General features: G+C 41.4%; 5 protein-coding genes and 1 long non-coding RNA gene across 13 annotated transcripts; 2 read left to right on the top strand and 4 right to left on the bottom strand.

The window, feature by feature from the left end:
• Positions 1 to 245: 245 nt before the first annotated feature.
• Positions 246 to 3,918, top strand: LOC117150664. Of its 6 annotated transcripts, none has more exons than XM_033317658.1 (9): positions 246 to 472; positions 542 to 661; positions 722 to 758; positions 813 to 904; positions 965 to 1,260; positions 1,324 to 1,882; positions 1,933 to 1,971; positions 2,222 to 3,515; positions 3,589 to 3,918. In XM_033317658.1, exons 1-8 carry the CDS (start codon positions 355 to 357, stop codon positions 3,130 to 3,132), a joined length of 2,172 nt encoding a protein of 723 aa, XP_033173549.1. In that variant the 5' UTR covers positions 246 to 354; the 3' UTR covers positions 3,133 to 3,515; positions 3,589 to 3,918. The 6 variants fall into 6 exon arrangements, with proteins under 6 accessions (XP_033173549.1, XP_033173545.1, XP_033173547.1 ...); XM_033317655.1 differs by having other exon boundaries at positions 274 to 290; positions 342 to 472; positions 965 to 1,882; positions 3,589 to 3,917; XM_033317654.1 differs by having other exon boundaries at positions 965 to 1,882; positions 3,589 to 3,917.
• A 293-nt stretch (positions 3,919 to 4,211) lies between these two features.
• LOC117150384 lies at positions 4,212 to 5,799 on the bottom strand. 2 transcript variants are annotated; one of them, XM_033317246.1, is made up of 4 exons: positions 4,870 to 5,799; positions 4,640 to 4,798; positions 4,441 to 4,588; positions 4,212 to 4,283 (listed from the first exon to the last, which is right to left on the bottom strand). In XM_033317246.1, the coding sequence occupies exons 1-3, from the start codon at positions 5,797 to 5,799 to the stop codon at positions 4,481 to 4,483; spliced, it is 1,197 nt and encodes a 398-aa protein (XP_033173137.1). In that variant the 3' UTR covers positions 4,212 to 4,283; positions 4,441 to 4,480. The 2 variants fall into 2 exon arrangements, with proteins under 2 accessions (XP_033173137.1, XP_033173138.1); XM_033317247.1 differs by lacking the exon at positions 4,212 to 4,283 and having other exon boundaries at positions 4,531 to 4,566.
• Positions 5,800 to 9,866: 4,067 nt separating this feature from the next.
• Positions 9,867 to 11,467, bottom strand: LOC117146837. The gene is made up of 3 exons (XR_004459824.1): positions 11,242 to 11,467; positions 11,156 to 11,187; positions 9,867 to 11,072 (listed from the first exon to the last, which is right to left on the bottom strand). It is a non-coding gene; the product is annotated as an uncharacterized LOC117146837 (long non-coding RNA).
• Positions 11,468 to 17,887: 6,420 nt separating this feature from the next.
• On the bottom strand, positions 17,888 to 23,609 carry LOC117142467 (protein tiptop). Of its 2 annotated transcripts, none has more exons than XM_033306477.1 (3): positions 23,453 to 23,609; positions 20,470 to 22,919; positions 17,888 to 20,208 (listed from the first exon to the last, which is right to left on the bottom strand). In XM_033306477.1, the coding sequence occupies exons 1-3, from the start codon at positions 23,506 to 23,508 to the stop codon at positions 19,649 to 19,651; spliced, it is 3,066 nt and encodes a 1,021-aa protein (XP_033162368.1). In that variant the 5' UTR covers positions 23,509 to 23,609; the 3' UTR covers positions 17,888 to 19,648. The 2 variants fall into 2 exon arrangements, with proteins under 2 accessions (XP_033162368.1, XP_033162376.1); XM_033306485.1 differs by lacking the exon at positions 23,453 to 23,609 and adding an exon at positions 23,305 to 23,416.
• Positions 23,610 to 25,935: 2,326 nt separating this feature from the next.
• On the bottom strand, positions 25,936 to 28,097 carry LOC117150897 (P protein). The gene has a single exon (XM_033318038.1). It carries the CDS (start codon positions 28,095 to 28,097, stop codon positions 26,046 to 26,048), a length of 2,052 nt encoding a protein of 683 aa, XP_033173929.1. The 3' UTR covers positions 25,936 to 26,045.
• Positions 28,098 to 49,866: 21,769 nt separating this feature from the next.
• Positions 49,867 to 51,906, top strand: LOC117150736 (prolyl endopeptidase). Its single transcript, XM_033317770.1, has 2 exons — positions 49,867 to 49,977; positions 50,037 to 51,906. Exons 1-2 carry the CDS (start codon positions 49,957 to 49,959, stop codon positions 51,861 to 51,863), a joined length of 1,848 nt encoding a protein of 615 aa, XP_033173661.1. The 5' UTR covers positions 49,867 to 49,956; the 3' UTR covers positions 51,864 to 51,906.
• Positions 51,907 to 60,948: the final 9,042 nt, after the last annotated feature.

The raw sequence follows: 60,948 nt of genomic DNA, 5'->3' as shown, positions 1-60,948 counted from the left end.
GGAATAATTAAACAGTGAAGAACCCACAATTTAAACGTATGGCAATGGAATCAACATATCATTTGCTAAAGTATAAATATTACACAACACCAAATGGGCTTTTCAGACCTGACAGATATATTTTCTTTCAAATATCGGCACTCTCAGTAACGCCGATAGTTTCCTCGCTAACAAATCATATTTGCATGGCAACTCTAACGGTGCTGTCAAGCTTCATAAGGTGGCTACGTTCTGCACGTCATATTTAGGCACAAGATAATTTGAATAACTTATTGCTAAATTGCTTGAAGGTGAGATTTCTCGGAAGGAAGATTAAACCATTCTTATAAATGGTTTTCAAGTTCTGCAAATAAAATGTCACATTCTGAAGAAAATGAAGACAAAGTGATCCCGCTGACAAACCTGGAAAATGCACAAAAGGAAGATGAAAAAGCATTTAGATATTCAAGGCGCAATGGACATCACACCATGGGTAACGTAGTTGTATTTGGAATGACTTTTGTAAGATTTGTAATTTTTAAACATTGGGTGCAACCATTAGCCGCAGCTGCTTCGTCCGTGAATCTTGGGATAACTGAGCCATCAGAGGCTTCGCAAGACATTACAAAACACTGGATGCAATGCTGTGCGGCCAATGAAAAAGCAAGATGCCTTTGTTTTGGTGCGGATATATTAAAAAAATCAATTAATAGCCTTCTCAAATACTACACATTAATTTCAGGTGATGCAACCAGCAGAACTTTATCAAAAAGCTTAAGGTATGTTCATTCCGCCTTTATAAACAGTACCCTTAATAACTCGATGTATTTCAGTGTTCGAAAAGCAGTCCCGCAAACATCTTCCAGCCAATCCAGTTTTGTTTACAAACCATTCGATTATACTCTTCATGGCTTAACGGATTTCGGTAAGAGATGTAATAAGTAACCTTTTTAGCTCTGATTCTTAAACTTAAATTCCCTAAAAGATTCCACTATGTCTTCTGCGCGAACGTCTAGTTCGCAATCCCAAGAATTATTAAGGAAAGAAAATTATAGATTTGAAAGTAGTGCTACAGGCCTAGACGACGACGGTGATTCCAATGACATATTTTGCTCCACAATGAAAGACCCCCAGGATATTCCAACATTTTTATCAGATGAGTGCGAAATTGACAATATGGATAGCCTAAAAAAAAATAAGAATCCCCAAAACAACAGACCTGCGAAATTCACGATAACTGCTTATGAGGACAATGCTAAAGATCATTTTTCGGACCTTGAGGTGGACAACTTAATAGACGGAAATCACAAAAAAAATAATATTGGAGTAACACTGAAAGCGCAGCAAAATCAAGTTCAACCTGTGGACAAGGGCTTATATGTAAAAGAATCCGAGAAGGGAAGCGATCACTTCATCAGTCAACAGCAAAAAAAGAATATATTGGAACCAGGTGAATTATCCGAAGATGACACCTCCGAAGCGCAGAAGGTTCGATGTGCTTACAAGACATCAGATGTGGAAGATGGTGAAGTGTCCTACGAAGGTTTGGATGTTCCGCATAACTTGATTAAGAAAACGTCACTTTGCCAGTTTGATAATACTATTTTTAAAAAGAGAAATATATCGGTGGAGAAGAAAGTAAGTAGGTTAGAGTCTTGTGAGCATGATCAGGTTGAATCTGTTGATTTGGAAGATGGCGAACTTTTCGGAGAAGATAATGAAGTCTCAAGTAGTACTATTAAAAAAGAGGATAACAGAATGCCCTTTTGTCGCTATCACATCCGCAACTCCTGCATTTGGGGCCAAAATTGTCGGTTTCGCCATCCAAATTTGAACAGACTGGGAAAATATGTAATGTTTGAAAAAAAATGTCTGCCAGTGCCTACAGTGACTTTTCCGCCAGGTAAGTTACACTTTGAAAGTGCTCATCAAAACTTGTGAAATTTTTTTTAGTTTTAGTTAAGGAATTAGAGAAAATATGTATTAATACAGGTAAATCTCAAATTCATTATATAATTAACATTAAACATATCATAAGACTTTTTAAAACCGAAAATATCAATATGCTGTGGTAATAAAGGGATATTTCGTATATCCCTTTCAGTGGATATTATAAATTGGCAGTTTACAACGCGCAAAGGGAGTTATATCCAACCCCACAAGTAAAAGCTGATTTTGATCTGTTTTAATACAAGTTACAAAGAAACTTATTTTTTACCAATTTATTTTCCTTTTCACATAGTGTGGTCAACATGCGTCTTACCAGCTAGGGATACCTACCCAATGGCAGTGATCGAGACAATGTCGAGGATGCCTGAGAGCCTAGATATATCGTTCGGCATGAACAACATGGATAACGATCCCTACTACACGCAGAATGAGCCAGAGGTGGACAAGCGTGCTCCACTTCTTCCAACGCCGACCTTCAGTGAACTATTAACAGAGCAGGAGCAATATCATAACTCATTGGCAGGGAATCGGTCTGTCCGTACCCCTTCGCCCGCTAGATATTATCGGAATCTGCGATCTACTGTTCAGGCAAATAGATCGTCCTTCTCGACGTGCTTAGAGAAACGAGATCGCTCTCCAAGACTGCCTAGATACTCTGCCAGCAAAAATCTACAACCTCAAATTTCATTAAGCAATATACGAAGACCTTCCAGCATAATTGTACGGCTCGAACGAAAACGACAACGACTTAGCGACAGCACTTTCAGTTCTAGCGACTCCTCTGAGTCTTCTAGCTATGAATCCACCACAGAAAGCACAGATGATGTTTCATCTTTCTCCGAATCTGATGCACGGGGTGAAAAAAATAGCTCATCTTCATTGGGAATACCGATAAAAAACATGAAACGAAACGAAGAAAAGTTCTCATCTGATGCAGTTGCTAAATTTACCGCAAAACGACCACACTCTTCAAAATTCAGGAATCAAAAACAAACTTTTTCAAAGCTGTCGACGAAAACTCCATTAAGAAATCCGCCAAATGTGTTACCCAGTGCACCGAAGAAACCTCACAGCATATTGGAGAGCTCTTACAGTATCAAAAAGAAGCAGGATCGCCAGAAACGTTTGCTAATGCAACTGTTGCGCGTAGAGCAGCAAATAGCGAAGAAGAAGAAGCATCGAATGAAAGCATTTAAAGAGTAATCTTTTAAATTTCGAATCGTAATTTAAGTTTTCTAATAAAACCAAATTATCATTCAAAATGTTAAACGATGGATAAATGAGTGCTTATGTTCTCGAAAAAGTCGCTAACAAATCATGTTGCACATATTCGGGGTGTATTATTTTAGAATGGGATGTATGCTAGAAATAAGTAATAGGAATTAGCAATAAGTAAGCTGTGGAATCACCCCTGAACGTGTGCAATTTCTGAGCATGCAAACATCCAGTTGGCACAGGCGACATGTCCATAAACCACGAACACCATGCCTAATGGAATGCATTTGGGGTCTAGGGTGTTGCAGCGCCAACATTTACAACTGAGTGCAACAGGAGAAAGCATCTGCAGCACCCAAGTGGGAGTGTATGTATGTAACTTCTGCTAATATCCATGTTAATATTATTAAACATTATTTATGGATTTGTTTAATTTGTATTTAGTAACGCTTCGCCAGGAAACTCCGGCTACGTGACTCCCAGCTCCAGCCTCCGGGGTAAAACTTAAGATCTGCGGTCGTCTGCTCTTCCTACGCCGTCTGCCCTGCCAGCTGAGCCAAATGTCCGCCACACCCTCTCGCCCCCCTTTCTTTTCGACCCAGCATCGTCGTTGCCGTAGAGGAACAATTACACTGGTTTGCCTAATGAATTTATCTGCTCATCAGCATCTCTATAGACCTGTATGCATGAACTGGTTGGTGCACCAGCCTGGGCGGGAGTGGGTCGTATGGTTGGATGGTTGTTGGCATCACAGTAAATATTATGTAGATTTTCACACACGAATTATGTTTATTTGCGGCATTCTGCGAGATGTTGTCTCACAATATATGATTTTGCTCGTGTGGAAAGAAAAGAAACTGTACGCAAAGCGGTTGTACTGTCTTGTATCGTATTTACAGGAATGATTTCAGGTGCATAATATTTGTAATGCTGTTTTAAGTTCCAATGTTCAGAAATCCATTCAAATCAATACTACTCGATAATATGCATAATAAAACTCATTTCCGTCTCCGACTTATCAGCGGTCAATTTATACAGAAAGCTGTACTTTCCCGGAGTTTGCTCATCTCTAGCGAAGTCGCACAAATTTCTGTTTGAACCATTTTATTAGCAACTTAATAGTGATTTGTTGCTCCATCCTGTTTCAATCTGGCAAGCAAATGAATTTATGGATTAAGTTCGCATATGATGGTAATTAATATGAACTTACCGAAGTGGGACGGCGGCAAAACGAAGACAAAAATATAAATATATATATTTATATAGACCACTTTATTAACGGCTTGATATACATACCTACAGACCGACCATTCCGTGTAATATAAGCAATATCTTTTTAATTGTCGTCGGTGCTGCTGAACTCTTCCTTTAGCAACAAAATTTCGTCTTCCAGATAATGAACAGTCACAATCAATGTTATTACTATGATTTGAAGGCATACCATCTGTAAGTACCGCCTATGAAAGCTATTCTCGATCAAATCGCAAAAACTTACCAAACTGACGTAAATAATATTTGGCTGAAAGGGTCCACCAAACATAAAACATTTTTTTTTAAGAACGCCTCTCAAATCTTTTGCGATAGGTCGCAATTTTTTTGAAAACAGTTTCCTCTGGGCCAGCAATAAATCTATAGCCTCAATAAAGTTTCGCCGCTGAGAGATTCATTCGATTAGTTTTCAATATCTAAACAAAAAAATGTATATGAATATTGTCTCTATTTTACCTCGTTCTCCATCATAAACAAAACAACCATCAGACAGATGTAATCACTGGCTATAGAGGCATATATGGAGGCATTTGCCGCATAGAAGATTCTTCTCTTGCGATCCTCGAACAGAACGTACCAGGTATTCCAGTAGTACGTAAGCGTATAAAATCCTCCCAGAAGGCAGTTTGCGTGCATTGCAAAAAGAAACAGCATAGAATGTTTTAACGACTGGGCGAAAATGCAAAAATTGGCTTCCAGAATCTCCAGTTTTGTCTTTAAATTTTCCAAGCTTTCCGTGGAAACCGTAAATAAGGCGGAGGCAATATTGCCCGGGTCCTTCGTCAAATTAGCCCTTAACTCCTCTCCGGCATTTTTCTTAAGCTCTTTTAGCTGTCCTCTACTCAACCACGAGAGAACAGTGTACAATCTTACTGACCCGGCTAAAATGAAATGCGGCAAGAGCAGAGCCATCCCAAGCATAGCATCTGGCAGAGGGGGTAGCTCGAACTTCATTTCATATGCTATGTAGGCCGCGAAACAGAAGAGTATACCAAAGGTTGAAGTCAGTAAGAGGTAGGCCAAGGCTTCGTCTTGTGTGAATTGGGAATTCCTAGATGGCAGAGCCTTCAACAGGGAGTTAATTGCGCCCACAGATTTCACCGAAGAATATATGGCATAAGCGAACGCTTTCGCTCCCAAGGCAAGCTGCACCCTGATTAATCCAAATAGAAAGGGTGATATATCTTTCAAAACTTTTAGTGTAGATGACGACTTATCGAAATGCTGGGAGAAGCACGCGGCATAAACAACTCCGAGGACAAATATGTAAACTACACTGGGCAGGGACAATCGGAATCGATGCGACTTTTTTTCAAACCAATGCCTTTGATAACCCATAAGTAAAAGCACGACATTTGTTGTCCTCAGAACGCGGGAGGTATTCATGGTTTACTTATTTTCAAAGCTACCGACTCGCCGACCGAAATGATACTGGTGATCTCGGTTTTGGGCAACAGAGCTTAACGGTAAATCAAATTTGAGATCTTGTCTGGCTATCGAGTTGCGACGAACCACGGTAATTATCGCAAAAACCGGTCACGATACCGTTTTTGGTAATTACTTTAAGGCAGAAGCTTTACAAATATGAATGCTTAATTTTAGACCGTTTTGGAACATTAGCTATGGTACATACAAAGTACTGAACACAGTTCTCAGCTAGCGAGAGAGCTTAAAAAATATATTTAAGAAAATAAGCAATTTAAATTGTTCTTTGGCATATCAAATAAACTTTTTAGCTTTTATAGTTTCCGATATCCACAGGATTGAACACGCTCTCCTTTATATCGAATTTAGTTCACCATTCAACTGTACCAGCAATATACATATGTACATATGTAAATAATCCGACTTGCATATGTAAGACTATATGCTTTACACATAGAGTTTCTAAAACATTCGCCGAAATAAATTATTTTAAATGAAATAATCTGAATCGCTACTACTAAAATTCTAGGTAATTAGTGTTCTTCATTTAGAAATTCGAACCGTTAATAGAACCAAAAGTCTACAACAAGAAAAGATTCCGGCAAGCTAATACAAAGTGTACACATGTGGGTGTGTCAATAGACGTTAGCGTTGCATGTCGGTAAACTAGAAACGGCTTCCTGGGACAGATGTCTTGTGTGGCTTCAACACCGCCATGTCAACATTAAAAATTAGAAACAATTAAAAAGCCTTCGCCGGCGTTGGCCCGACTTATGTAAATATTTGCCAGCTGTGTAAGATTTCTAGAACTCAGCTGCAGAAGAAGAACATCTTCCGCCTACCGTGTTGATTTTGCCAGACGCAAAAGGCAAACAGGCGTGTACCAAACTGAGATCCGATGAGAAGAGGATTGGGATTGCGTTTTGAGCAAAGGGCGGCGTCTTTTGCCAAGTGAAAACCCTCCATCACCCAACCATATATTTGAAAAATTGTTATTGGCAAACTTGAAGACGGACACAAAAGCAATTAAAGCAATGTAATTACTATTACTCCTATCAACGGACGAATCGATATAGCTATTTCCGTCCGTCCCCTCACACACTAAACGATATTTATTTTTATTTATATAGATGGAGTAGTTTAGAAAACGAACTAATCACTATACGATATACTTTTCAAGAATCTATTAACGTTTTTGAAGCATGAAGAGCCTTCTTCGGTATATATCAGAATATCCGTGGTTCGTAGACCATAGAGTTTTCTAGTAAAGCATACCGGAAGAAGAAAGCGTTTTCGACCACATAAAAAACTCGACTATAGCATTCTCTGTTTTCTTGTTTCGTGTTTGAAAAGACTCGAATTGGTTCCCTTAAATGCAAGCAGAAAACACGTAGTCTCGTCTTCCGCTCTTTAGAAAAATACATTTATGCTTACTGTCTGGCTGTTTAATGTATAATGAATAATGTCTTTGAAAACCATTTGGATGTTGCGTACGATTACGATGCGGGCCGATAGTGATCCAGCTTGAATTGCACGAATTGATGCATTTTTGGTATTTTCAGTGTGTTTGGCTGGTGCACGGATTACGTTTCATCAAAGAGGATGCAAAAAGATCTGATCTGCCGAGGATGGGTCCATTTTATTCCGAAACTTCCGGAGCCACGCTACGTTACGTGTTGGTAAATCTTTTTTTCGTTGCGCCCGGCCGCTACCTTCAAACTGATTTATGCCCCTTGATGGACGACAGGATTGGGCAACGGACGATGGGCAAGGATGCAACGAGTGCAACCGAACGGGCACCGCGCAGAAGGAAAAAACGCCAGTGAAATTGAGGGCGAATAAAAATTTATGCATTTTCATTGATATGCAAAGCGCTGTTGCAGGCGAAGATGAAGAAGAGAGGAGAGAACTTGTGTGTGCGCTTCCGTTTCCGCTGCACTGCCATGGCAGCTAGAGGGGCGGGGGCTTTGGTTCTCTGGTGAAGGGGTGGATGCCAAAAGCGGGGTGGTCGTGCGTAGGTCGACATGTTTGGCGTATTGTCGAATTGCATAATATGCACTTTTTCATCGGCCATCCGCCAAAAATTTACAGCCCTACACACATCGATTTATTGCCTGACAATTGTCCCGAATCCTCCAACACTACAACAATGGGAATGCCATCGTCGATGCCCATCGTCCTACGGATTTGTGTCCACGTCCGTGTCCCAGCCTTGGTTGCGTTCTGGCACCGTGCGGAGCTATGAGTGGTATACGCTGTTGGCGACCGATTAAATGTGATTTTCCACTGCAATTCGCGAGGTTTTTTCATGGTGGATTCCATCAGCGGATTTCAATAAAATTTTGGGAGACATCCTTAGTACGTCAAACTGGGATCGCGATATGTGCGTATCCATCCAATGAGTCAAATTCATGTGAAAAATAACTTTTTTAATATTGACAAGCATGAAAAATGTGAAAGCAATAATCGTAAATTGTTATGACCAGCAATGGAAAATGCAGTAGCAAGGGAACAACTATAACAAGAGCAACATTTAATTTGCAGAAAATGACACAATACAAAGTAGTCACACTTATAAGTTTTACCACAATTCTGGTAGTATTATTATTGTTTAGAGTTTAGAACTCGAGGCAAATCGACAGATATGCCAGAAAAATGATGATGAGAAAAATGACTTCGCGTTCTCACTTCCAATAGCTGGGCTGATAGTCGGGGAACTTGAAATCCCTTGCAGGATAATTACCTGCATATAATTAAGCAATTTGCGGCATATGCGGCAATGTAAAGTCCGATCGCCATTTCCGCATCTCCATTAATCGTTTCCAAAAGTCTTCTTTCTATAAGTCGGAACAGCCTGGATCGGACTAATATACTATAAAGCTTGTAAGGAAAAAAAGAACAAGTTCATTGATCGTAGTTCATACCACACATACGACAGCTCTATGTAAGCAAAAAAAGAATTCTTTTAAGCGAATCAACGAAAATACAAAAGTAATATGTAATATGTAATACGTATCTTTGTTTCAGATAAATACATATAGTTCGATATACTCCCATCCTGTTGCAGAAGCAAGTTGAAAACAGAGCTTTGGCTCCGACTTGGCCGCTTTTGAAATCCCGACAGGAGAATGCATTCCAGAGGTCTTGCTGGCAAAATTCCTTGTGTTCAAATATTTGAAGCTGCCTCAGCCGTAGGGAAAAATGGAGGAGCTCACGAGCTGGAGGTCTTGTTGTGCAGTGCGAGTAGTTTGGTGGAGATGCGGCCGCGTTCTAGGACACATCATCATCGTAAATCATGGTGGGTCTTTCTGCTTTCTCTGGTCGTCTCGCGGGGCGATGGCTCGCACATTTTCGGTTTTAGCGGACGATGGTCGAGTCTAAACATAAAAATAAATAAAAAGCCAGGCTGACAGCGGCTTGCGCAGGACCGCTTCAATTCGTACTGTTTTCCTTCCACTATTTGAGTGTTGCACAAAAATGCGCGTCGGATTGGTGGAGAATGTCGGTTGCAGTCAAGAGATGTTACTCTGAAATTCGCAAGGATGCGCTGGAGAGGCGCAGCAAAAGGATTTCATAAAAATTGCGCAATTTAAAATGTCACAACATAAATTCTGTTTGCGTTTCTGTGTGCAAGCATGCAACCCAGCTAACGCTAGGCGAAGAGCAATAAGTATTAAATTTTGTTAGAAGGACCTCTCGCAACCCGGAGTCTGCGAAGTGTCCTTTGACGCCGGCCAACCAACAGGGCGGAGTGGTCTTGGCGCTGACTGGCTGTCGAGCGAGTGAATGTAATGGCAACCCAGGAAACAAAAGAAAACAAAGTGCTCACACACCCACAGAACCCCCAAACGAATGGCGAAGCTTCCTCTTCCGAACGAGGAGGGATCCTCCTGCGAGAGGTGGATGCGCTTAGGGGACCTGCCTCCAGCTCACTTCCAACTCGTCAGTGGCATCATCGCAGGTCCTTCTTTGTTGTCGCTGCGATTTCTATTGCTCCTGTTGGTCAGACATTGTGTTTTACTCTCAATGTTGTCCTTATCGTAAGTTTTCGTTTGTCTTCTGGCTTATCATACCCATATCATCATATATATAGTTTAAGGGAATACCAGGGCCGTTGAAGAGTGTTTAAGGGTCAAAGGAAAGCGATTTGGATTCTTATGAGTAAATTGTAGATCAGGATCCAAAGATCTCGGCCACAATTATTTTCTTTGTTGGCAGTATTTTTCGATATACGAACTTTATAACATTTGGGAGGAGTATAGTGATATATAGTGATTTTTTCAAGGCGATCAGTCCTATCTTGTGTTTTTATCATGCCAAGCTAGGAGATTTTCTATTTTAAATGCATTACAACTTTTAAAAATTCTGTATATTTTAGCTGTTTTCATTTTTACAGTGTACAAAATTGCTCGTCAGTGGCATAAATCAGAGGACAGTGTTGGTGAGTGTCCCTCCTAGAAGAGAGTGGTTGGGGGCAGGTTTTTGAGTGTGCAGAAGACCTGAAGCAACGCCCATTGTGCAACACTTTCGTTTTTTGCAGCTGCCTCTCAGGTCTCTGCTTTTCGAGGTCCTTTCTTTTTTCCATACTCGCCACTCGACGTTCCCACCGTGTTTTGTTTGTTTTTAATTTTTTGGTGATTGTGAGAGTGCAGCTTCCTCAAAAAGTGTGTGTCTGTGAAAAGCAATCCCAATCCTTTCTGTATGCGAATGTCCTGCTATTCTAGCGTCAACTTCACATTCAAAGTCGGAGTTGTCCTTCTGTAGCCCATAACTATTTTTGCTTCTGGTTGGACATAATCGCGTCTGCATTATTGGTTGATGTTTGTTGCCGGTACTTTGCATGGAGCGAAGCATAAAACCCACCAGGATCTATGCCACGCCTTTCCGAATCCTTTGGGCTTGCTCCACGTTTATCGTCTGTGTTTTTCAAGGTGTGTTGGAGACATAAATATTTTGTTTGTTCATCCTTCCCCGGTGCTCTGGCACTTTTCTTTTCTCTCGTTCAGTCCCCACCCTGTTGTTATCCTTTTTGCAGATTATGTGTGTTTTGTTGCCTGACAGGGATCAGCATAAAATGTAGCAAGCTGAGCTTTTTTTAAGTCCCTGGTAATTGTAGGGTGTAAATGGTATACTGGGATTCATATTTCAAAACACAAAATTGGTATATTCATAGATACAATGACGGTAGCATCAGAAATTGGGGGTAACGTTTCGTTGCACTGCTCTATTAAATTCTATTATCAAGAAGGATTTAATAAAATTACATTGAGTTTTGTTAAATGTTCCTGCGCAGAGTAAGTCGACTAAGAGTACATACATACTTAAGATCGGCCCGGACTTCTGGCAAAACTACAGCCGTATGAAAAAAAGTATAAGTACACCTTATAAGGACATTTTACTTACTGGTAACTTTTTCCGTCCAGCAATCAAAACATGACTTTATACCCCAATTTCATCCCCTGTGACTCCTTGCTGTTGTCTGAAAGGTGTTTGGTATATGTTTAGGTATGGAAATTGTACTGGACGCTTGGGTACGTGTATGTCCGGTAAAAACGGGTTAAGTGTTCTGGCGAATTTGTAATTAGAAATTGTCGCCTGGCGCATTTCCCTCCGCTTGCTTGTTTTGTGCCGCAGTTTGTTTGCTTGTAGGTTTAGAATTTTCGCTTACAGCAGGCATTTAATATTTCATATAGCTTGATTTGTTTTTATTTCCAAATATGTTCGTTATTGTTTACAGTTTGTCCGAAATTTACTTATTATGGAGAGGTAATTCTTTAAATCACTTATGACACTTTAAGGTAAAAGAAAAAATTAATATAAACTTTTTCTGCTAAGTATCTTTTCTCGGATAGTCAAAGGGCTTGATTATAGCGTTGTTCTGACTTTATTATACCACTTCACTAGTTACGAAGTCCCTTTCCGCCGCGCTCTTATTAGTTAAGTAACGGGTATCTGATAGTCAAGGTGCTCGACTAACCTTTCTATCTTGACGAAATCATTTTTCATGTTTTTACTGCATTTAAAGTCGCATGTGTGCATTTGATTTCGATAGTAGTAGACGTTGCCTCTTGGCTGCACATCAAAAGCGTAGCTGACATGACCAGGATCTGTTAGTAATGGGCGTGGCTGGGCTGGTTCAAGAGCTTGCTCCGGTGTTCCCAACACTCCATGTAATGTATTGCGCAAACCACCGTGCGGGTCCGCATCTTGCCCCCTGCTCCTAGGAGTGTGACTGCATCTTGAGGCGTCCTTGCGGCGACATCGCCATCATCCCCAGCATCATCGTCATCATCTGGGCGCAGACACCCTGAAGGGGGCTCTGATCTATGGACTCTGGCGGTGGAAACCTATTCGGGTTCGACTTGCTGGCTGGCTGTCGTTCTCTTCCGCTCTTCCACACTACTCTCCGGGCGAATTTTCTTCTGGGAAAGAGGTCCTACAGCTTGCAATTTATGTGCATCCCACATGGAGCCTGCGAGCCGGCTGTTGGGGCTGTTCCTCAGTGTCGCGTCTCTGAATTTTTCTAGTTCCAATTTTTTGCCCTCCTTTTTGTTTTGTTCCTGTATTTATGGATTTTCATTGGCGCAGCAGCTCTTTGCGAGCCAGGGGGAGAGGGAGCGCCGTGTCAAAACGCAAATGATTTATTGAACTGACAGCCAGCAGTGAATTTTGTCGAGTCAAGTCGCAGGACAACGATGCGGCGTCGTCGTTGAGGAAAAGGACGAGCCAACCTTCAAGCACCTCCCTGCGCCTTTTTCACTAGCCTAACATTTCGCATTACATTGGGAAGACGGCGTGGGTATATAACAAAATGCTTTGATATGGTATGGTATGCTTATAGCAAGACAACATTTGTACTTTTTATACCCGTTACTCGTAAATAAAAGGGTATACTAGATTCGTTAAAAAGTATGTAACAGGTTTCCGACCATATAGAGTATATATGTATATTCTTGATCGGGGGCAATAGACGAGGCGAACGGGTAATGACCGCCTATCCGTATGAATGACTTGATCTCAGGAACTACAGGTGAATTTTTAAATGTTTTCTCATTTTATTTCCCAGTATCTATCGATATCCAAGACAACATTTTACATTTTGCGTTCGCCTTCACACTAGCTGAGTAACGGGTATCCAATAGTCGGGTACTCGACTATAGCATTCTCTCTTGTTCATTTTTACATGTATCGGCCAAAAAAGGAAACACTTAACACCGCTCTAGAATGCTAGAAAACAATATTTCGTAAGTGCAGACCTCCGAGTGAAAGCATAAAGTCACATTTCGCCCTATTATTTGATTTTAGAATTGACGGAAATTATCAAATCGAATCGGTCCGTGTCGATTTCGAAACATTTTTCGGTGTAATATTCCCCCTGCATCCTCTGTTGCATGTTCTAGTTTTGCCGCCATTTCTTGTTTCGATGTTGTACCCGTCTCGCTTTTTGCTGCATGAGGGTGGAGTTTTCGCTCAACTCAACTGAAAACCGAACTGAACTCAACTGAGGCCCTGGCGCAAGAAATGGCACCGATGCGAAATGAAGTTTTGATTTAGTTCAAAATTTTTATCAAAAGAAACGCGTTTCTGCTGCTGCTGTGGCTTTTCTCCTGCTCCTGCCCCTCTTTCCCTTCTGGGTTTCCCTTGCAGTTTTTCTAATAAATCACAGCATGGGTTGTCTCCTGATATGGGCGGACCTTTTGGGCGTAATGGTATTTTGATTTATGTCTTAACCAAGCATAATGCAAAAGTTCTCAAGCTCAACTACCACGCATCCGTGAAGACCACCTATAACATAAAATAAAGTAAGCTGATGCTTATTGCCCGACTGCGCGTAAGTAATACGAATGGCGTTGACACCCTGGCAGTTCTTCATCAGCAAATATTAAAATGAGCGTACTTTGAAGTACACATTGTATCAAAACCGAGAAGCACGCTGTGCGAATTTGATTTTCGGTTGATCGACTTACGTCACGGTGCCATGAAAGTTAGACCATCATTTTCTATAACTTATAAAATAAAACTCAGACTTTGAAGGACTTGAAGGTGTATATATATACATATATATAGGCAGAAAATTATTGAACCAAATTATTAGAAAGTGTGCTGTGCAGGGATTACTATCCTGAATGATATATATATCCGCTCGAGAGGCATATGGACAGGCACCGACCTACATACTTGTAGGTACATACATGTACGTGAAAGCATGTGTTATGATACTAAATAATTGCTAATAAATTAAGATGCTATAACCCACCATGAGTTACCACTCAGCTGAAAGTATTAAAACCAATCCCTCCATATCATATATTCGACTTGGCTTAAACTTATCCTGTGAGCATTGCTCGGCATATCATCATCACCATTCCCAAGTTGAATAATTACAAAATGGAAATAACTGAAACAGACCTTCTACGTCTCCCTCTGACGCAAAAATGACGAGGTTCTCAGTTCCTCTTAGACATACCTACATATACTTAATGCAGACAGCTTTCAGGAACGCCCACCCACCACCAGATCCAGGAATGGAATCAGATCCACGCGACGAATGCCAGTGCCATCGTCATGGCGATGAGGATGAGGAAGCCGGGACTAGAAGCCAGAAGCCAGAAGCCAGAAGCCCGGCAAAGACTAATGAGACTGCCACAGGACGCAGGACAAGCGCCTGCAGTGCAAAAGTTTAGCAAAAGTGTCAGAAAATGTGAATGCGATTGTGGGGGTGGTGGGTGGTGTTTGGCGTGGGGTGGAGCGGGTAATGTGCCGAGGTAAACGGCAGCAAACGAGATGAATGATATCCAGACGAATGATGCATGAGTCGCTTTGGGGGCGGGTGGCGTTGGGTGGGTGGCCGGTCGGTTGGAAATCCGAAGCTTCATTCGCTAGGGTTTATGTGCTCCCTAGTGGAGGTGCGGGTGCGGGTGGTGAGCGGATGGCGTGGTGCGGGGTGCGGAAGACACTGCCTTGTAAACCAGACGCAGGCGTGGACGCAGCAGCGAATGAGAATGCGAATGCACACAAACATACACGATTATATACACTCAGCTGGTAAGAGGAAACATATCCAGCTCGAATCTTGTCTGCAATAAATCAAATTTTATTACACTTTTCTTTATGCATGCCACAGGATATATGGCAAGCGTATGGCTCACTGATGGGCACACAGAGACCCAGGGCACAGCGAACTGAGATTTTCGCAGGCTCATTTAGTGGTGCTTTTGCTCCGGCGGGTAGACTTGGGGTTGGGCCGAATTATCACACGGATTGACATCGTAGCAACGCGCCGCAAGAGGTTTACGCCATTTGGGTCACGAATGATCGAATTGGGGTACATATGTACAAGATAAATGCAGTTTTAAATGGAATTGTTTAAACTTATTAAACAATTACGACCTCAAAGTTAAATATGAGGCCTGACATCTCCTACGGCACCTTTAGATTTAGATCACCACGTTTACGGCGGTATCTATCCAGTTTTTATTATTTTTTTTTTATTTATTTATTTTTTCCATTTTTATATTTTATTTTTCCAGTTATCAAAGAATACACTTTTTAACGAATGTATTTCTAATGAATGTCTAAGCTTGGAAAATGGAAAGGAAACGCAATAGTCGAGTGCGCAAGTATCAGATAGCCATTTGAAGGATGAGCTGCTCAATCAGCAAGTAGACTTCATTGGAGATTGTATTCAAGTTCCGCGTAACATCACAACAGTATATATACATATATGAAGAATTGTGTTTTTATTAAAAAAAACATTTATAGGGAGTTGCCTTTATTGGGAATTGAATACTAAATATCGATGTTTACACGGCGTTTTATGCATATGAATAATTCAGTGGTGACAATGAATATAATGACACCCCCCCCCCCCCCCCCCCCCCCCTTTTTAAATATACGAAATAAATCTCATAGTTTTACATGTAAATATAAAATCATTAAGTCCCTTCTTAAAAAATATTATGTACATTTTTAGGACTAACCATTTAAAATATAAGCAACCTTTAAATCGCTCTAAATCGATAAGACTTAATTTTAAAACTGCAGTAAAGTGTATCTAACTAGTCACCTATTTCATTATCCTATCATTCATTATCCACTATTAATATTTTCGCACATTGGCTTCAACCGTGTTTCTAAAATTTTGGGTACATAAATTACATAAGTAAATCTACTTGTCTATCGCCTTAGGACTTAGGAATTAACTTTGGCCACTCACCTTGGCATTCCCGCGCCTGCCTCTAAATGCGCCACCCACTTTAGCCGCCCACTTAGACATAGAGACAGTTTCAATGTCGGCAGTTTTGTTGGCTTATCAAAGAGCAAAAAAGTAAACCGTTATTCATGACACTTTTCAGAATTTATGTGTTTGTATCTCATTAAGCGGAGCAGAAGCAACGAGTGGAGCAGTGGCTGCTTGGAGGTGGGAGGTCAACCCTAAGGTGTCCTGTGCGTAACTTTCGAAGGCAAGTAAAAAAAATTCTTGGGGGCAGGCCCTTCGAGAAGAACGTTCAGTCAATGCAACCAACCTGAATACTGTGGAGGGCCAGGAAAGTTGCGTGAAACATTTTACAAAATGTATCTCTTAGCACAGGTGAGGCAACCAGCACATGTCGCCCTACCCCCTATCACATAGGTGTACACAGCTTAATTTAATTTAATTTAATCTAATCAAATTTAATTTAGATTAATTTAATTTAATTTACTGTAATTTAATTTACTTTAATTTAATTTAATTTAATTTAATTTAATTTAATTTAATTTAATTTACTTTAATTTAATTTAATTTACTTTAATTTAATTTAATTTAATTTAATTTACTTTAATTTAATTAAATTTAATTTAATTTAATTTAATATAATTTTATTTAATTTAATTTAATTTAATTTACTTTAATTTAATTTACTTTAATTTAATTTAATTTACTTTAATTTAATTTAATTTAATGTACTTTAATTTAATTTAATTTAATATAATTTAATTTAATTTAATTTACTTTAATTTAATTTACTTTAATTTAATTTACTTTAATTTAATTTAATTTACTTTAATTTATTTTAATTTAATTTAATTTAATTTAATTTAATTTAATTTACTTAATTTAATTTAATTAATTTTTTTATTACACCATAATTATTGAGTAAAAATAAATCCTTCGGCAATTAACATTTCCGAGGAGATTTGTGCCGACCTCAGTTATGGCCGAAAAAGATGGCAATAGGATAGTGGAAGGAGAGGGTTAGGAATTTTGGTATGAAGCTGGTATCGGGATGTGGATGTCCTTGTCCCAATCCTTTCTTGCCCATAAATCAGCGAATCGCGTTCACATTTCCCACATGTTCTTGTTCCTGGGAAGTCACTTCCCCTTCCACCAATTTACCACACCGCCGAGTTAGGACGGCCGTGTAGGCCATAATTCAGGTATCACATATTAGTTTACAATGTGAAATGTCAGGTTTTCGGGTGGCGTCGTGACACAATTAAATGAAACTTAAACTGACCCATTTATTTTGATTGGCAAGGAACTCAAACTGAGCTTGAGAACAGAGCGTGATATTGGCCAAATTATTTGCTGTGATATATGTATATATATTGAACTGGTATATAGAATATATTTATACAATACAAAAATTGCCGAGGTCATTAGCTCTTTAATCTGGTTCTTTCTGGTTAACTTTGCTATATTTCGTTGTTGTATGAGGATGTTTTACTTCAAAGGCCTTCTATGGGTTGCATTCGGTGTATGTATGTAATGTATTATAGCTACAAATAAAGATTAAACATTCCGAGTTTACGGCAGAATGGATGAGCTTATTCCGGTCGAAAACCCCTTAGCCACAAATATACCTTTGTTGTTTGGATACTTATCTACTTACAACACTTACAACAATGCTTAGAAGAAACTTGTATTTAATAGTCGCGACACTTGACTGCCGCGTTACCATTCTGATTTTCTAGGCATCAATAATATGGCAAACAAATCGACTAAATTTCTTTATAGCAGGCGTTCTGAAAAGAATGTCACCCACAAGCCCACAAAAAACATATTCAATTGGAGAGTCAAACGTACAACTTTTTATTGAACTCCTTATTTGCTCTTCCTACTTGGTAAGTTACCATTGAGCTGCATTTCGTGCACTGATTTAAAACCAGGAAATTAGATCGTTGGAAAAATGCGTTTTAATTCTATTCTGAATTCTGCCTTTATTGCGTTTATATAACTAAAGTGAGTAATACGGGGGGCGGGTGGAAGGTGTTGCAGGAAATACAACGGGTGTTGTGGTGCGTGGGATGGGGAAGCAGGTGGCTTTGTTTAAAAATAATATCACAAAAACTGAAATACAATTCGTATACATAGTTAGTAACCATTATTCCCCATATATCATAGATATAAATCATCCTGACGAAAGAGGCGGTAAAAGTGATTGTTTGGACAATATGGTTCACATTTTGCATAGATTGCCCTTTTCTTAGGTTTAACTCTTAGGTTATATACTCAAAGTTCTTAGTAATTGTTGAGACTCGAACTGCTAATATACATTGGTTTTATATAGTTTAATATGTGTATGAATATATCGTTTTAAAATTGTTTCCGTATACATGCGTTGCTGTGGCTTTATATTGATGTAGATATCATTATTCTTTAGACTTATGGAAGGAAAGTGCCATTGGCTAGTATTTACATTTAATCAATGCATTTCATCGTTTGGGCTACACATGCATCGCAACCATTAACTGGTTCTATCATTAAGGTTATTGTTTAAGTGTAAGGATTTACGTATACTGCGTTGCGTTTGTTTTGTTATTGCTTAGAATAACCAATTTAGCTGGTTAGGTTTCTTTCTAGATTTAAACAGTGTTGATTTTTGGCACCCTTTTCCTTTTCATTCATTGTGACAAGGAGTAGCGGATAAATAAATAAGTAATGGCTGGCTTGTTCCCTGAGTGCACTCAAATCCGAATTCAATTGCACTCGAAAACGAACCAAATTTTTGCCACTCAGTAGGAGTACTCACTCTCTTGCTCTTTACACACCCACTGCGCTATGCCTGTCTCTCTCGCCGCCATCCAATTCCACTTTGACGAACTCGTGTTGTCGCCTTTCGTCACTCCGCCACTATGGCCGTCCCTGTCCGACTCGCTTTGATGGACAGCCGCTCGTCAAAGTGGTGGTAATTGAATTTCCAGCTTGCTAGTCCTCTCTCGCTCGCGCCTTAGACTGCGGCTGTCCGATTGGGAAAGAATAAGCAGCAGACCAGCATCGCCGTGACGTCACTGACGAAGGGGAACAACTACTCGAGAGAGCGTATTGGTCTGGGGAAATTTCCTGTTAAATTCAGCAAAAGTAGGGGAAATCTTGTTGGGTGTACAGCGGCAAAGAGAGAGACAGTGAGAACTTTGATATTTGGAGAAAGAGCGGACGAAAGAGCGGACGAAAGAGCGAGAGCTGTGCAGATCAGAATCATGATCAGAAATCAATGCAGTTTTTTAAAAATTTGCAAACGGATTGCTAAAGTTTGATTAACAGACATTAACGAAAGTAGCCTCGTTTTTTTTAATTTGAACCATCAACTAGGATGGTTATTCAGTTTAATGTATTTTGGGCTGTTGTTTGAAAGATTTTGGCTTCGTAAAGCAAACAATTTAAATGTAGCCTAAGTCCAAAGGATAAATTCTGAATATTAAATACAGCTTACGTGTCTGCAATCTGTGACCCAATTTGTTAATTCCCTTTAAGCACTTTTGCTAATAGATTTTTCTACTGTTTTACGGATGACATCTCTTCTCTAAAAGTTCTCCGTTCTCCAGCAGTTTAGGCGTTTTTAGAGGATAGCTGTTTGGCCAGCTCCGCGTATTTGAGGAACTTTGACTGCGGACTCTCGTCATAGGGGCTAATGGTTGGCGAGGGAGGGGGCTGCTGAGATCCTGTCGCCGGACTCCTGGAAGCTGATCTCCTGGGGGAGGCCAAGGGCATCGACTTGGGGCTCTGAACAGCGGGGGACTTGAGCCTGGGCGAGTCCTCGCCTGCGTCTTTCACAAAGTGCACCTTGGAGAGATGGTGGCGGTAGGCGCCCTTCGATGCAAAAGGGGTATCACAGTAGGAGCACTTAATGATAGACGAATCGCCGCCGGAGCCACCATTACTTGCACTCAGAACGGCCTCGTTGCAGGCCCAGCTGAAGGCCACCAGGTCGTTACCGTTCGCTGAGGGAAGTGTTGCTGATGCTGTGGAGGATCCGGAGGAGGACGCGCTGCGGAGGCCAGTGCTTGGGGGATCCGCTGTCTCGCACAGTTTCTGCAGCGCAGCTAGGGGATGGGCCTTTGGCTTCTGGGCGGAGGCGCTACTGCTGCTGTTGTTGTTAAAGCAGTGTCCTGGAAAAATGATTAGTTCAGTATTGTTAACCAATGTAATATCAGCAGTCAGTGATATGTTTACTAATGAATCAATTCACTGAGTCATTATTTATTTTATCTCCTTTATTTTTAATACATAACTAATAAGTAATAATATTTGCATGCATAGATTACAAGGTTCTGAGCCAATCGATTTTCTGACAATGGACTAATACCTCGTCTCTAGTTAAGCCTTACGCTTTCAAACAATTTTTGTATATATTGAGTATTTTCTCTTACCCGAGTGGTTGTTGCCGCTGTTTTCCACTCCACTGAGCTGATCGAACATGGAGTTCAAGGCCAGAAGACTGCCATTATCTGGTGGAGATCTTTCGGTCTGCGGAGCAGGTGATTTGCTTACAGACCGAGGACTATCCCGGCTTGCTTCCATGCTGAACTCCTTTTTCACTTGGATCTGCTGCCGAGGACTGCAGCCCTCCCGATCGCAACCCACCAAGGGTTCCGCAGCAGCCTCTGGTGGCTCAGCTTTGATGGTTGGTGGTTGGGGTGGCGGCGGAGCAGGAGTATCTGGACTTCTGCGGGGGGTGGCCTGCTGTCTGTCTGGGGTGTAAGATGATTCCACCCTACTGGCTGAGCTCGATTCGCTGGCACTGCGGTCTCTCGAGGCGAAGGAGGATCGGAGCAGGTGCATCGCCTGGGCATCCATAAGAGGCTTGGTGTAGTCACTGCTGTCCTCAATTCCCAAACGCTTTAGGATGCTGGCTCCAAGCGGAGTTCCAGCGTCGGAATAGCCACCAAGTGTCATGGTTCTGCTAGTTCTCGATTCGAAGCTCTTCTCTATAAGTTGCTCCAGGGCATTTAGGACTGATGGTGGCTTTTCAGCGCCTTGTCCTAGACTAGGACTTGGCAGGCGATCTACTCCTGCCTTAGATCGACGGGGAGGGATTGGAATACTCTCGCCTAGGCACTTTCGAATGTGCTCTACAAACAACGCAGTTTCTATCTTACTGCCACACTTTTCACACGTAATTTTGGTGGCAGCAGCAAAGTCCCTCAGGGGCTTTAGCGCTGAGTCCAGACTGGAATTCGAGCCAGAACGCTCGAGCTCAAGAAGCTTCCTAACCGGCAAAGACTTCTTGCGTTTCTCGTTGCGAATTTGCCTTCCCCTTTTCAGATTGCCAGTGCCGGCAGCTGGAGGAGATGCTGAAGGAGCCGGTGACTCCTTGTAATGCGATTTTTGCGCCATGTGGGTGCTTAACTCCTTTAGGCTGCCGAAGGCCTGATCACAAACTTTACACGTGAGCACTGCACTCACTGATGGAGCTGTGCAACTCGGCGAAGGGGGAGCAGCGGTGGACGTAGACGGAACTCCAGGGTTTGTCGGCCTCTCCCGTTCATCGCCAGACTTCCAGGAAATGATCTGCTCCTGCGAGATGATATTCGTGTAGTGCTGCGTCTCCTGCATGTGACTGGTCATCTCGGCCAGAGACCGGAAGCTTTGTCCGCACCACATGCACTTAAGTATCTGGCGGGTTTGCTCCGCACCCTTTCCGAGCCAAACATCCTGACCCCTCACCAATTTCCTGGGAAGGGGCATAGTTTCCTTAATAAGCATATTTAACTCTGATTTCGAGGAGTTTGAAGAGCTGGAGGTGGAGCTACTGCTGCTGGAACAGGCCGAGTTGGAAGCTGAAGTGGCCAACCTTGTGGGAGGAGGAGCAGTCGGAGTGCCCACTCCTCCGGTTGGTAACGGCGAGGGTATCTGCACACCGCAATGCTGAGTCTCCTTCATGTGGGCAGTTAAGTTAGCCAGAGTTGAAAAGCTCTGCTTGCACCACACACACTTAAACACATCCTTTGCTGTATCAGCACCTTTGTTCAGCCAATGAGACTGCCACGCGCTGTGCCGGCCACCGGAATTGGAACTCGCTCCCGCAGGCACTCCAGCTCCTAGAGATGATGTAGCGCCTGAGTTTCGACCAGCTGTTGGGGGTGTTTCCAATCGGCTTATCTCAGTCATCTTCTCCAACGCTTTGCTGGCCTCACTGGGTGCCAACTTAGAATATCCCAATCCGCCCGTTTTGGCCGCTACAGCTGCCAAGTATGGGTTGATGGGGGGCATCCAGCTGCCAGGTGGTAGAGGTGACTTGTAATCTGCGGATATACTTCTTGGAATCTTCCTGGCAGGCGGAGAAACGGATTCTTGCCTTATCCCTGTGCTTACAGATAGATCTAAAGGACCATTATCGCACTGGACATCGTGATCGGGCTCCTGTTCCTGGTCCTGTTCCTGATCATCTTCCTGATCGTCGTCTCCGTGGCTCGCAGGCCGCTTTCTGCTAAAATCGAGGGCCGGTGACTCCACCTCCCCTTCCACCACTGCCTGCTGCGTTGCATGTTGGACCAGTGAAGCTGCTGCCGCCAAGGGATTCGTTAGTAGGAGGTGATTTTGTTGGGCAGCGGCTAGGTAAGCGGCCATGGCGGCGGATTGGGGCGGTAGCAGGGCAACTGCAGCTGCAGGAGGAAGGGTCGCCGTCAGGGGAAGTCCCACAGAGTTTGGGGAGACGGTTGCTCCAGTGGGCGTGAGAGTGGGCGTTGCAGCTGGGGTCAGACGATCGCTCGCCGAACAATGCGACTCATTCGATGGACATCGGACATCGCCCGTTCCAGCTCCCGCTCCAGCTGATGTGTTGGACTCCCGAGACTGACATCGCGGACTAGTTAACTCACTAAAATAAAAATTCGAAGATGGTGGAAGTTATGATCGAGTCACAATGACATGCAAACAAAATGGTTTATTTTTTTCTATTTAAAATTGCGTACTTTAAAGTCTTTAGATGTCGGACATCAAAACAGCAGTGCTCCTGTCTATTTGGTAGCACTCGGAATAAGCCTGTACTATATGGGCCTTGAAAACAAGCATTCCAATGTGGAGCAGAAGAACTATATTATATTGACTAATTAATTAATTTTGTAGTCTATTGTAAATGGAGTAAACTTAATCGGCGAGAAGTTGGAATCACAACAAACTTTTAAGCAGGGTGAACAAACTCGAATTAAAATGCCGCCTGCGTTGTTTTAGTTATATCTTTCGTTTATGACCAACCAACTAACTTTATGCAGCTTTTGTATTTCATGCTCGCTGTCGACAAAATAGTCGAAATAAAGCACTGCGTCTCCGAACGGAACTGGTGAACCTCCTCGGGAAACCCCGTATCGAATCGCTATTGGCGTGGAACAGCAAATCGGAGGAAGCGCTCACCTTGCACTCAGCGCCTGGCGATAGATTTCCAGCATGACGGCCTCGTGCAGCATCATTTTGTGGGAAACTGGGTATCCGGGCTCGCTCTCCAAAGGTTTGATGACTGGACTGCCTGGCGATACTTCCGAATTTCGTCCACCTGGTCATCTATGGTGGCGGATTCGTTTCACTGCGGCCAAGTACGAACGGAGCTCTGATTTTATTTTCGTTCACTGAATAAATTCCTCGGCGAGCATACGTGTGTTTGTGTGACAGTTTCGTGTTGAACTTCTATCAAAAACACACACGTCAAATAAATCAAATGTCACAATGGTTCGTGGGCCGAAGAGGGGCGGGCGGAGACTGGGGAGCGGAGGACCACGACGATTCGATGACGAACGGGTGTATGTGAGCGTGCGTTTGTGGGTTGCAGACGTATTTTATTGCTGTTGCGGTCAAACTGCCGCCAATTTCACTTCCTTCAGCTTCCTCTTCTCACTTTGCACACACAACAGCTGTGCGTGTGCCGTGGGTGCTCGGCAGGGCTATTAATTTAGTGATTTATTGATGGCTTTCGACGATAATTTCGTTTATTTATTCGCCTACACTTGGATTTTCGAGGTCTGTTAATTCCGTGAACACTATTTTCTGCACTCGTAATTTAGTCGTAGGTCGAGCGATGTACCGTTACTGCTGCACCACCCACCGTTCAAAGGCGACATGATTTCGAACTTGCCGCTGAGAAAGCCGTTAGATGAGTCTCCAGCTCGGCCGAGGTCGAAACTAAAACACTCGACTGAAATATCTTTTTGACAATCGGAACGTTGAGAGCTGACAGCGGGCAGCGAGAGCGACAGCAGAAGAGAGAACATCTGAGTTGAGCGAGAGAAAGAGACAGTTTCCCCATTGAAATGATATATGAAAGAGAGGATATGAGATGGGGCGAGAGTGCCGTTCGCTCTCACGCTCCAACCGACGCATGCGCACCTCTGCCGTGCACCTTTGTTTTGATTTATGGAGGCGGCTCTCGCTTACGCTTACCTCTCCTGCACTGTGAGCAGAGGGATTGCAGAGAGAGCGAGTGAGAGACAGCGGCGTGTGACAGGTGTTTGTGTGTGGGGAGGGGCCGGTCTGACCCGTGTGTGAGCGCTAAGGGGCCCCCGCATTTGTGCATGTATTGCAGCTGGTCAAATGGTGACTGCTCTGCCGACGTTGACGTCGCTGCCGCTTAAATCAAGGTTATTTATTGAAATTGAAAATGAAGCAATGCGTCAGAGAGAATGAGAGAGAGAGAGAGAGAGAGAAAGGAGGTTTGTTAAAGTTAAAGAGTTTCCATTTGCAGCACTTGAAAAGCGTTCATTTTTGCGCAGTTTTTTCCTATAATGGTTTGCTTGCTCCTGCCTTCGTGTGGCCATCTACTGCTGGCATAGTCACTTGGGGAACAATTGTTGCATGCACATCGCTAAAGGATACCTGCAAGCTCAGGGGGAGGTTTGAGGTCTCTGAAATAATCTTGAGCTATGCACCTTTGTCCCGCCTTTTAAGTTGCTCCCGCTTTTCCTACACTGTTATTATTTTCCAATACTTCTGCGCAGACGGCCATTACGCACCTTTATTAGTTTTACGGTTCGTCTTCGGTGTTTCACACTCGTTAAAAAGAACAGTATAGCCGCTTACAGAATTTATTTATATATAAATAAAATTTTTATTTCATTAGTGTTATAATCCCAATTATTTAAAACTAAATAAAAGAGAATGCTATAGTCGGGTTTTCCGGCTATCAGATACCCATTACTCAGCTAGTGGAAACGCGAAATTTTATAATATTTCTGGTATACCGATAGACATTGGGGAATAAAATAAGAAACAACTTAAAAATTTTTCAAAAGGGTGGGCGTTAAAGTGATGGGCGGCTTAAAGGCGTTAGAAGATGTGTGTGGATGTTAGAGTGGGCGTGGCAACGTGGGTCAACAAACTTGTCTATAGAATCTGTGTGCTTAATCTCTACCTCTCTAGCTTTTAAAGTTCCTGATATCTTTGGGCGGTCAGATGGACGGACAGGGCCAACAAACTGCCAAAAACTGCAACGCCCACAAAGAATGTTGAACTATTCGTCCGCACTCCCACTAGCTAATGGGTATCTATGAGTAGGGGAACTCGACTTTGGCGATCTCTCGCTAATTTTTTATATTAATAAATGGTATATGATATATGTTTATATTTATATGTTTATATAATTTAGTAAGCTTTCTTATTGTTCGGGTTTCTAGCTATAAATTAAAAAAAAATCCCTAAATTAAGAAAAACAACTCCGTATTTTTAGAAACCTGTAACTTAGGAATATGTAAGTGTACTTCGATTTTAGAATTGTTTTGACGTTAGTTTTGGAGAATGTGGTTGTTATGAGTGAGTCGAAATTACCATGACTTTCGTTTGCACTTCTGTCTGTCCGTGTGGATATAAGTTCTATTCTTTTATTTTTTTATTTTTGTTTATTTAACTTGATCGTTACTACTCCACTCCGAAGCCTACATACCTTAGAACGCTGTCACACCCAACATTTTTAAAAATGTTTCGATTTAATTATTTTCATATTTCTCTAACGAACCAAATGTCAGTTCCAACTTAGAGCTGAGTGTGCTATTAAAAGGTATCCCGAACCAATTACCATTGTCACCAGCATTAGTGGAAATCCGATGGCGAAAAAGTGCCAGAAAGATATCTTATAGCCATGCTGTAGGGCGATCAGCGCAATAATCTCATTAGAAACGGCTCCAAATAAAGACCCATTTCCCCCAAAACAGGCTCCAAAAGTCAAGGCCCAAAACATCGGTGTCAGGGGGATGTCATCGTTGCTGGCCATCTCGATGCTGAACCTAAGCATAAATATTGTAACAGCGGCGTTGTCGATAAAGATTGTAAGTAGGGCGGTTGTCCAAAGAAGCACCATGGTGGTTACCGCAATCTGGTTCTGTGGTTCCAAACTTCTAAGAAATCCAACCGTTCTCTCCCCGAGCCATTCAAAAAATCCCAACTGATCCACGGCCTCAGACAAAACAAAAAGGGCGGCTATGAATAGGAGGATTGTCCACTGGATTATGCCGAGTGTGGCGTTCAGGTCGTTTTTGTCGTCCAGGATAATGAGCAAGAAGGCGGCTAGCAAAGTTACCCAGCCCAAGGAAGCCCCGTCTGCTACTTTGGGTATCGAGTGGAGGATCATGCAGAGGAAGGCGAAGATGAGGGCTATGCAGCACCTAACCAGCAGCGGCTTATCGAGAATCCGACTGCTTGCCTCCAACTCAGCCAAAGTTTCTGGATAGCCTTCTACAGGCCTTAACCAGTACTTGCCTGGCAAGCTACCCTTGAGGAGAGCTATGCGATCTAGGGTTTCCTGGCTGGGCGGTTTTTTTCCTCTGGCTCTCTCCTCCATAAGGTCCAGCTGATTTTGATCTAGGACAAATATGCTTTTTCTGTGGGTCACGTAAATTATACCAAAGACCACGAACATCGCGGCCAGCACACCTGGCATCATGTGTATTATAAAGTGGACAAAGTCAACTCCTTCTGAAACCGCCACCGGACTTGTCGTTACGATCGCATTGGGTGGATTTCCCAAAGGCGTTAATGCACCGCCCATATCTGCGAATATAGCCATTACGACCAGAACGTAGCTGGTTCGCAGGGACATCTCCTCGCACAGACGGATAGTTATTGGGGTGAGTGACATAGCCATGATATCGCTGTTCAGGAAAGCGGACAAAAAGGCGGTCAGCATGCTCAGAAAAAAAATCAGCGGCCACGGTCGACCCCTGGAAATCCTGTAGGTCCAAACGACCAGGAAATCGAAGACACCCGTTGTCGCCATAATATCCACAATGGTCATTAGCCCGAAGAGCAACATCAGAGGCTCGAAGTTAACAAAGGATACTATCGCATGCATGCTGGGCCGGTGCTCCAGGATAGCGAGAATCGCGACGGCTGTGGTAGCTATAATGAGTGCAGCAAAGGTGTGATCTATTACGTCGAAGATGATCAGCATATAGAGTCCAAGGATCAAGAGCCCTGCATAAACGAGGCACATATCGGTGACCATCGGATTTGTGTCTATAACAACGTGCAGGGATATCGGAGAATTCCGTTTACTCTCCAGCGAGATAACTGCTTGACTGTCTGCCCCTCCCGTTCTCTTGACCATGAAGTTTTTCCACACTTTCGCGTATGCCGTGTCATCATTGCTTATGCCAATGCTCCACACCTCGGTCCGGCGGTAAGTCACATTTAAATCGGAGCTCCGCCATTCCAAACGCAAGTCCACGCCGTCAGCTCCATTACTCTGTACTGGTCCATGTAGTGTGACTTTGAGTGCCTTGTTGGGCGGCTCGACTTTCGTCATGGCAGTTTTATTGGGCATCACGGTGATCATAGTGCTACGTGTCGACTGCTCGGCTGCGAAAACAAACACTATGAATGCACAGCCCAACCATAACAGCAACAGGATGCACATCTTGACAATATGAATAATTTTCACATGGCGGCCAGAAGACTGTTGTCCGTCATCTTGCCGCCGGATATCTGATCTGGTTTGGCGTACGTTAGGCCACGCCTGGAAACGGCTGCCGCCCAAGCGCTGCGAGTTTATAACCAAAAGATTACTTAGAATTTTCATTTGAATTATAAGTAGAACACGACTGAGTTCCGGAGAATACTCACTCGCATGATACATGTATGTAGTTTTTTTCTAGCCGTGCGGTGGGTTAAAAATATTGCATAGAATTGTACAAGAAAGACAATCTTTAAAGAGGCCCCTTGCGGCCGCCATTTAATTAACTTAAAATCGAATTCAAAAGAGCAACCGGGAAGACAAAGGTGGATTACGACGTGTACTACCATCCACTGTGATTAAATCGTTTTATGATCGAAAATAACGAAGGTGGATTTTTATTTTGGAAAGCAGTATCCATTTAGGCTTATATACAGAAAAAAGGAGTAATTCGTTCTATAACATAATCCTTTTTTTTGTGATACAATGTTAAAAAAAGTGTAGTAGTCTAATAAGTTTATTTTTGTTAGAGTAAGCGGGTATAGTAGACTCGTTAAAAAGAAAGTAGCAATTAGACTAGCAGCCTAAGACACAATTAACTGCCATTTCAGATGCAACTCAGAACCAGTTTTCTTCTATTTTCACTGAACATGCCCTTCTCAGTTCATTCAAAAGCCATGTCCTGCCTACATAGGAATGGCCGGCCGTCAATCAGGTTTGTGCAACGCAACCTGTGGAAGCTGCCAATTCCCTGCCGCAAATGTCATGTATCGCGCCTCTTTTCTATTGCAGCAATGGTTGGTATTGTTTTTGTTGTTTAGGCAGTGGTTAACGTCACAAAACGAATTGACACGCGATTTTTTATCTCACTTTGCACACCCACACACTCGTGGCCAACTGTCAAAAAATACAGATTGAAAAAAATCCCGACACATTTTTCTCGGTGACGGATGCGGCCAGACGACAATCACAATGGCAGCTGCGTTTTCAGAATGACATTATAATGCAGGCACACGTCCTTTCCTAAGCAATGTGAAACCACGTTTTTAAAATCATAAAAATAAAAAATATTCGCTTTATAAAGTCGACACAGGTACAGTCATTCATTTAACAGCCAGATCCACTTTGTGTTAATTGAAAAATCGAAAAAATCAAGTGCCTTGAATGGCAGGTACCTGAAAACTCTGTCCACCTTTCAGGTGCATTCAAAAGTTAAATGGAATCTAAATGGCTAATTATGGTTTTAACAAATGTTTATGAGGTTTGTGTTCAATTGATATGTGCGAGTGTTTGCACATTTTTGCTATATTTTGCACAGCCGCAGGCACTTTTTGTATGCTTTCTAGAGATTCTAATTTATTAACATTGATGTTACAGTTGTGAACTTTGAACTGTAGAAAACGTATTTTTTTATTTGAAGTAGTCCGCATATTTTTTCTCCTTGGGCTGTCACAGAAGGTATACTCTTTGTTGATTTTGGGTCTTTAAAAACGCTTTAAAACCTTAAATTTTCAGGAAGTTTTAACTGTCTACTTTACTTAACAATAGCTCTAGGAGGAATCGAGATGCCTGTTGTGTTTCAGCCAGGTCACTTTCATACGATTTTTAGGCAACATTTTGATGTCCATCAAGTGTGTACGTGAAAGTGCTTTTGTGAAATTTCGTTGATTTTAATTTCATACGCTGCCGTACGCAGTAAGTTGAATTGAAAGATTTTTATATTTTAGACTTATTTCGATCCAAAACTGAACACAACATTTTGGCAAAGCTCAGCGATCAAGTTGCAAGATACGAATTCATAGCATGAATGAGAAATCATGAATCCTTTAGGATGAGCCATTTCTATCCAGCGAATATTTCCCTCACAATTGTCATCAAACAAGACAAAGTCACAGATGAAAATATCATTCATCTGGATAGGCATTTACAACACACTCGACAACAAAAAAAGAAACCAAAGTCTGGCTTTGAAATGCATTGGAGTGATGCAGATACGTACATACATATATCAAATGACACTTCCCCGTACGTTGCCCGTGTTCATTTTCTCTGCAGCTAAAAAACTTTCGGTACGAGGACTGTGAAGAAATAAATAAATGCCATAAAACTAAAATAACGCGAATAATTACTCGAGGACTTAAGGCCATAAACATAGCGAGCATCATACATAAACGGAGTAGTACTGCCGTTTATTGGGTGCGATATATGGCCGATAGCGACACAATTGCCACTGTCGAAAGCAATGAGGGGCACACTCGAAGGGGGAGAAAGTTTATTTTCGCAGTGCTGCCTTAGAATGTTTTGAAATTCAAATGGGGCGTGGATGCGGGGGGGTGTGGGCCAGGGCCATAACGAGCCCAAAACACTAAACTCCGATGCTGAATGAATGAGTGTCAAGTGTGATATATCACCGCAAAAACAAGACCATAAGCATGAGTGATAAACGCTGTTGAGCTTGGTTAGCGCACTGCAACAACGCACAACCAAGCCCCATTCCCACACACACACTGTCACAAACAGTACGTCAGCGCACACATACGTCCGCATGCAGTCATAGACATGTCAACATGTTGATGATGGTAACTAACTAGAGCAGGAGCCACCACGAGACTGCTGGCCAGGAGTGGGAGGGCTGTGGGAAGGATATGCAGACGGAGACGGGACCAGGATTCGCTTTTGCGTTTGGGATGGGGTAGGCACTGAAACTGGTGCTCCAGGCCCTAGTTGGGTCTAGGCGCGATAGAGCGATGAGGACAACAGCCACTGGCGGCGGGGGAACGAACGTGTGGATCCAAAAACATCCTGCCAGCCGCACACTGAAACCAACATGCCTCGCTGTCAAGCAAATGCGCCCCTTATAGGATCCGAGACATCTAAAAGTCTGCTCTGAACTTATAGTCGAGGCCTAAAATGCTGCTTTCACAATAGGTTCTCTAGTATGCAACAAATTCGAGCATAGAAAATATAGATACAAAATATATCCAGGTTTTCACATGCAACATTGGTAATTGTAATGATAATTTTGCAACATTTTTCGGAACCCAGCACATTGCCCGCCCAACTTTTGGACAGGTCTCAGGACACAGTTTCCATGGAATGTTTTGTGCAACATGCTGCGGCAATCACATGTGATGAACTGCAAAATGTCACAGGACAATGAGTGGAATGGGGATCGGATCGGGATATGGGCTCCGGAACAGAGGAACGCGCCGAGGCCGCTGTGCGAGATGCTCTTCCCTTCCCCTCCTTTCCCTTTGCTGTTGTTGGTGCTGCTGCTGGATCTGGTGTTTCGGCAAAAAGGCGCCAAGGCGTTTAAGCCGAAAACAAAAACTGCCAACTAGGAATTCATTGGCCAAAAACAATGCAATTAATTTCACTTACCCGTCACCGTTATGCTGCCGGTCCGTCCGTGAGTGATGATGATGCTGCTGTTAGTCGTCTGTCCGCAGTGGAGTGTTGCTGTCGCGCTCCTTGCTGTTCCTGTTGCTGTTCTGGTCGCCGTTCGTGCTGCTGCCTCACCGGACGATCCAAATCCAGTCGAGACTTTATACACTCGTCCAAGCTCGTCGGAGTGCGAGGCGGAAGTGTCAACGAGGCGAGGGTTTTCACCGAGGGTGATGAATTTCATAGTTGTTGATTTTATGATTGCCGTTCCTACTTGTTTTAAATGGCTCGTAGTTTTTGTTGCTGTGGCCCAGTGATGCCAAGGTTCATTTTTCATATTTCCAGTTATTATTATCTATTATCATCGGTATTAGTATTTCAATTAGTGTTTTTATTTGGAAAGTAAAAGGTAGCTTGGCGTTTATGAGTTTGTAGTTTACGTTTGATTGCTTGGTATTCAAGACTTGAAGACCTACTAGAATCCTATCATAACATCAATTTGGATCTGCTGGACTTTTACTTGGTTTCATGGGTACTGTATTGCCTAGATAGTTCCCATCACTGCTGGCGGCTTCATTTCACATATCTCCTAACTTTTTACAGTTGTCAACTTCAAGCATATTGCACCATGTTGTTGGCGCTTCCATCCTGGCCGCCATCATCAGCTTTTGCTTTCTTTTTACGAGTGGTTTGTGTTTGTTTGCCGTTTAGCTGAAGAGCCGCATTATGGCCGCATGTCAGGCGGAGGAACATTGTCACATCGTGAATCCTTCAACGCCGCTCGATGACACCCATCTGGCGATCTGGTCAGGTGTTCTGTCCCCGCTTTGTGGTTGCAAGGCAAATATAAGCCATTTCCATTGTGCTTGCTGACCGTTGGCATCCGATTATGACCGTGTCGAACGGCCACAATGAGCTGGCCGAGTATAGCTGCTGATGCTTGTGTCATCACCGTTTGAAATCAATGTCCGTTCTCTGTTAGTTGAGGCATTGTCGGACTCAAGGCTTCTGTCATTTGATTTTTCACACGTGAACGATGACGGTTTGCGAGTTACGTCATTTGAAAGAATTTATAGAATGGTGGATGTGTGTGTTTGTATTAAAACTGTTTACTGTTGTATAAACATTTAAGTTTATATAGAAAGAATGCACACTTAGGTGGATACGAAAAGGGAATTCCCCTATCCTTTCTATTTTTTATGATGAGCCCATTACGATGCCACCTGAGATCCAAGTGGGACAAGTGGGATTAGATAAACCTTTTTTTATTTAAAACTTACCATCTAAAGACTTATATTTAAACGCGTTACTCGTAGAGGAAAAGGGAATACTAGATTCGTAAATAAGTACATATGTATGTAACAGACAGAGGGAAGCGTGTCCTACCATATAAGTAAACATAGTCTTGATCAGGATCAATAGCCGAGTCGACCTGGCCATGTCCGTCCGTATGAACGTCGAGATCTCAGTAACTATAAAAGCTTGAAGCTAGAGATTAAACTGCCGATACCGATGTCTAGAGACATAGACGCAGCGCGAGTTTGTTGACCCATGGTGCCACGCCCCCTCTAACGCCCAAAAACCGCCAAAAACTTTCATGCCCACACTTTGAGAAATGTTTTGACCTTGATATTTTCTTGGAAACTTCTATCGATTTGCCAAGAACTTTTTGCCACGCCGACTCTAACGCGCACAAACAGGCAAAAACTGCCAAGCGTACACTTTTAAATAATGTGTTGAAATTTGCTCAATTTATAATTAGTCTATCCAATTACAATCGATATGCTAACATAATTTCAGGCCACGCCTGCTCTGTCGCCCACGATCCGCCCATTGTTTGGGTCTTTTTGATCAGAAGATTTCAATTGGTCAAATGCGTTGCCTGACGAATAGGCTTCCAGGTATGTCAATCTATATTGATAGGATATTGATAATATTGATATTGATATTATGCTCTGAATTCAAATAAAAGCTCTACTCTCAGTACGGTGGTAGTGCCAATGATAGTGCTACCAGTGTTGGTTAATGCTCTGGTCACTCACAATTCACTGGAGTTTAAGCCCATAGCATACAATTTTAATGAAGACATTCAAAACTAATTGGGGAATTCAAAAAAAAGAGACCAGAGAAGCAATGAAATAGAAAAGATGCCGCAAATGGAACAAATGGAACTGAGTGCGAAGCTGGTCCAGGTCCCAGAACTAAGGCCAAAGCCAAAAGACCAAAAGACCAAGCTACTGATGCAGCAGATGATAAGCCCGCAGGAAGTGTTGGCGAATTGGAAGACGAAGATGGAGCCTTAGAATAAGGAAAAATGCAAAAAGCAAACGTACATGCAGGCGAAAGGGGCCCAAACCAAACAAATGGCAAATGAGCCAGGAGGGAGGAAAACATTTTGTAATAATATCATTTTGCAAATGACGTGCGAGTAACGAAACAAAAGAAATTACATTTAACATACAAAGGATCTTCTGAAATAGGAATGAGATGCCTCAAGATGAACCCGGCAATGGAAATGGAAAACGGTAATGCCACAGGCTGGCGCCTTATGAATTATGAATCGGATATCTTAGGAGCCACTCTATCGGGGGAGCATCCAGGAGGCTGTAGCTGGGCGGTGGGAGAACTATTTCTGCAGATGAGGTGCCGAACGCGAATAGGTTTTTTTAATGTCTGCCAGAGTGCGGGAGACATTGAGAATTATATTATAAATGAAATAGAAGCGGAGCAAGTGAAACAGAAGCGGATCCAGAGGTACAATGAAATTGTTGCCCACTAATGCGCCCAGAACCAGGAAGCTCCTCTGACCCCTGCAGACAGACGATGATAAAAACTCATTTCATCTGATGGCCCAAGTCCCAGGCCGACTGCCCTTTGCCAGCTACAACCAGTTTCTAACAAGCGACAGTGGTTCCGAAGGTATTAAAATTAAAATGCGGGTTCCCTAGCTATCTATAGCTAATACAAATAAATACAAAGCAAATGATGGCGGCTCCCAATTTCCCCCCTCTCTAGTTAATACCCTTTACTCTGACAAGAGTGAATACCGCGTAGTTGTAGCTACGGCACATAGCAGGGTCAAATGAAAAATAAAGTGAAAATATTGTTTTAATTAAGGGGTTCAAGGGGTATCGCCAGCGAACGTTAAATATTTAAAAATCATTGTGCGTTTCTTGTATTATTCAATAGTATTTTATGAATTTATTAAACTTGAAATTAATTTGTTCTGACGGACAAGCTGCTGAACCACTGTGTGGTAGCCGCCAATGGAGCGTGGACACTTTGACGACTCTGACATGACGAGTGTGAATGCCCAGAGCCAGACACCACCTAGCCAGTCGCACTCGGTCTCAACCAGCGTGACCCCATCGTCCCTCTGATCTGCTGACGCTGGTAATGTTTCTCGTTGCGGGTCTCGTTCTGGGTCTCGTCCTTGTTCCTGTTCCTGGACGGCGTCGCGGTTTATTTTAATATATTTGATACAGACCATTACTTTTAACGATTATTTTCTAAAGTAATTACGTTTCAACTACGAAATATGAACAGGAGAAACGGGCAAAGGGTCGAGCACTCCCGTTGTCACCCACTCCACCAATTCACATGGGTAGTAGTCACATTAAAATGAAATGCTATAACAGTGCAGCCAAGTCGGCGTTTGGAGAGCTCAACGCGATAGCTCTGCTAACGACAACATTGTACAGCCTAACTTTCCAAGACCCTTTGGCCGAACCATGAATTTAATTCGAAGCTCTGGGGAGGAACTACAAGGAATCAACCACGTATATAAAATTCAACCAGCGTAGGGCTCGTTTTATGGCCATTTTTAATGAATACTGCGCTTGCCTTTTAAAATTGTTTGAAATCGCTAAAGGGTTCTCAGGTGAGGTGAGATCTTGCTGTAAACTGATACCAGAGTTAGTGATTAGTAATAGAAATATTTAGAAACCGAGGTGTGGTGCATCTTGTCATTTTTATACACAATAATGGTACAGTAGATTCGATAGAAACTATGTATCTGGTTCAAGAAAGCGTTTCCGAAGATATAAAGTATATATGTTCTTGATATGTCAATAGCCGAGTCGATCTGGCCATGTGCTTGTGTCCGTATGAACGCTGTGAGCTCGGAAACTGTAAAACCTAGAAAGATTAAGTGGAGATGTGCAAGCTTATTTCATCAAGTGGTCACGCCCACAAACCGAATGAAACTGTTACGCCTACATAATTTTATCTTTTTCATGTTTTTTATTGCTCGTGCAAATATTAAATCAATATGCCAAAGGCATTTTTGCAATACGCACTTTAACTCAATGAAGGGTATACTATATTCGTTAAAAAGTATGTAACAGGCAGAAGGAAGCGTTTCCGAACATATAAAGTATATATATTCTTGATCATGATAAATGGTCGAGTCGATCTGGCCCTGTTCGTCTGTATGAACGTCGAGATCTCAGGAACTATAAAAGCTAGAAGGTTGAGATTAAGCATACCAATTCTGTAGACTCGGACGCGGCGCAAGTTTATCCACGCCATCTCTCCCACAAACCGCCCAAAATGTTTTCATCTTTTTTCATATTTTTAATATCATCGTAAATTTGTTCTATTTCTGACGCCCAAAACTGCCACGCCCACACTTTAAAAATACAACTAAAAAACGGTCCCGCCCACACTTTTGAACCGTTTTAAAATGTGTTCTAATTTTATTCCCCAATGTCTATCGATATCCCAAAACAATTATAAAATTTCGCGTTCGCATTTCCATCGCCCAGAAATACCACTCCCACACTTTTGGCAAATGCTTACATATTTTCTTGTTGCCTTGCTAAGTTCTACCGGTATTCCAAAAAGCACTTTGACAACAACTCGTCAAATAATTTATATAACAAGAATTTTGGGATCTAAACTTTTTAAACAAAATTTTCAGCATGTTTGCTGATTTTTAAAGTAAATTAAAGCAATAAGCAAAAAATTTCTAATTATGTTTTGGATATTTTTGCAGTAATTTAGCATCAATTATACCTATTAATGTACGCGGTTAGACACTCACCATAAATTATATTGAACTTCAGCGATTTGCCTTCCTCCCCAACGATCATTTAAACTGAATACCAAAACCTCTGACTTGGGCGGGGTTATAAAGTTCAAAATTAAAGGTTAACACTGTACCACTTATTGGAGCGAAAATGTTGGACTAGTGTGCGTAGGTCCGGCTTTAACGCAATGGGACAGGAGGACTCACGGACGGGCCAGATACAACGAGAAAAGGAAGCAACTAAATTATACCGCTGAGAGTAATTTAGGTTGCTTTCGCCTTTATTATACGAGTGTTACGAGAACAACGACCATATGATGGCCCAACAAAACAGGAATACCGAAACGGTCCAAAAGGGGGACGGCTGGTAATCCCCATCAGCCCATCCTCGGCTCAGCTTTCATGATGTATTTGCCGTTTTGTTAGCCAGCCTCACCACAAATATTCCTGTTTTCTTCACGTAGGCGGTGGGTGATTTACAGACACTGTGACTTTCGATCGGGTGACCCATTAGTGGGTTAATCCCGGAATGAACGAAGTGATGGTTCCAGGTAAAATCAATCCATCGGACACCAAAGAAGTTTGATTGGCTTTGATTTCAGTTGAAGCTTGCAACGCAGTAAGGAGACTTACGAGAACATAATGATTTATTTGCTGATTTTTATATAATATATAATAATGATAATATAATATTATATTACCACGGAATTAATAGTGAAATAGTGAATTAATAGTGTGCAAGGAAACTTTTAAAAGAACAATAAAAAAGGGGAAGGGCGAACCAGAAATGTTAACTCTTTCGGGCTAATGAAAGTGGGGAAAATATAATAAAATGAAATGAAAAAATTATAAAAACAATGTGAAAATACGACAAAAATAGTGCATACCCATTACTTTTCGTTTCAGATAAAATTGGTGTGTGTGCTTGTATGCATAAGTAATTACTTCTGCAGAGCTCTTTGACAACACCACAATAACTTTCAATACAAACTTAAAATAAGTCTTCTTAAAAGACTTACAAGCGCAGGCTGAGAACTTATAGAGTAACAAATTTGCACAAATCGGACGTCACTTTAACGTACAACGCTCTAGTATATCAAACACTTTCCTCTTTTACGTTTAGTTCCCGAAATACGTTCATACGGCCAGGGAGCAGAACATACCGTGATGCCCTGATCGGTGATCCTGATATTAGAAAACCTTCTCCTCTCGCGTGCGAGTAAAGTGTATTAAAGTATTAGCGAAAGGTGAAGTGTTAAATCAATTCCATTAAAACACGACTTTCAGAAACACGTTACTTAAATTTCATAATATCTCTGGGATATCGATAGATATTGGGGAATTAAATGAGAAAAAATTTAAAAATTGTACAAAAGTTTGGGCGAGAGCAGTTTGGCGGGTTTTGGGGGTGTAACATTTTTTGGCAAATCGATAGAATTTTACAAGACTTATAAAGGGTATATAAAAAAAACGTTTTTGAAAATTGTGGGCGTGGCAGTTTAGGGCGTGTGTAGCAACGTTCTGAAACAATCTTGCATTGCGTCTCGAGAATCTACATGTCCCAATTATTCAGCTATTTATCTTCCGAGTTCTTGGCGTTCATACTGTAGTATGCTAGAGGGTATGTAGATAGTATGTTTGCACATTGTACATAAATTAGGCATATCAACATTGTATATAAACATTATGCCTAAGTCATTGTTCACTTTGGGTGGGGCATTCTCTCTGTTTCGCAACATCGGCTCTCTAGCAAGAGGTATAGTGGCAGATCGGAGAGGGAGAGGGAGTGGGCTAAAGAGGCTAAAGCTGAACAAGTGAAGTACCAAATAAACCAAGAGAGGCTAATTGCTGCGTGTGTGTTTCACTTAAACAAATGGACTTATATTATACCCTTACAGTACGGACGTTGTTATCGTTGTTTTAAAAATCATACGTTTTCACTCGGTTTAGTACATCTTATATCCTGTAGCTGATATAGTAGATTTATTTTTAATATTAGAAAGTAAATTTTGGTCTTGCCCTGAATGTTCTTATTTTTAGGCATATAAGCATTGTCTTTCTTTGATGTGATTTTAAACTGCGGCTCGGTTCAAACTCTGCGACAACCCAATTAATCATTATAGCCCTGCATTAATTGGCATGAACCTTGGTTTGGTTTGAGCTCCTTGCTTCGAATTTCGCTTGTTGGGGGTGGGTAAGTCTACAACGCTGCTGGTCGTTGGGCGTCTTCAAGTGCAATCGGCTAATTGATTTCGATTTGTTTGGCGGTTCACGATTCACACGTCCACCGCTTTTACAAGGGGATAGCAAACGTTAGCAGGACCCTTGGCTTGTCGTCCTATGTCCCTGTCTATCTGAGATTGTCACCGCATTTTCTTCTTTTCTTCTGACTTTACTCCATTGCTAATTTCGGAAAGACGCAGACACAGCAAACCGATACCGGTCAAAAGTTATTAGTCCTTGGGGTTTCTCATTGATTAAAATGTACTTGAAGTCCCAAGCCCCTTTGTCCAGCGACTTCACCATCCGTTTGGCTGCAGGATTTCGCCACAATTTTTTTCTTTTAACTAAAACTGTCATCGAATGTCTGAGCAATTTTCGATGTGAGCAAACAAGTGCAAGTCCCCGCTGACATTTCCTCTATTCTTGACCAGCTTGTTTGCTATGCACTGTTATTAATTACGCAGAAAACAACTCGAACTGCGCTAGATAAATCCAAGCTGTCATCGTCACGCGTGTCAAAAATAACCATCATATGGAAAATCATTGAACTTAAAGAACGGGAAATTGTTAGGTTGTTTAGAAAATTACATTTTTTGTATTGCATAAATCGTTAGTACATATATCTATAAAGAAATGCAGTGCTTAAGCTTCAAAACGAAATAGGAATTTGTTGCCATGGCAATCGATTAAATCCCGAAGCACCTCTTTTTTGCAAAATTTAAATTTAATTTAAATTTAAATTTGGATTTTTTGTTTTGTTCGGTATTGACTGCTCAGGGTTGTCACCTTGCAAGTATAGAGTGGACACTGTTTTGTTTATTAACTATTAAAAGTTACCGAAAACATGTTTTAAGATTTCTTAGCTTTTTATCAATTTATTGATTTCTAAAAATTGTATCTATAATATTTTGCTAAGCGACTTAATAAGAAAACAATTTAAATGTAAATTATCACTATGAAAAATTGAACTTCCAACGAATTTTTCATTTGATGAAGCGGAGATGTGCCATCTGCGATTCATCATATTATGTGCTTGATTTTCTTATTCGATTTAATTTTTACAATATTTTTACAATATTTATTTGTTACAATAAAGCCACATGGAAGAAGTAAAATTCACCAAAAATGTTTTCACAAAGTGCACAAAAACAGCGGTAAAACTATTTTACCGCAAAGTAGCTCTTATAGTTTCTGTGAGCCTTCATACGTAAAGAGATATATAGATAGACAGAAAAATTTACTCTATAATACATTTTATATAGTATGATATGATAACACAACGAAGTGATTTATTCGTTATAGGTATATAAAAGTATGCTAGGTAGTATACAGACAGGTTATCGTAGCTATGTAGACAATGATAGTAAAAGGTGTATTCATTATATGGTCAGAATCGTAAGTCCAATGGCCCTTATAGTTTTCAAGTACAAAACCATAAAATAAAAGTTTTCAAAATTTTCTTCAGTGCAACTTTGGCCTTTTTATGACTTTCATGGGAAAGGAAAAAGGAGAAAAATCTTCACTGATTGTTTTCACATTTTTCACCCGCTTAAAGAATTCTCTAAACCTTGATTTCAGAGAGGGAAAACAATGCAGCAAGGGGGAAATGGAAGTGTACTCGGTCTAAGCCTGAACCTGGACATGACATTTCATTTCACACAATACCCACGAATTGATGCGAAAATTGATTCGGTTGCATGAGACATGTTTACCGAATTGTTTAATCGCTGACAGCGGCCATTGAACGAAGAAGTTGCCAAAGTTGTAACTATATCAAGAATTGCAGTCCTCCGTCACATTCCCCTCTATAACCAAAACGCTTTTTTAGGGAAGCGAGGATATATCTTTTACTAATCAAAAGCATACCAAATGTGGCTTTGAGGCTAATTAGTGTGGTCGTTCGACTCGTTTCGGTTTAATTTCGTTTTTCTTCGCTTTTCCACTGAATATCCTCAGAAGAGGGTAGTCCGATTTTGGCAAGAACTTGACGACATAATAAAAGTTATAAAAGACGATAAATAATTTTAATTTTTAAGGGCTACCGGTTAATTCAAAATCATCTTTCAAATAGGAAAATTTATAATTTACAAAATGCGATTAATATGTATGTGAATTCCTATTAATTCATTATTTGCGAACGTAATCCACATTACTTCTAAGCTCTTGTCTTAGTAGATAGAGTATATAAGCGTTGGCAAGAAGGAATCTTAAAGGAAGCTTGCCCCTTTTTAATTAGGGAAGCGAAAGGACAAAGATGCGTTAGGACAGCCGCAGCGCGCGGACAAACAAAAGATATCAAGAATTTCATTTCTTGGCGGCCGTGGAGGCGGCAATTGAAGTGAGGAGCTGTAGCTAGAGGAGGATGGCCAAAAGACGACAACAACCATCACTGGAAGAGTTGGGGGAGACACAACGCATTTGGCTAACATAAAGAAAATGCCAGCGAATTAGCGGGCAGTCAGAGGTGGAGGAGAGGCTTGAATTGCCCATGTTCTAAGTTGGCTCACATTCCTTTTCACTTCCAGCGTCTTATTTTTTCCTTTTTGTCATGATGCGCTTTAAAATTCCGCTGATAACAGCTAGCGGCGACAGAGTCCCAGGACCAAGGAGCAGCAGATGGCGTCAGTGTCAGCGGCAAGCATAAGAACTGTGTCCCAAGCAATTAGTGTTCCGGCCTTTGGAGCAGATTCTATTTTCATTATGTGGGTTCTTTTAAATTTTACATTTTGGTAAACAAAAGGTAATCGATCAAGAGTTTTAAAGATAAGGCAGATGAAGCGTTTCCGAACATATAAATATATATTATTTTATCGGGATGAATAGCCGAGTTGATTTGGCCATGTCCGCCAGTCTGTCTGTCCGTCCGATCGTCCATATCTCAAGAACTATAGAAGCTAGAAGGTTGAGATTAAGTATACAGTCTTCAGGGCCATAGACGCGGCGCAAGTTGGTTGATGCATTTTGCCACGCCCACTCTTACGCCTACGACACGCCCAATACTGCCACGCCCAAACTTTAGAAAAATTTTTGAAGTTTATGGAACTATTTTTCGGGTGCGCAGACTTGTTGAAAATAAACAAGATAGAATGCTATAGTCGAATTCTTCGACTATTAGATACCCGTTAGTCAGCTAGTGGAAGTGAGATCGATGGATATTGGAAATATAAGAAAAAATGGGAGGGTGGTTCAAAGGTGTGGGCGTGGCAGTTTTGTGCGGTTTTTGGGAGTAAGAGTGGGCGTGGCAACATGGGTCAAAAAGATTGTGTCGTGCCTATGTCCCAGCAAGCTAAAACCGAAGACACTAGAATTCTAGTGTCTAGTGTTATTCTAGTGTCTTTGCTACAAGCTTTAGCTTTTATAGTTCCTGAGATATCGACCTTCATATGTACTTTATGGTCGGAAACGCTTCCGTCTGCCTGTTGCATACCTTTCAACGAATCTAGAATACCCTACGAGTAACGGGTATAGAAGAAACGGTACCTTTATGGGTATGGTATATGACTTTTTTAGTTCTTTTATTTCCAAACCCTAAGAGTATTTCCAATACTGTACTCATTACCTGCTGCTATTTTCGTTTGTAAAATATGTCAAAAATACGACCTGTATACATTTTGATACTTTCATAGGTTCGAAACTGGTAGTGGTCAATTAAAATAAGAGGTGGGCATTGAAGGTCCAATGGGGGTCAATGATTAAAAATAGTATTGAAAATTTTCTCGATCTAGCTGCTTTAAGCTCTGCTATGGCGTCCTCTAAATAGACATATTTACCACTCGCATATTTCCTCTTAAGTGCGAAGCGATTCTGCCTCAACTCAGCCCTTTTTGACGGGTATCAAAACAAACAAATTATCAACCAGGCGATCGGCCAGCATATCCAGTGAAGGAGTTTCTGCAGCCAGCTGTGATATCTTTGACAGTATCCCCAATTAAAAAATGCAGAAGATCGTGCATCTAGCGCGGGAGCAGCTGCGATACTCAATTCCACTCGGGCGATCATTGGGCGCATATGAGATCGAACAGAATTTACATTTCATATACATTCCCGCCGCCCATCCATCCAATCTATCGGCGATCCATGGGGGCTGCTCAGTGGTTCACAGCAGTCGGCATTCCTGAAGGGCACTGTAAATATAGTTGCCGTCCTATCACTGTGGACGGCGGTCCACGATGTGGCGATACCTGCGGTACCTAAAAGTGTATACTAGATTCGATGAAAGGAATGTAACAGGAATAAGGATGTGTTCCCGACCATATATAGTATATACATATATTCTTGGTCATGATCAGTCGGTCTGGCCTTGTCCGTCTGTCTGTCTTCCGGATGAACGTCGAGAACTCAGGAATTAAAAAAGCTAGAATGTTGAGATAAGACATGCAGAGTCTGGAGACATAGACGACACAATGTTCCAGAAAATGTATAAATTTCTTGTTCGCTTTTCCACTAGCTAAGTAACAGGTATCTGATAGTCGGGGAACTCGGCTATGGGGTCTCCATTGATTTAGCAGACTGCAGGCATCACTGTTCGAGAGTCTTATTTTAACCCGATTTATTACGATGCTTATGCTACTCTAACTTAGCAATATGGTCGAGGCTGTGAAGGCTAGGAATGATTTCAGCCTAGATACATGCAAACACGCTTAAGTGGGTGGATATATTCTCTGCACTCCCGCCATAAATGCCTCCCAGTTGAATTGGAACAGCCCGACGAGTGGGAGCTGTGGTGGAACCGCCTCCCGACAAGCTTGACAGCATGCGATCACATCAGCATCGCCTCGTGTGCGGGTGGCCAAGCCAAACAATTCTCTGCCTGCAGTGGCGTTGGCGAGAGGATTTGTTTATTATTTTTAATGAAGTGATTTTGCCAGCAAAGGATGTGATTTCTTCCGTGCCCTACTCATTCTCAAAGAATGCCGAAAAATAAGGACCAACCTGGTCTGGTGAACCACCAATGAGGCGACTTATGCCCAGAGGGAACAGCTCAAAAAGTTGGCATTAGGGCTGGCCCTGCAACCAAAAGAGACAATGGTATCGAAATTCTCCGCCAATGGGCAAAGTGCTTCTCTTTTCAGACTTTAGCTGACATTGATAAATTGCAGTGCTGTAACTTTTGGTCGCTCTGCTGCCATTGTTACAATGTTAGTAATTGTTTGTCTTTACATAAGAAAACGAATGGCTTTGGCTATTGCCTCATTTCTGTAGATTACCGGGTATAAATAACTGTATCATAACTTGAGGATTTAACCCCTGTTCTGTTTTTTTTTGCCTATTAAAATTACTAATTCGAAGGCCTAATTGTTGCACAAGATCATGGTTCACCTAGACTACCCTATAAGCCGTTGTTCACTAATTGGCGATCAATAACGATCAATAAATACTTACTTCCGAATGTGATCTTCCCCTTTACTCAACCTTGAACGACTACATAAGAGAAAATATAATTTTAAATATTTTTATAGACCTAACCTTTCTAAGACAGTTTAATTTTTGGTCCAAGTTGTACCTTGTGGATTAATATACTCCATATTAAACCATAACGAATGGAACATCGCGTTCTGGTACAGAATTTGCGTGAGCGATATTTTTATATATACCTTGTCGTGGGTAATCATTAGGGAACATTCGATTTGGTCAAAAAAGTGAGCATCGCAGAAACTATATTTTATTATTCGATAAGTTGTTGCACCTGGACGTATAAATTGGCATTACCCCACTCTCATCTCTCTAGCCACAAACCACTTGAGATACATATTTTTTTGCCTGTTGTCAGAGGCGATGACGAAGGCAGTTCAGCTGAGGCTTTCCATACACGAAACGTGCTGGGAAAAATTATTTCTGTACTATTTGTGTTCACAAACTGATTTATTCCCCAGCTCTGGGAAAATTTATTTTGACAGAGGCAGACAGACAACCCAGTATATCTGGCATCTTTTGTTCCAGTTTAGACTTTTGGGGAAACGGTTAATTGAGATTTAGCAAGTAAAGGAATTTTTAGCCAGCGAGTTATGCGAATGTGTTTCAACTGAAATCGCTAATAAGTGCGTTCTCAAATTGGTTAACAATAGGTTTCTGCCTTCTCCCATCCGTATCTGTTGGCGAAATTGAGAATCGTAGGCAACTTTCTTTTGCCGAAACTATACATAACAATGAAAATAACTTTTCCCCCGATTCCGTTGAGTGCCATTAAAAGAGTTAGCCATCACAAGAACAGTGGCTAGGAGGACAAAGAGCTGGGCGCAATACAATGGACAATGACCACATAAATCAGAGTAATTAATAGAACAAAAATAGAGTTAGGCCTGACGATCAGATCCCCACGCAATCGTGATCAAGGAGCGTTTGGGTCGAATGGAATTGAAGTCCCGTAGCGCCAGATCTCTTTACCTCATTAAGAGGTCGAGGCAAATAATAGCATAACAAACCTCTCCTATTCCTGTTTATTATTTATTCCTGCTGATACTCTTTTAATAGTCCGTGGCCAATTCGCTTTTCACCCATTTATCGCGCCGATTGAAGAAAATGATTAAATCTCTCGTCGCTCGCACCAATTTCATCGTTTCATTTGCAAATTTGAATACATATTTAAAGGGGTCATTTTGGGAAAATTCAATTTCTATCGAGGTTGGCCATTTTTAGCACTGGTCCACAGCTCATCCATCAGCTGGGCGGTGTGTGTCCGAAGACCTTGAGTCGTCTCTAAGGAACTAATTCATTCATTTGCCGAGAACGAAATCACTGGCCGTTCATTTGCCAAATGTCCAGCAGGAGAACGAAGCCGGAACGGATCTCAAGTTTCGGACCCGGAAAGGGGTGACCTGCAGTCAGAAAAGCCGTAAAAACGAGTCACCTGAAATAAGTCAGGGGCGGAACTCAGCCAGTTTTATGTCTGGCTGCTGTCCTTCATATTACTAGCTGATTAGACTCGTGGGACATCCGCACGGTGCCAAACCATTCTTATCAGTTGTGGCCGACTAAGAGGTACATATTGTATGGAATGGGTTGGCGGGCCCAGATTGATGAGCTCTGTGGCTTTCTCTAAATAGCCCAACCTGAGATGTGGAAGTGATAAATATATGGCTGGGCACGCGTCCACAGTGATTTTACTTCAACGGAAATAGAGGAATATAAATGGAGGTCAGTTTATATGCTGAAGCAAGTCACTAAGCACATTTATAAATCAAAATAAAAAAGTCCCAGTATAGTTTTATGCCTCATGAATTATTTCTGTGGAAAATAGATACCTTCTATTCTCGATTATTATACACCCGTTACTCAGCTAATGGTAGTTCGTCGGAGGCCAATCCTACTTCTTTTTTGCGTAACTATAATACGTTCAGTTAAAAAGAAAATGGGGAAAGATGTTTCTGTATAAGCCTTTTTCTGGGCATCGGGTCATCTAAGGAGGCTGTCAAGGGGCGAAAAATGTTGTACTTGACTTTATAAACATACCATATAACTAATTTCTTAGCCACGATAAGCTGTTATGCGTTTCGTGGTTTCTTTCAAAAGAAAGTAGAACTGAACGCAGATATTTATTTCGATTTTAGAGTACTGTTTTCTTGCATACAAACCAAGAGGCAAGCAAACATTTGTATACCCGTTACTCGTAGAGTAAAAGGGTATACTAGATTCGTTGAAAAGTATGTAACAGGCAGAGGAAACATATATAAAAAGGTCGCAAATTGCTCTAATCAGCTTTATTTTAGTTTTATATGATAAAATATATTTTATATATATATGAATTTATTTTTCAATAATTTTTTTGCGATTTCTTACTGCTAAATGGTTTATTTTTTTTTATCTCTTTGACCACTTGTAATCATTTTTGATATTCGAGCTCTTTAGTTGTTAATTTCTTGTTATAATCTTGCCTTAGTTTAATGCCACGCTCTGCATTATCATTAACAACTTTTAATCATGCAACTTTTGATCATGTCACTTCGATGGATCTATGACTTAAAAAGATTTCGATACATTCAACCGGTCGAAAAATGTAATACTATTTGATGTAATGAAATCAGATAATTTTTTTGAAACAAATCTCGTACTTTTAAGTTAATGTTCTTAACGGAATGTTCATTCTTGTCTGTATTATCCGCAAAGGCTAATAAACGCTGTGCCATTCCTCGTTTTTACGCGACAGTAACGTTATCATCGAATAAGGCCAATGTGATATTTTCGTCTGTCAGGTCCCATAAATGATGTCTGCCATTGCACTGCCGTTGAAGTCCTCTTGTCCACTTCTCTGTAGTTGTACGGATAAATTCAAAGTCTCTATTAGGAGCTTGGGAGAGAATCGTTAAGTCTAATAGTTCGCGGTAGTCGTTACGTGCATGTTCTTTCTCAATTGACATCGACAGAAATCAATGATCTGATTCTTTTCTTTGTTTATACGTGTGGCGACATAATCATTTAGTATAATAATTTAGTATAATTCACATATATGATGCCTGCATGTAAGATAAAGCAAACTGCGTTCCAATAACTGATCTAACAAAACTGCCGAACCGTTACATCTTCCGGAATTGGATGCAGTTGTATCAAAACATGCAGCAACGATTTTATCCGAAATTCCCCACTCTGTTAGCATTTTGAAGGTTGCACGAGATATTTCAACGACAGTGGTGAAACTTCTTTTGGTACTCCCAAAAGTTGTTCACCATCAGAATATGATATTATAATTGGTATTCTTTCGACTTTTTCTCGACCAGTCAATTCTGCGACCATTTTTCCATCCCAATGTATCTCTGCAGTCACCTAAAATTAACAGTTAAAATGGCAAAATCAACTTTTCCAAAATGATGCGAACATTCAAAGAGTTGCAAGGTAATTACCAAGTCTTTACATCTTTTCTTCGCTGACTCAGATATTTTTTTCCTATTATTTTCTGGTATTAAATGCGTATTCGTCGACATCATGACCGCTTTAACGACCGCAGAAATCAAATGCATAGCTGCATTATTGGAAATCTGCCATTTGCCCAACGGTGAAAAAACTCGGGATGTTAAAAAGCTTTTCCTGCCTCTTTTTATAGGGGATAATTCTAAATCTGAACTTGAAATGTCCATATCTTCTTGAACAGCAGACAAAGCATCACTGATGTTGTCACTTTCAGAAGATCTAATGCAAGATTATAACAAGAAATTAACAACTAAAGAGCTCGAATAAAAAATTATTATTAGTATACAAAGAAGTACAGAAGAAGAAGAAGAAGTAAATGTGTTGATAAGTTTTCACATTTTTATAAGTCTTTTAAATTTTTATCGATTTGGCAAAAACCTTTTTGCCATGCCCACTCTAACGTCCTAAAGCCGACAAACTGGCCACGCCCACACTTTTGAACAATTTTTAAATTTTTTCGCATTTTGTTCACCAATATCTATTGATATCCCAGAAAAATTATGAAGTTTCGCGTTCGAATTCACACTAGCTGAGTAATGGGTATGTGATAGTCGGGGAACTCGACTATAGTATTCTCTCTTGTTTTATTTTGATATCCAAAAATCTTGAATCTTTGGAGCCTTGGACCTTCTAAAGTGGGACCTTTTAACAAGAATTTTTTAAAATATTTGTTGTAAGTAAAGTTACTTTCTAACAGCCCAATCAGCGCCAACTTACCGCCAATTACCTCTCCATACCAAATTTTAATTTTTAATTCGGAATTCCCTTAGATTTCGCGCTACCGTTCGATTGGTGTATCATTGTTAAGATCGTACTAACACAGCAGATTTTCATTGCTTCTATTTGGACTGACGACCACAGGGATTAAAATAAAATCATATTTATCTATGCTAGCGCATAAACTTATCAAATACTTAACTTGCAGGGAAGCTTAAACGTTTTGCAAACGGCACACTAAAAGTAACCACCACTGCAGAGTCACAGAACAGAATCAAACTTATGCCACTGATTAATTTTCGTGAGTGCCGGATCGTCGATCTTAATTCTTCAGGAATCGGAGAAGGCAGAGATAGTAGCAGCGCGCCAGAACGGGTCAGCAACACAAATAATTCGCTTTAATGAGATCGCAATCTGTGCGATTTGCGACAAAAACACACGCGTTTTCATCTCCAAACCGTCGGTTCAAGATGCAGATACAGAACCCAATTCAGGTCTGCTATGGTGTAGTGTGTGTGCTTTGCGTGTGTCTGATCACTTCGGAGATGAAGACGAGGCAATGCTAAAATTCTCGATCTTGATCAAGCCACAAATCTGCAATGACGATCACAAGGCCCAGCTTCCAATCGATGCAACAACGTAGTTTGATCGGTGGCTACCAGCATATGCTATAGAGGAACTACACTGTCTTATAAAATAAAGTCCAGCTCTCCTGTTAAAATGTTTTATCATAAACATTATTATTAATCAATTTCAAAATATTTCATGTCAGACGTTACTAACAGAAAGCTTACTGGTGCCAGTTTGATCAGCCGAGGATGACTTTAGAGGACACAGTCATGTATGTACAAGATATTGTATATAAAATTAAACTTAACGTAGCAAGAGCACAAATTTTATATAATTAGGCACGGGGCCCACGTATTTTTCGCAGTGCAACTCTTGTAACCAACGATCTCTGCTGCTGGTGCGCTCATGTTGGCTGTCAGCGCTCTTGACTTGTTGCCTTTCTGGCCTCCGTCGCCCTTCTGTCTCTCTTTTTCCCGGGCTGTGTATCGCCCCTTGTTGACATGCTCAGCATGCTTAGGCTTACAAAAATTACACCCATAAGAGCAAATGCGCCAATCAGAAAGGCGCCCCAGAGATGTCAATGTGGCGTGGAAGGGGGCTTACGGCGGAATAGACGGTATCGCGACACAGTGAATACGAATTTATCCAGTCTACTGGATAAGCCTAACCATTATCCTATCCGTTTGCATCCGAGAGGGCTTAATTCATATCTGCAAACTGACGCACTGTTAGAAAAAGTTAAAGATTAAAACTGTTAGAAGTTGGCTACTAAGATATGTCACTATAAATTCAAAATTTGCCGGTTTTTTAGGAAACACAGATACTGAAACTTATTTTTCGTCTTACACCCAGTTATTTTTAATCGCATTTCTATGTCTCGCTCGGACGCTTTGGTCTATGGTCCAACGGACTTCGGTCGCTCAGTCGAGGAAGCAAGTCTCAGAATTGTGTATCCAGAGGCTCGAAGGGATGGGAGATTCGAAGAAATGATACACGGGTATAAAATAAAAGACGTTTATCGGTGGCTTGAAGATCCAGACTCTCTAGATACTCAACAATTTGTGAATGCGCAGAACATCATTAGCCAATCCTTCCTTGAAAGAAGTGCGGAACGGGAGAATATCAATTCCAAACTGACAAAGCTCTGGAATTTCCCAAAGTATGGGTGTCCCATGCGTCACGGTAACTACTATTATTTCTTTAAGAATACTGGTCTGCAAAATCAGAGTGTTTTGATGCAGCAAAAGACTTTAGGGAGCCCAGAGTCTATTTTCCTTGACACCAATAGCATGTCTTCCGATGGAACCACTGCAATCAGCCAATTCAAGTTCTCGGAAGATGGGGCGTTCATGGCCTATGGACTGAGCGAAAGTGGTTCCGATTGGAATAAAATCAGAATACGAAATACCAAGGAGGGTATCGACTTACCTGAAATTCTGGAAAAAGTAAAGTTCTCGAATGTCTCCTGGACGAAAGACAGCAAGGGATTCTTCTATGGTCGATATACCGATCAAGACGGGATAATTGATGGATCGGAGACAAAGCTGGCTGAAAATCAGAAACTGTATTACCATCTACTAGGAGAGAGCCCACATCAAGATACATTGATCGCAGAGTTCCCCGAACACCCGTCCTGGCGATTCAAAACCGATATTTCAGACTGCGGAAAATATCTGATCTTATCCATAAGTCACACGGTTCGGGACAACATGCTGTACTATGCCGAATTAGGATCGGAAGAGAAAAACGCATTCCAACTAGAACTTAAGCCAATTGTGGATAAATTTGAGGCTGACTTCGATTACATTACCAACGAGGGATCTAATTTGTACTTCCACACAAACAAGGATGCCCCTAATTACCGGGTGATTGTGATTGATGTTAATAATCCAGCAGAGGGAAACTGGACCACCCCAATACCCGAGCATAAGAAAGATGTTTTGGAGTGGGCCAAGTGCGTTGATGGGAATAAATTAGTCGTTTGCTATAACTGCGATGTAAAGCATATTCTTCAGGCTCGCGATCTTAATACAGGAAAGCTCATCCGCCAATTTGGCCTGGATATTGGCTCAATAAATGGGATTTCAGGAAAGAAGAGTAATTCGGAAATCTTTTATGGTTTCTCATCGTTTTTATCACCAGGTATAATATTTTACTATGACTTTGCCAAGCCATCCGAAAAGCCGACCGTTCTGCGCGAAATAAGTCTAAATTTGGAGGGCTTTCGCCGGGATAACTACAGCGTGGAGCAAGTGTTTTATAAAAGCACTGATGACACCGACATACCTATGTTTATCGTACAGCGAAAGAGGGATATTGCGGAACCCCGCCCTTGTTTGCTATATGGATATGGCGGATTTAACTACAGCCTAATGCCATCCTTCGGCATACTGAGTCTGATGTTCATGGATACGTTTGATGGAGTTTTGGCTTTTCCGAATTTGAGAGGAGGCGGAGAATATGGCATGGAGTGGCACAATGGGGGTAGAATGTTGAGCAAACAAAATGTTTTTAATGATTTTCAAGCCGCCGCTGAGTTTTTGACCAAAAATAACTATACAACCAAGGATCGATTGGCCATACAGGGCGCCTCGAATGGTGGACTTTTGGTGGGTGCTTGCATCAATCAGCGTCCAGATCTTTTCGGAGCAGCCGTGGCCCAAGTTGGTGTAATGGATATGTTGCGCTTCCACAAGTTTACTATCGGTCATGCCTGGTGCTCCGATTATGGCAATCCCGATGAAAGGGTACACTTCGCGAACCTTATTAAATTCTCGCCTCTTCACAACGTTCATATTCCTCTGAATCCGGATCAGGAGTACCCATCGACATTAATCCTGACAGCCGATCACGACGACCGTGTAAGTCCTTTGCACTCCTATAAATTTGTTGCTGCTCTTCAGGAAGCAGTGCGGTACTCGGAGTATCAGCTGAATCCAATATTACTAAGGGTTTATACGAAGGCAGGTCACGGAGCTGGAAAGCCAACCAAAATGCGCATTAGTGAGGCCACGGACATTATAACATTTTTCAAAAAGACACTCAATGTCGATTGTATTAATCTATGAATGATGATATGAATCAAAAATAAAATTGCCAATCATTTTGAAAGCACCTATTTTATTGTACATAAATAATTCCAGTCATTGTGTAAGTATTAAAAGCACAATTATATACCTTTACAAAAGGTACATTTTGAGGGAGTGAGTATGCGTTGGCTTGGCATAGCGATATAAATTATAGTGACAAAAAATAAATTATTAAAAAAATGTTTGTAAGTGTGCGCATTACAATTCTAGTCGGCTTGCGGTCTAAAAAGCGTTGCGTTCACGTCAAGTGCTACGACTGTCAGATACCCGCCCCTCAGAACGAGAAATTAATCTAATCTTAATCTATTTTCGAGAAGATGAAGTTTTCATTCTGAAATCGAATTCGTAATAAGAAGTATTAAAGCAGATGGCTTTTTAAATGAGAAATAGTCCGACTGATTTTGGTGTTATACAAAATCATCATAAGCTAGGGACGTTTCGTCGTACATCATCTGGTTAATTAGTTGGATGCAATTAAAGAAAAGTCACCCGAACATCACAGCTGTCATGGCCCAGATTGTTCCCTTTGGAAAGATCCTTCACTCCATAATCGCATGATAGTCGAGCGATTAGAGCTCAATATGGTCGAGGAGCATGCGATATAAGGGGCTAGGGAGAACCGGACTGAGAACCACATAGGGAAAACAGAAGCTGGTCTGAGGCGACCAGATCGCCTGCTCTGTCCACTGACTTTGGACCTGGACCGAGAGAGGCTTAGTAGTTTTGTAATGTCTGCTGCCAACTTTAGTGTCCCAGCATGGGTCCACACATCCCGATCCCCATTCTCGGCCTCTGGATATCGGGGCCCCGCGATCGAAAATGGATTTATATCAATATCGACTCACTAACATGATTCCAATAAATTAATATGCATACATGGCAAGCACACAGGCAGCGACTCTTGCCTGTCTTTTGGCCGAAGTATGGCCTATGGAGTGCGGGATCTGGTATCTGGTGTCTGGAGATCCCGATCGACATCGCAACACGATGATGCATGTGCAATGCCTCTGAGTTGTGATCGTGCTAATGTAAATAATTGCCAGACAGTTGGACGAGGCCCAGTCGAGTGGCCCTGTAGTATGGTATTCTACATGTAATTAAAATCTTTCTGCTTCTCCATTTTGGCCGGTATTTAAAGCAGCTTGTTCTGCGTTGCCCAAGAAAGATTGCTCTTGACTGATAGGAGAGTGCGACTTACACGCAAGACTATTTTCCCTCGGACGTCCTTTATTTTGACTTTGGAATCCTGTTGTTGACATGAGATCGAGACTTTGATTCACTTAATTGCATTAGGTAAACGAATGGTGTGCTTGTAAATAGCTATTCATAATAGTATATAATGTCTTTTTTATATTTCTTATTAAAGTCTCATCTTTCGAAGCGTATTCATCGTAAACCTGTTCTTTACTTTACACTAAATTATTCGTAAACTACTTTTAATTTTTCAGATACGTCCCGAAAACAGTTTTTTAAATGAAGATAAGTGCATAGAACCCAAACTCAAAATAAGAGAAAAGGAACTTGGCGACCTAGCTTTGGGTTTCGAACTTCACGTACTCTTCTGTCATGATGGCAAAAAGGATCCGAGACAAGGCTTTTGTATCGATACACTACACTTGGCCCGGCTAATTTATGGCCCTAGATGCAAAAGATATGGCGCCAGACGAAAACGAAGGCGATGTGGGAATTAAAGAAGGAACTTTGCGTGGATTGTTTTTAAACAGATGTCGGTAAGCGCTTTTGACAGAAAAGTAACGCAACAACAACCAGTGAGCAAAATACTGCACTTGCTGACGATTTCCTCAACATTACACAGCTGTGTTCAATGAGTTAAGTTCAGGCCAATTCAGTTGAAGCCCTACAAATTCTTTGTACACGAATATTTTACTTAAATTTCCACGCGGACGGCAGTACTTGTATTGACAAAGCGTACAAGGAGAGTGTGTTTGTGCGATTACTACGCTACCGAGGATTTCAAAATGTTTGGAAGTTTATTTATTTAGTAGAATGTAATCGATTTGTATTAAAAGTAGGATCGCCTCTAGTTTTTTGCCTTGTTGGGAGTTGTTTTTATTTTCTATTTTTATTACTCTGAACCTGAGTCCCCAATGAAAGATTATTTCATACAGTAGCCAATAAACGATCCGGAAATTCAAGTATAAACCAGTCGTCCTTCGAACGGATAGGATTTTAAACCTATATCTACTGTAGTTACCTTATTTATATCCGTGACATGTTGAGTAAAAGGGTATACTAGGTTCGTTAAAAATTATGTAACAAGGAAGGAAGAAAAAAACGCTTACGACCATATAGAGTATATAGATTCTTGATCAGGATCAATAGCCTAGTCGATCTGACCCTGTCCGTCCGTCTGCCAAAAAGAGTATTGCTTTTCAATGGAGGCGCTCAAGTGCGGCTTCCACGAATATCATGGATACGCTGACAAGCAGATTGAGATGCAGATGTCGAAGCCGGAGTTGGAGTTCAGGTAAAGTCGGATCCGATGCAGCTGCAATCTGGCTCGAGACCGCGTGCTTCGGTTCTAGGGCCGCTTGTTATTGTAGGCCCGTGGTACTTAGAGCAGTGCATGTGTTTTTAATGCCGTTGGTCTCTTCCCCGATCGATTTGACTGAAATTATTAATGGGGGAGGCTGCAGGGCCTCAAGCACCGCGCATATCAAAATAATCAACTTTTTGATTGAGTGCCGTTAGTGCGGTTGTGTTTACACATTCTGGATCGCGATGGTCGAACGATCGATTCGACTCATTTTCATCGCCCGAGGAGCATGCGTTTCGTTTTCAGTTTTATGTCCAATCATGTTGTTGATATTGATAATGACATTGATGGCATCGACTTGGCCGGAGTGACTATGGGGCTGCACTGGGAAAAAACATTTCTTTAATTCTTGCCCTACCCAAACGTGTCTCGTTGTCATTGGAGTGAAATGTATATGTGTCTAAAAACTTTTCTATACAACTAAGAATATCTATATTTCATTTTTTTATTTAAATAAGTAATACGGTGCTAACGAAGATGAATAACATTTTTCGTATGTGTCAGTACAGTCTTACAACTTGCACTCGATCAAAATCCCGGACTCAATTTCGAGTGCGAATGAATTCAATTTCTGTTTACGCGTTTTTCTTTAATTCGAATTTTTTCTGATGCCTGATGGCTGTCAATCCGGTGAAATCCGGCTCAGTTCGATGGAATTGGATATGGAATCGAGACACCCCAAGACGAACGATGATATTGACATTATCGAGACACTTAAAAAATGGCCTGCACGCAGCCAAATGCTCAAGTGCCAATGCGCAATGATATGTTAAAAACACTCTTGTCGAATTGTTATCGTTTTCTCATTATTAAGCTGGCGATGCTCTAGTCGATGAGCCTTTGGCGCGCTCATCAGGCGAAGTCGGACTTCAACTTGATGGATTCGATGCACTTGACATGTGAGATAAGCAAGCCCAAGTGAAAGCTGTGTAAGATATTATTCGAATTGATTTGTGTTCAGCATACTGAGAGTCCACACAGATGGTTTTGAGTTCAGCTTGTGTAGGAGTACTTCAATCCACACCATTGGAGGCGATACTTAAATTCCGCTATTAAACCTCATTGACAAACTGATTTTTATATGAAGCGTGTTGGTGTTAATAGCAACGTGAATTAACAGCCCCACCTCTGAGTTCTGGCTGGGTAGCTCAATGGAAACAAACCAATACCATTTTCACGTTTTACAAAATGCGCTCAATGGAGTCCAAAGTGTTCTTATCATTTTGCCAACAAGGGTCAACAGTTGGTGGTGCCTTGCATAGGTTCGAGGGTATTAATTAATTAATTAGGTTCAGAGGTTCAGAATTGGCCCAATTAGAGAAGAACATCTATTGTTTTGGCACGGATCATTAAATGCTGCAATGTCAGTTACAACGTGACTGGGAGCTCTTTGCCTCTTTCCTTTGACCGGCAATTTTTCAAAATCGTCACCGATTCCCAGTTGCTGGACAGGCACGCCCCTGTTCAGCAACGTACTCATTTACACTGCGAGAATAACAGCCGCTTAAATCAAGAACCAAGCAAGATTATCAAGCTCTTGAAATATGTATATCCAAACCAGCTCTATAGGAACAATATTACAATCATCAAAATTTCCTCATCGGAAATGATAGCCCGTGTAAAATAAAATGTAAGTAAGTTTCACGCTTTTCGAGTTTCGGACGTTTGTACACAAATCGAAAGGTCAAAACTCTTCCGTTTTGATTTGATCCAATCGAATCAAAATTGTTTCGAGTGCATTCACACACTCTTGTAATCGGACGGCAGCCCCGAGGAGGTTTTGGTTATTTATAATTCGAAGCGATTGATTGATGGAAGCGCTGCGAAGTCGGTGACACTTCGCACTGAGGCAAAAATAAATAACCGAACCGACGCTGGGCGAGGCATTGACAGCTGATTGCGAAAGTCCATTAAGGGACTCTGGACGAGGATGTGGACGAGGTGCTGGCCACATGTACGGAAGACCAATGGGCAGAGTAAGGGACGGCTAGTGGAGTGCGAGTGCTGCATCTGCATTGAAGTTTTGTGGCCTTGGCAGCGGCATCAAAAGTGCAGTCAATCAAGTGAACAAAATTGGGTAATTTGGACCGGAAAAAGTAACGTTTCCGTTTGGTATTCGAGCAACTTCCCAGCCTTCTGTGAATGATTATCTGTCTATTCGTGGGTGTTCCCAAATCAGACAACACTACGAAGTATTTCGAGAGTCCTAGCCATATAATAACCAATTTCTGTTGCGGACAGGAAGCTTAGTAAATAGAACGTAGATGCTACATTGCAAAACTGCTAGGAAAATCAGATTAAATAACTTCTTTTTATGAATTGAAAGAAATGCACTGTTCACCTGTTCGTTTGTGACTTACCAAAACCTACCCTTTACAAGGGGATTGCAGGATTTCCTCCTCAATTGTATGTAAGTATAAATAATGGCAGGAACCTAACTCCTTGGCTAATGTAGGGAGCAGCTTGGTTTATGCGCAGGAATTGTTTACGGTTATTTGTTGCTTTTTATTTATATTCGGATCTGTAAGCATTCAAAAAATGTATCAACAGTTGAGCTTTAACATTTTCGGTGTTTTCTAGGTAAATCAGGTAGAAGTCTGATTTGATAAAAAATAATTTCTTGTAGGCAGCACCCGCCGCATTCTGTTTTCCGCACAAATATTTTTCAACCATGTTTACCCACTTGGCTCGTCGCATGATGATCGGCAATAAATTTATCCGAAACACGACCGAACCTTTGGTGCAAAGTGGACTGAGTCAGCTAAAAGCACAACGCATAGGCGGGTATGTCGATAAATAAATCCATTTTGTTGTAATTTGTCCAATTCGTTAAACTCGAGGATCCTTTAATTGCAATTTATGATTTATGAGCTTGCGATGCATATCAAATTTCTCGAAATGCCGCTCCGAAGGTGGAGCACACACCTGAAAGAAGGCCAAATAATTTAAGCTGAAATCATTTACTCGCGCTTCTCACATTTACTTCACGCCGACGGTGAAGTGCTCGACTTGTCTGTGACATGTGGACCTGGACAATGGACGGTTAATGGTCATGATGCTGCTCCAGCTACACAGATACAAAAAAAACGACCACAAAAAAGACTTTGGAAATAAAACCGACTCACCAGCGCAACATAAATTTCAAACCTAGCCCACACCCAGCTTTTCCTGGGCGGTTTGGGGGAAAGCAGGGGACTCCGGCTGTATCCCCCATCTGCCACACACATTTCACGCAGTGACGACAAGAATCCGCCGACATAAACACATAAACCAGGACTTCATTCCGTTCACACGGACGCACGAAAATACACTCACAAAAGATTAGCAAAACACGATACACGAAGGGAAAAGTAACCCAACAACAAAAATGGGCAATAAAGAAAGGAAAATCTGAATCAGCGTATCAACGGTACATCCTGTTGGCCTTACAAATTAGTTAGTAAACTCAGTTTTCAGTTTCAGATCATCGGTTTGAAGAGTGTGACACCTGTCGATGGTCTACAATCCATACTTAATGCTTTTTAACTTAACAAGCTTTTGAAAAAGTAAATCGAGGCTGTGAACAACAAACAAAACTAAGGTCTGTGCTCTTAATATTCCCGATTAATTGGACAATTCGAAACAAACATTTTTAAAAAAGTATTTCATTTCCTTTGTGAGACACCTTCAAGAACTTCAAGAACGTTTGACAGTGAACTTTAAATGCATGGTGCGTGTGTACGCTTATAAAGTTTTGTTATTATAGAGTACTACCACTAATGATACGGAACAGAATTTATTTAGTTTTGCTCCAACGCAATATTATTCTTAACAAATCATCGTTTTCGGAAATCGGAACTAATTAAATTATGTTCGACAAACAAAGGATATTAAGCCTTAGTCCAGACGACGTTTTATTAATTTGTTGTAAAAATGTAGTTTACATTAAGTGAATGATACGAAAACGTTGAAGTATACATTTAGTTCGAGTTTATAAGGAAGAAAAATTTGAATAGGCTCATTGCTCGACGTTCATTTCCGTTCACTGTACAGATAAAACGTACTTATTTTTTCTGAGCGTAGAGATTAGAACACTACGTATAGAAAGCTAGTGCAGGGGAACCGAAAATAGCTGGAGAGGCCCAAGAGGAATGGGCACCGTTCCACAGGACACAGGACGAGGCAGACTCGAGGACCAGAACTAGCAGACCTGTGGACACTGTGTGGCGTGGCGTGCAGCCGTGGCCAAATTGGTTGATAGCTCGAAAAACAGTTTCTGCACAGCTCCGTCAAATTGCATTTGGTGTGACAGACCGCAAAATGCATCATCACCAACATGAGCGATGGGTGTTGTTGTTCTAGTTGTTGCCCCTCGACGTTGTTGATGTTTATATTTTCCAGGCATGACCCCGTCCCTGCTCTTGCCCCTGCTGCCTTCATCTCCAATCAGCATCGCCACTCCACATTGTCCAGTAATTTACGAGCTTTTTCAGAATGTCCGCTGGAATGGGAGTGCAATGTGTTGCCTGCACTTCACTTTGGTCTGTTGATGGCGACGGCGACGGGGATATTATGGGCAGTTAGGTGGATTCTGGGAGTTGAGTTGATAGTGTTGATAAACATGGGTAACTTTCAGACCCTTCTAGGGCAGGACATAGCGCGAGATAGGAAGGTCATAGCTGGAAACGGATTTTGAAGTGCAAAACTATACACTATACACACAGCGCATTGAATCCAATGTTGGTGGTGAAGGTGGAACAGTTTTATAAGTATTTTTAATCGTAGAAATCTTTATCAAAACTGTATATACACTATAGGGTAGTACGCCAATTTTCCTATGAGTATATGATAGGCCCACTGTGCCTGTTTAAAGCCAAAGAAACTGTGCATTCAGTTTCAGTTCACATTAATGCAGCGTGAGTTAAGTGTCAAGGACATTTTTTGGTTTTGGTGCGAACAACGCAACATGTTTCAGTCTCTGGTGCGGAGTCCCTTCTTTTCTGACCTCGTGCCTCTATGTCCTTGCCCACCAGTGGGTGGTGCTATGTTGGTCATTTGTCCTGCGTGTGACTCTGCTTCGGGTGACCGAAAATGCGTTGCAACATTCAAGTAAGTGACATAAATGCATCACGGACACAGCAATCGCCCTCACCCACAGTGGGCGGACATGCAGACGGACTGAGTAAATCATCGTCATCACCATCATCATCATCAGGGGCACGAAGGACATTCACATCTACAGAGGACACACTCGCACGCAGGCATTGGAGGCAGTTATGGCTGTCAAGATGAATGCCATATCATCGCCGCACCGAAAATTGTGTCAAAACGTCACCAACGGCGGTTCAACACTTTAACAGCAAAATTGCAAACAGAAAACACCTCCGCAGTTGTTATCCGGTTGAGTTACGCTGTGACCGCTTGAAATGAAGAGCAGCTGTCTTCCAATCTGTGGAATTCGGCAGTAATTTATCCCACTAATAAATATAACCGCAAAACTAATAGATACATGAAAACCAACTGGGCAAATAACTCTTAACTAGGTTCTAATATTGAAATTAGTTAAAGGCGACGGACAGGAAAATTTTTTTGTTGAAAACATAATCTATGAGATTAAGCATACAGTTTTCAGAGACATAGACGCAGCGCAAGTTTGTTGATTAATGTTGCCACGCCCACTCTGATGCCCCCAAGCCGCACACAACTGTCATGCTAAAAATCTTGCAATATGTTTCGATATTTTTTCATATTATTAGTCTGGAAAATTTCTATCGGTTTGTCAAGAAATTTTTTGCCACACTTTTGAGAAATGGTTACATTTTTTTGGATTACATCAGTTTTTTTGCCAATTTTATCGATACGCCGAAAACATTTTTACTCTTGCATTAAAATTCATTTTCTTTTCCCAATTTCTCCCGATATTCCCGAAAAATGTTGAAAACTTAGACTAGTTCAGTAACGGGTATGTGATAGACTCTTGAACAATTTGTCTCATTTTATTCCCCAAAATCTATGGATATCCCAGAAAAATGATGAAATTTCGCGTTCGCATTCACACTAGCTGAGTATCGGGTATCTGATAGTCGGGGAACTCGACTATAGCATTCTTTCTTGATTTTTCTTTACATTTTTGACTTTACAATTATCTTTTATTTGCTGTTACAGTACGATGTTGAATAGCTTTCAGTATTTAAAAATCACTATCGCAGCCTAATAATGTGATCAGACTACTGTCAGCTTCCACATCCCAGCACAGATCTTCCACATTTGATGTGCGACTTTAGACCACATTTAGATCGGGAAAATGTATTAACGTTATTTATGTGGACAACGGATATAAATCAGCAAAGGGACCGAAGTTTTCTTAATGGACCGTGAAGTGGCGTCGTTTACACTTGGCAGCAAGTGTCAGGCGGGATTAGATGACGAAAGTCGAAGACTCCAAAAATCAAAACGTAATTTGAACCCTAAGCGCTGATCGGTGGCTACAGCCGAGTAGTTTTTAAAATTTTCGGTAGCACATAAATT

Source organism: Drosophila mauritiana, chromosome 2L (genome assembly GCF_004382145.1).
Source record: "Drosophila mauritiana strain mau12 chromosome 2L, ASM438214v1, whole genome shotgun sequence".
Taxonomy (NCBI): Eukaryota; Metazoa; Arthropoda; class Insecta; order Diptera; family Drosophilidae; genus Drosophila; species Drosophila mauritiana.
This window is presented reverse-complemented; position numbering and strand designations above follow the sequence as displayed.

What these genes read in the sequence shown, in the direction of transcription:
- LOC117142467 (XM_033306477.1), bottom strand. Translation starts at nt 23,508, where the DNA reads ATGATGCTGCACGAGGCCGTCATGCTGGAAATCTATCGCCAGGCGCTG. An exon ending in CGCCAGGCGCTGAGTGCAAG is followed by an intron (nt 22,920 to 23,452) that starts GTGAGCGCTTCC and finishes TTTTTATTTTAG; the next exon opens with TGAGTTAACTAGTCCGCGAT. An exon ending in CAGCGGCAACAACCACTCGG is followed by an intron (nt 20,209 to 20,469) that starts GTAAGAGAAAAT and finishes TCATTTTTCCAG; the next exon opens with GACACTGCTTTAACAACAAC.
- LOC117150384 (XM_033317246.1), bottom strand. Translation starts at nt 5,799, where the DNA reads ATGAATACCTCCCGCGTTCTGAGGACAACAAATGTCGTGCTTTTACTT. An exon ending in TGTTTATGATGGAGAACGAG is followed by an intron (nt 4,799 to 4,869) that starts GTAAAATAGAGA and finishes TGAATCTCTCAG; the next exon opens with CGGCGAAACTTTATTGAGGC. An exon ending in ATATTATTTACGTCAGTTTG is followed by an intron (nt 4,589 to 4,639) that starts GTAAGTTTTTGC and finishes CGGTACTTACAG; the next exon opens with ATGGTATGCCTTCAAATCAT.
- LOC117150664 (XM_033317654.1), top strand. Translation starts at nt 355, where the DNA reads ATGTCACATTCTGAAGAAAATGAAGACAAAGTGATCCCGCTGACAAAC. An exon ending in AGCAAGATGCCTTTGTTTTG is followed by an intron (nt 662 to 721) that starts GTGCGGATATAT and finishes CATTAATTTCAG; the next exon opens with GTGATGCAACCAGCAGAACT. An exon ending in TCATGGCTTAACGGATTTCG is followed by an intron (nt 905 to 964) that starts GTAAGAGATGTA and finishes ATTCCCTAAAAG; the next exon opens with ATTCCACTATGTCTTCTGCG.
- LOC117150736 (XM_033317770.1), top strand. Translation starts at nt 49,957, where the DNA reads ATGGGTGTCCCATGCGTCACG. An exon ending in TGGGTGTCCCATGCGTCACG is followed by an intron (nt 49,978 to 50,036) that starts GTAACTACTATT and finishes GTTTTGATGCAG; the next exon opens with CAAAAGACTTTAGGGAGCCC.
- LOC117150897 (XM_033318038.1), bottom strand. Translation starts at nt 28,097, where the DNA reads ATGAAAATTCTAAGTAATCTTTTGGTTATAAACTCGCAGCGCTTGGGC.